Source organism: Pelophylax lessonae (genome assembly GCF_965119305.1).
Source record: "Pelophylax lessonae genome assembly, chromosome: 11".
NCBI lineage: Eukaryota > Metazoa > Chordata > Amphibia > Anura > Ranidae > Pelophylax > Pelophylax lessonae.
In genome coordinates, this window is record NC_138778.1 from 56,630,073 (window position 1) to 56,701,493 (window position 71,421).

At 48.2% G+C, this 71,421-nt stretch overlaps 1 protein-coding gene across 1 annotated transcript; it reads left to right on the plus strand.

The window, feature by feature from the left end:
• Window positions 1-5,611: 5,611 nt before the first annotated feature.
• UBE2C (ubiquitin conjugating enzyme E2 C) lies at window positions 5,612-36,528 on the plus strand. The gene is made up of 6 exons (XM_082272953.1): window positions 5,612-5,776; window positions 27,459-27,486; window positions 27,565-27,651; window positions 33,457-33,661; window positions 35,489-35,548; window positions 36,368-36,528. Exons 1-6 carry the CDS (start codon window positions 5,673-5,675, stop codon window positions 36,424-36,426), a joined length of 543 nt encoding a protein of 180 aa, XP_082129079.1. The 5' UTR covers window positions 5,612-5,672; the 3' UTR covers window positions 36,427-36,528.
• The last annotated feature ends 34,893 nt before the right edge of the window (window positions 36,529-71,421 follow it).

Genomic DNA, 71,421 nt, shown 5'->3' on the forward strand with positions numbered 1-71,421 from the left:
GTTAGAGTGTAGCTCTATTTTTTAAATTATTGCCCACGCTCTGGCAATCGCGGCGATGCCTCACATGTGTGGTTTGAACAGGGATTTCATTCGCGGCTCGACTTCCGTATACGTTTTTTTTGTGCGCGAGCTAACGGTGACGGGGGGCGGCTACATTTTTTTTTTCCCATTTATTTTTTATTTTTTTAACTTTATTACAGTTTAAAAAAAAGAATCTGATCACTTATATGTAAACATCCCTTGTGACACCAATATGTAGTGACAGTGACAGGTACTCTTTATGGAGGGATCGAGGGTCTAAAAGATCCTAGACCCCTCCACTACACTTCCCTGTATGCAAAACGCCGAAAACGGCGTTTTTGCATACAGCCGTTTTTTAAATTTGCCGCCTTTTGCAGCACACTAACCCGGAAGTGACGTCATGGACGCCGCCTCCGGGTTACGTCATCAGAGACCCGATCGAAGCCGGTAGTGAAGCGGGCGTAACCCTTACACTACCTGATTGATACAACATCATACCTGATCGTATACACACACTGGATGTTTTAAAGCACGTTATTCCAAACAATTTAGGAATGTTAGGTGATTTATGCCCTTTATGGATTAAAACCCTACTCTGCGTCAACTACGTAATTTTCCATGGGAGTTTTGCCATGGATCCCCATCCGGCATGCCACAGTCCAGGTGTTAGTCCCCTTGAAACAACTTTTCCATCACTATTGTGGCCAGAAAGAGTCCCTGTGGATTTTAAAATTCGCCTGCCTATTGAAGTCTATGGCGGTTCGCCCGGTTCGCCGGTTCGCGAACATTTGCGGAGGCTCGCGTTCGCCGTTCGCGAACGGCAAATTTTAGGTTCGCGACATCACTAAACAAGGCCGGCGCTCCAGCTAGGCGAACTAGGCAGCGGCCTAGGGCGCACTGCCTCCTAGGGGTGCACTGCCGCTGACTCAGATTGTGTCACTTACTCTTCAGTGACCCATTGCACCATCTGGAATGAATGGATCATCATCATCCGGACCGGACCACATCTGATCTGTATTTGTATTGTAAATGTATTGTCTCCCTCTAATATAGTAAAGCACTACGTAAACCGCTGGCACTATAGAAATCCTGAATAATAATAATAATAATAATAGTTTAAAAAAAAAAACAATAAAAATGACATAAATCTTTCTAGTAGTTAGTAAACGCAATAACTTTTGTGCAAACCCTATCAAAATATGCTTATTGCGATATTTTTCACCAAAAATATGTAGCGGAAAACAAATTGGCCTAAAATGTAAAAAAATATTGATTTTTACATTTTTTGGGGGGGGGTAATTTCATATAAAAAAATGTGAAAAATATTGTTATTTTTTCAAAATTGTCGCTCTTTTTTTGTTTATAGCGCAAAAAGTAAAAATCGCACAGGTGATCAAATACCACCAAAAGAAAGCTCTGTTTGTGGGAAAAAAAGGACGTCAATTTCAGTTGGGTACAGTGTCGCATGACCGCGCAATTGTCCGTTAAAGTCCCCACCCCATTAGATTGTAAGCTCTTCTGAGAAGGACCCTCTTAATCCTTCTTGTATTTTACTGTATTGTAAATGTATTGTCTCCCTCTAATATTGTAAAGCGCTACGTAAACCGCTGGCACTATAGAAATCCTGAATAATAATAATAATAATAGTTTAAAAAAAAAACAATAAAAATGACATAAATCTTTCTAGTAGTTAGTAAATGCAATAACTTTTGTGCAAACCCTATCAAAATATGCTTATTGCGATATTTTTCACCAAAAATATGTAGCGGAAAACAAATTGGCCTAAAATGTAAAAAAAATGAGATTTTTTACATTTGGGGGGGGGGGGGGGGGGGTAATTTCATATAAGAAAAATTTAAAAAATATGGTTATTTTTTCAAAATTGTCGCTCTTTTTTTGTTTATAGCGCAAAAAGTAAAAATCGCACAGGTGATCAAATACCACCAAAAGAAAGCTCGGTTTGTGGGAAAAAAAAGACGTCAATTTCAGTTGGGTACAGTGTCGCACGACTGCGCCATTGTCCGTTTAAGTCCCCACCCCATTAGATTGTAAGCTCTTCTGAGCAGGACCCTCTTAATCCTTCTTGTATTTTACTGTATTGTAAATGTATTGTCTCCCTCTAATATTTTAAAGCGCTACGTAAACCGTTGGCACTATAGAAATCCTGAATAATAATAATAGTTTAAAAAAAAAAAATAAAACCAATAAAAATGACATAAATCTTTCCCGTAGTTAGTAAACGCAATAACTTTTGCACAAACCCTATCAAAATATGCTTATTGCGATAATTTTCACCAAAAATATGTAGCGGAAAACAAATTAGCCTAAAATGTTAAAAAAATGAGATTTTTAAATTTTTTCCAAATTGTCGCTCTTTTTTTGTTTATAGCGCAAAAAGTAAAAATCGCACGACCGCGCAATTGTCCGTTAAAGTCACGCAAAAAAAAGTCCTTTAAAAAAAAAAAAAAATGAAAATTGTTGATGTGCATTAGCAGGGAATCGAACCCTGGACGCTCCTAATGGGAAGCGGACGCCCTACCATTCCACCAGGCATCCTAATGCACTTGTAGAGGTACAAAACTTCCTTTTATCGTTCATTACCATTACTTTGTGTTCACAAGTTAAAACCATTTTTTTTACCTAGAAAACTACTTAGAACCCCCAAACATTATATATATTTTTTTTAGCATAGACTCTGGAGAATAAAATGTCAGTCATTGCAATGTTTTTTGTCACACGGTATTTGCGCAGCGTTCTTTAAAACGCCATTTTTTTGGAAAAATTTGGAAAAATCAAATTTCACTGCATTTAAAAAATACTAAACAGTAAACTTTGCCCATTTTTTTTTGTATATTGTGAAAGATGATGTCATGCCGAGTAAATAGATACCCAACATGTTACGGTTTAAAATTGCGCCCCCCCGTGGGATGGCGACAAACTACGGTCAATAGAGATCTCAATAGGTGACGCTTTCAATTTTTTTAACGGTTACCAGTTTAGAGTAAGAGTGTAGCTCTATTTTTTAAATTATTGCCCACGCTCTGGCAATCGCGGCGATGCCTCACATGTGTGGTTTGAACAGGGATTTCATTCGCGGCTCGACTTCCGTATACGTTTTTTTTGTGCGCGAGCTAACGGTGACGGGGGGGGGCGGCTACATTTTTTTTTTCCCATTTATTTTTTATTTTTTTAACTTTATTTCAGTTTAAAAAAAAGAATCTGATCACTTATATGTAAACATCCCTTGTGACACCAATATGTAGTGACAGTGACAGGTACTCTTTATGGAGGGATCGAGGGTCTAAAAGATCCTAGACCCCTCCACTACACTTCCCTGTATGCAAAACGCCGAAAACGGCGTTTTTGCATACAGCCGTTTTTTAAATTTGCCGCCTTTTGCAGCACACTAACCCGGAAGTGACGTCATGGACGCCGCCTCCGGGTTACGTCATCAGAGACCCGATCGAAGCCGGTAGTGAAGCGGGCGTAACCCTTACACTACCTGATTGATACAACATCATACCTGATCGTATACACACACTGGATGTTTTAAAGCACGTTATTCCAAACAATTTAGGAATGTTAGGTGATTTATGCCCTTTATGGATTAAAACCCTACTCTGCGTCAACTACGTAATTTTCCATGGGAGTTTTGCCATGGATCCCCATCCGGCATGCCACAGTCCAGGTGTTAGTCCCCTTGAAACAACTTTTCCATCACTATTGTGGCCAGAAAGAGTCCCTGTGGATTTTAAAATTCGCCTGCCTATTGAAGTCTATGGCGGTTCGCCCGGTTCGCCGGTTCGCGAACATTTGCGGAGGCTCGCGTTCGCCGTTCGCGAACGGCAAATTTTAGGTTCGCGACATCACTAAACAGGGCCGGCGCTCCAGCTAGGCGAACTAGGCAGCGGCCTAGGGCGCACTGCCTCCTAGGGGTGCACTGCCGCTGACTCAGATTGTGTCACTTACTCATCAGTGACCCATTGCACCATCTGGAATGAATGGATCATCATCATCCGGACCGGACCACATCTGATCTGTATTTGTATTGTAAATGTATTGTCTCCCTCTAATATAGTAAAGCACTACGTAAACCGCTGGCACTATAGAAATCCTGAATAATAATAATAATAATAGTTTAAAAAAAAAAAAACAATAAAAATGACATAAATCTTTCTAGTAGTTAGTAAACGCAATAACTTTTGTGCAAACCCTATCAAAATATGCTTATTGCGATATTTTTCACAAAAAATATGTAGCGGAAAACAAATTGGCCTAAAATGTAAAAAAATTGTGATTTTTACATTTTTTGGGGGGGGGGTAATTTCATATAAAAAAATGTGAAAAATATTGTTATTTTTTCAAAATTGTCGCTCTTTTTTTGTTTATAGCGCTAAAAGTAAAAATCGCACAGGTGATCAAATACCACCAAAAGAAAGCTCTGTTTGTGGGAAAAAAAAGGACGTCAATTTCAGTTGGGTACAGTGTCGCACGACCGCGCAATTGTCCGTTAAAGTCCCCACCCCATTAGATTGTAAGCTCTTCTGAGCAGGACCCTCTTAATCCTTCTTGTATTTTACTGTATTGTAAATGTATTGTCTCCCTCTAATATTGTAAAGCGCTACGTAAACCGCTGGCACTATAGAAATCCTGAATAATAATAATAATAATAATAGTTAAAAAAAAAATAACAATAAAAATGACATAAATCTTTCTAGTAGTTAGTAAATGCAATAATTTTTGTGCAAACCCCATCAAAATATGCTTATTGCGATATTTTTCACCAAAAATATGTAGCGGAAAACAAATTGGCCTAAAATGTAAAACAAATGTGATTTTTTACATTTGGGGGGGGGGGGGGATAATTTCATATAAGAAAAATGTGAAAAATATTGTTATTTTTTCAAAATTGTCGCTCTTTTTTTGTTTATAGCGCAAAAAGTAAAAATCGCACAGGTGATCAAATGCCACCAAAAGAAAGCTCTGTTTGTGGGGAAAAAAGGACATAAATTACGTTTGGGTACGGCATTGCATGACCGCGCAATTGTCCGTTAAATTCGCACAGTGCCGAATCGCAAAAAGTGGCCCAGACGTAAGACAGCAATATCCTCTAGTGGTAAACTGGTTATATTATTGTGGGTTTTGGGTGTTGAGCTGAAGGGTTTATTACTTGTATATACGTTAGCACTTTAATAGAATAGTAAATGTTGATCAGATTCGATTACAAGGTGATTAGTGAAGCCATGTCACATGATATAAACTTTATTCAGCCAAACAAGAGCTATGAGAAGGGAAGAAGTCTCATCACTCCTGCAACTAAACAGTTAACAGGCGTTGCGCAATTATGATTGACAGCAGTTTCCCTATCGGAGGCGGGGGGGATACGCTCACCCGGCCAATCACGTTCTCTATTTTCAAACGCTCAGCGAGAGGCCAAGCCACTAATTGCCGTGGAAACCCCGGCATCAGCGAACTGTGATTGGTGGAATCAAAGTATAGCGCGTCTCTGATTGGTTCTCTAGCCTGGGATTTAAAACGTGCAAACGCAGGGCGGCTGGTTGAGTGGTGCACTCTGCGGAGGTAGGAGCGGACGTTGTTGCCACATACCCGTCTCACTCAGGTTTCCTCGCCGCCTTCTCCTATACAAATACATGGCTTCTCAGAACGTGGACCCGGCCGCAGCCGCATCCTCTGTGGCACAAAGGAAAGGACTGGAGTCCGGGGCCCAGGCTGCTCGGGGCTCTGTGGGCAAGAGGTGAGGTGTAGTGTTCTGTGCGGCTTTGTGTTCATAGACAGAGCTTTGTGTGTGGGGCTATGTCTGACTCTCTGGGGGCCATCTTTTGTATGGGCAACAGCTATGGTGAAGATAGTCCACTCAATGATCTGGCGCCCGCTGAAGCAGTGTTGTTGAAGATAACAACCTTGGGTTCGTTGCTGATCATTTAAAGACTCCTGGGAGGGGGAGGCAGAGGCAGATAAACGAGCATTAAGGTAAAAAGCGCTTAGGGCAAGGCTTGAAGCAGAGATAATAAACCTGTGTCAGTGAACTTTTAAGTCAGTGTGATCTTTTACAAATCTTCACGAGATGAAAGGTAAAAATGTTCTGTAACCATTAAAATGGCATAATAAAACATTGGAGTTCTTAGAAAGGCAGGCTATGCAAATCAAGGACACAGAATGGATGGAATAAGCAAGACCCACTATGGCGGAGCCTGCCTACTTGTCAAAGTATCCACAATGCCTTCCATTGGAAGGGGGGGGGGGGGTCCTCAACTGGAATAAAAGCGGATCCCCCCAAAAAAAAAATAAGTCAGCATCTATACATACTGTAGCTGCTGACTTTTTTTAGTATTAAACTTACCTGTCCTGGAGTCCAGCAATGTTGGCACTGCAGCGGATGTTTCTATTGGCTGTCAGGTGCCGCCATTGCCGGTAAGGGAACCCGGCAGTGAAGCTTGCACGAAGCGTGATTTGGATTGGCGGGGGGAAGGAGGAAGGGGCAAAACTTCTGAGGGATGGCGCTGTATCCCGGAAGTGGGTAAAGGTGTCAAAAACAGGTACCCCCCCTCTCCCCTGAAAGGTGCCTAATGTGGCACCGGAGGGAGGAAGCAAATGAGCAGAAGTTCCACTTTTGGTTGGAACTCCACTTTAATCGCAGGACCACCAAGCTTCCATAAGGGCTGCAACGTTGTAAGGCAGATGGGAAGGCCGGGTGGTTGAGGGAAGCCTTGGAGGACAATGGTGAAATGACAGGACGACGAGCCTGTGCAGAGGCGGCCGGCGATAACTTCAATCGCTGTGCCCAGAAGGCAAGACCGTAGGGGCGAAAGGGTGAGTGGAATGCAAGCCCATTGCTGTGTGGTCCCGTCACCATGACAACACATTGCGCGTGCCTTGTCAAGTCAGCAGATGGTGCCCCTAAAGCGGTGCTCCACCCATAATGGGAAGTTCTGCTTTAAGGAACTCACTTCCACTTCAGTTTTGGGGAGGGGGAAAAGCGGGTACCTAAGTTTTTTTTTAATGGGTACCTGCTCTGATTGTCTAGGTGATCCGAGCGGAAGTTCTCCTTTCTCTCTCCCTCTGCAGTTAACTGGGACACATCACAGGTTTCAGGACACGCAGCGCGACTCGCGCATGCACAGTGCGCACCCGACTGTGAAGCCGAAAGCTCACAGCCGGGTGCCCACAATTGAAATGTCAGCGCCAAGGAGAGAAGAGGGCTCGGGTGACCATTGTTGGGTCGTAGCACAGGTGAGTGTGTGTTGAAAGTCGGCAGCTACACTTTTTTTGATAAAAATAACTACTTTTTAAAATAAAAATAGAATTTCTGAAAGCTCCTCCTTTAAAGGCAAATGATGTTCCACTTCCCCCTAAAGTAGTTTTGGAAAAAAAAAAATTACAAACCTTTTACACTTACCTGCTCTGTGCAATGGTTTTGCACAACAGCCACTTTTTGGGTCCCCCCCGCTGGCGGTCCTGGCTCATTCCCCCTCAATGGCAAGCCTCTTGCTATGGAGGCACTTGAGACTCCCTCCAAAGCCACGCTCTTGTTAATGTACACAGTGTGGTTCGGCCCTGACCCGGCTCTCTCCTCATTGGCTGTAATTGACAGCAGCAATGGCTCCTTCTGCTGTGGTCCAATGAGGGGAGAGCCACTGCTCTCATGCACATCGCTGGACTGAGATCAGGCTCAGGTAAGTGTTAGGGGGTAGCGACACCCAGAAGTTTTTGTTACCCTAATAAAATATATTAAGGTAAAAAGCCTTTAGAACCACTCTCAACCACCACTTCATAACCATGCTATAGCCGAAGGACAGCTACAGCCCGGCTTTAATTTTGGGAGGGCATGCTCCCAGAACAGCGGTCTTTTACCATGTGATCATCTGTGTCCAATCACAGCTGATTACCTGTGAAGAAACTTGCCAGTGATCGGCATTCCTTTCCTCACACAGAGTAGAGGAAAGCTGGTAACCAGCAATTCTAACAGCACTTATGGGCACTGATCATCAGTGCCCTGATTATTAGCGCCCATCAGTGAAGAGGAAATAGCTAGGCATATAGACTTAGTGAAAGACAAAAGGCATTAGCATATACACACCCACGGGGGCTGTCCCATCTGGTCAATACCCCCCCCTGCATCACCACTCCCAACTCAGTTTTAGTTTGCCTAGCATCAGGAATAGCTCAGGCTTCCCTTCTGCTGCGTCTACATCCCTTATCACGCCCGAATACCGGAATTGCCTGCCCTGTGCCTTGGTGTCATCTTCCTTACTTTGGCTGTAATATGTTCACCTCAGGGTGAGTGCATGTCCTTTTAATTTTTTATTAAATGGTTTAAAACGTTATTACGCTATGGGCTTGTTTCCGTTTTTGTATTTTGTGCAAACTTTGCTAAAAGAGGATCCAGCCCATTCCAGCTGATTTGGAATCTATCCCAGATGGTCCGCTTTCTTTGAACAAGTTCGTTTTGGACTACATAGGAGCTGCTTTACAGGATATGGGTGGTAGTAGTCCCATAACTACTTACTGCTTTAATCCTTCCTTCCTCTGGTAAGAGGCTTCTTGTGGTGGAGGTTTCACGGATTGTCTGTGTCTTTAACATACACCTGGGTGGATGACCATATGAGCACCAATATATGAACTTGTCACTGCTTTGGAACTGTATTGATGGTTTCATCCTTTTTGTCATAACCTTTGATGCCACATATGGTTTATGGACTGCAGTTTCCGTATGAGTTCACAGTTTGCATATTTAGCGCGACTCTTGTTGTGTATAATCTGTTTCTACACTCCAGGTGTTTTAGTTCGCTGCTATAAAGGCGCAGGTTTCAATTTTTCATTGTATTCCCTTCTGCTGGGGCTTCGGTCTCAGCCTTCCTATATCTTTTGTTTGATTTTTCTTTTGAAATGTCAGTTTTTTTCTCTCACTTTATTAGCTGTTTATTTTGTCAGCTTTAGTGTTCGTTTATTCTTCGGATGAAGATGGATCATGCGGTGCTGACATTCGGACTGACCGCCCTGGTTCTCCAGGGCACAGAGGGTCAGATGGACCCCCAGCCCGCCATCGAACGTTCAGCTATGGTTTGCCCTGGCATTAAGAATGACCCATCCCTGTTCGATGCAGGGATGCAGCCGTGAGGTGGCTACCTCACAGGACTCGTCTGCGGTGCTGCAGCGTCATGTGCCTGGCTCACGGCACTTCCTGTCAGGAGAGGACAGGTTTATCCGTGCATGGAGGCTCCCCACGCCATCAGGTACAGGTGAGTACTTTCTGTGTGGGGCCTCTGTCTGGGGTGGCAGTCTGTGTTGCTGTGTGTCCCCATGTCTGTGCCTGTGTGACTCCCTGTGCGATCCCTGCTGGGTTCGTTTCTGTTCAGCTCTGTATGCCTTTGCTGGGGGTCCCTGTCCCTGTGTCACCTTAGGTGCATGTTTGGGGGTACAGACATGACTGTTGTGCGGCGACCGCTGCGAGGGTATGTATCCGCGGTCCGCCATGTTTTTTACTGCACATGGATGTGGCCCCTCTGGGGCGAGTATACAGATCGTTTTGGCGCCCTCCGCCGCCATTTTGTGGGCAGTAGAACGATCGTTTCGGCCGCATGTCGGCGGCCATCTTGGTGTAGCCTCCAATGCTTTTCCTATGGGGCAGCCATTTTCCCTGAGGTCTGGCTTATAGCCAGCCCCTTCCAGCAGCATTTCCTTTTCCTCTCATGCAGCAAGGACACAGGTAGCAACGATCTGCGGGCTCTGCAGTGCATCTCTCTCTGTCTTCTTCTGTATACTGCTTCTGGCTCAGTTTTCTTTCTCCTTTGGGGGTCTTCATAGCTGTGACAATAGCGGTGGTCTGCGCACTCCGCATCGCTATTTAAGGGGACATTAACAAATTTTTTTGCACTGTAATTTTTTGTTGTCTTGAGCCATGGATTCTCAGGAAAGCAAGTTTCTCTTACGTCCTCCGACAGTCGCCGCCCCTCCATATTCATCACAATGGGGTTATGACTTCCGCTCCGTAGGAGTAGCTAGGCAACAGAATATGTTAGTACAAAGGCTTTTAACATATCCCCACCCCCAGGGGGTGGTCCCCTCAGTCTATAACCCTCCACTTCCTGTATCCAACTCAGTTTCAATGTCTAGCTTGTCAGGAGTGGCTGGCTGTCTCTATGCTGGGGCGTTATGCCTCAGCCTTCTATCTCTTTTTTCTCAAAGTCGTCTTCCAGGACAGCCCATGAGACCTTAGGCTCCTCCCCCAGGGACAGGAAACGCATTCCAAAATTCAAATAAAAGGCGGTGCCTTAGTCCTCACCTTCCGTATTTAGTGTTTCCTCCGGACAGGGGGTAACATGTTCCTGGAACTGAAGCTCCCGGTCTCCTGGACTGTCCTTGGAAAGACTTGGAAAGATGCATCTCCTCAGCCCATAGCGGTACCCCCTTAGTGCCGCAATAGGGGCTGACCGCTGTCTCCTGTTCTTCTAGCCTCTCGGCAGGACTACGGATGCTGTCTGGTGGAACGTTGGGGAGTCCACTCCGTTGGTCGGCCGGTTCCTTGGAGCAGAGTCCTGTGTACCCGGAACCGCTAACTTCGGAAGAAATTTTGAAGTTGGCGCCAAAAACGGAGGGGGCGGAACTCAGCGTATCCACTCTGGCCTCACGGGAAGCGACAGTGTCACTTCCGGCGCAGTGACGGCATCCGCGGGCGCCGGAAACCCTCGTTCCAGTTTCCGAAGGCGCGAACAGTGAGTACATATGGGCGACCGATGTTAGGTGGAAACAGCAGTGCTGGGATCACCATACAGAGCGATGGACACGACAGTAACCGCACAGGCGGTGGAAGTCGGCTCTGGCATCGGCACCTCTCAGGTAAGCAAGGGGAAATGTACACCCTATTTGCAGATACCTGTTAGGAACTCCGTTCCCCTTCCCCCCTCTCTTTTCTATCGTTAGGGGCAGGGGTTAAGCAGCACCGCTCCCTCTTTTCTAAATCACAAATGGGGGATAAGCGGGAGGTGGGAGGAGGACAAGTTTCCCTGATTATAATTCTCTTGTCTTTTATCTTCCAGGCCAAGGCTCAGGACAATAACCCACCTCAGCCCCCCAAAAAGAAGTGTGCTGTATGCGGAGAGAAATTGAGTTCCTCTTGGAACAAAGCAGTGTGCCGGGCATGTATAGCTAAACTGGTCAGAGACGACCCTGCAGTCTCTACCCAGAAAATGCTGACCTCAGTGAGAGATGAACTAAAAAGTACCATTAGTTCATTCAAAACTCTCGTTGAAAAGATGCAGGCACCAGTCCAGCCTTCCACCCCAGCTCAGGCTCCATTGGCCCAGGCCCCATCTTTGAATATCCCAGTGGGTTTGGAGGAAGTTTCTTCTTCCCACTCCTCCGGTGGGGAGCAAGAAGGATCAGGATCAGGGGAGGAACCCATAGACAAGGATTCCCATAATAGCTCCAACTTTAAATTGAGCTTGGAGGATGTAGATAACCTACTAAAGGCAGTTTATACAACTCTAGAAATTGAGGAGGAAGAAGTGCATCTCTCTAAGCATGACTTGATGTACGCTTGTCATAAAAAGCATGCTAGAGTGTTCCCTGTGCATAGCTCCCTATTGGATATGATTAAACAGGAGTGGAATTCTCCTGATAAAAAGCCTTTTTTTCCAAAGACTTTGAAAAGAAGGTATCCATTTGACAACAGTGGGGATCAGCCTTGGAACAAAATCCCTAAGCTGGATGCCTCCCTTTCCAGAATCTCCAAAGGCACTGACTTGGCATTTGAGGATTCAGGAGCTCTAAAAGACCCTATGGATAAGAGAACTGATATCTCTTTGCGTAGGGTCTGGGAAGCCTCCATTATGAGCTTAAAGCCAGCCCTGGCATCCACCTGCATAGCCAGACACCTGGAGCTCTGGCTATCTCAAATCCAAACACACTTGTCTGCTGGAACATCGAGGGAACAGATTAATAAATCATTTCCGCTCTTGTTTCAGGGAATTGGATTCCTGGCGGATTCTTCAGCTGAAGCTGTAAGAATGGCAGCAAGGACCTCAGCTTTGGCTAATACGGCCAGAAGAAGCCTATGGCTCAAGACATGGTCAGGTGATGTTACTTCTAAATCTCGCCTTTGTGGTCTTCCCTTCACAGGAGACCACCTTTTTGGCCCAGGCCTAACAGAAGCCCTGGAGCGTACAGCGGATAAAAAGAAGGGATTCCCAGAAAAGAAGAAATTCCCCTATGCTCAGAGGAATGCTCGTGGCAGGGGTAAACAGCAGAAGTCTTTTGAAACCCAGCAAAATTTCAAAAAACATTGGACCGGGCATAAAGGAAAAGGGAAGGGCAACATTCTGTTTAACCCTCCTCAACGCCCCGACAAGCCCCAATGACTCCCTTCCCAGGGTGGGAGGAAGTTTAGGGGCCTTCCTCCCACTATGGAAGAGGATTTCTTCCAGCCCTTTTATTCTAGACCTAGTAGGCCAAGGACACAGGCTGGAGTTCTGTCTTCTACATCCAGAAAGAATCTGGGTCTCTCTGAGGGACGTCACAAGAAGGATGTGCTTGATGACCTCCTGTTTCCCAGCGGTCCCCTGGGCAGGGTTCCAACTACGTCCACTCCAAATGTTCTTCCTACAGAATTGGGATGGATAGTCAAGTTCCTTAGAACAGAAAGTAAAGGTTCCCACCAAGTTGAAAAGGACCCTTTGGGGGTGGAAATCCTCTCTTCACCTATCAATAAGGCGAAGCTGGACCATCCAGGTATCACAGACATATCTGCACCACCACCAGATGAACCAGGACAATTGGTTCCTCAACCAAGAGGTGTTTTTCAAAGTCACAACCCCTTGGGGCCTACCGGTAGTGGATCTGTTTGCCTCCTAGGCAAACAGGAAAATAGAAAAATTATTTTCCATAATCCTAGTAGATATAGAGATGATCCTGATAACCCCATACTGGCCCAAGAGGCCATGGTTGGCACGCCTTCAGGCATTGGCTGCACTACCTCCAATGACCTTCCCTTGGAGACTAGATCTCTTAACTCAAGGTCCGGTGGTCCATCCATTTCTCAGGACCCTAAACCTGTCGGCCTGGTATCTGAGGAACAAATTCTAGGTTCTCAGGGGTTCTCAGACAGAGTCATCCAAACATTGACCAGCTGTCGAAAACCGGTCACTAGGAAAATATATGCAAAAAGTTGGAAGAAATTTCATTTTTGGATGGTGGAGAATCAGAGATTTTCCCCAGATATTCCAACTATCTTAGATTTTTTTCAAGAAGGCATAGACAAAGGTCTCTCCCTAGGGACCTTAAAGGTACAGGCTGCCGCCCTTAGTGTCTTCCTTCGGTTCTCCCTTAGAGAAGACCCTAATGTGAATGCCTTTTTCAGAGCAATTGCCAGGACAAAGCCAACCAGGATTAAAACGTGTCCAGCTTGGGATCTATCCCTGGTACTCCAGGCTTTGGTTACCAGTCCGTTTGAACCCTTGGTAGACCTGTCAGTAAAAATGCTCACCCTAAAAACTTTATTTTTAGTAGCTATTACTTCGGCTAGAAGAGTTAGCGAATTACAGGCTCTCTCAATCAGAGAACCTTTTCTTATGATTTTTGACGACAGGATTGTGCTAAAAACAGATCCAGGATTTTTGCCCAAGAGGGTCTCTTCTTTTCATAGGACTCAGGACATAGTCCTTCCTTCCTTTTGCAATTTCCCAAACAACAATAAAGAAAGAGAATTTAGTTGTTTGGATGTCAGAAGAGCCCTTCTGAGATACCTGGAGGTGACTAAAACCTTCAGGAAGAATGATACTTTGTTTTTACAATTTTCCGGCCCCCATAAAGGGGAAAAAGCTTCTAAGGCAACCTTAGCTAGATGGATCAAACAGGCTATCACAGAAGCCTATATGGTGAAAAAAGTGACTCCACCTTTCATTACTGCACACTCTACTAGAGCACTGTCCACGTCTTGGGCTGAAAGGGCCGGTGCCTCTCCAGAACAAATCTGTAAGGCAGCTACCTGGTCTAACTTTTCGACCTTTGTTAGACATTATCGCCTGGACCTCCTATCTTCTCAGGAACAGGCGTTCGGTCGAAAGGTGCTCCAGGCAGTGGTCCCTCCCTAGACTGGTAAGTTTCTTGCTTATCGTCTCATGGGCTGTCCTGGAAGACGACTTTGAGAAAAGATGGGTTATACTTACTGATAACTCCTTTTCTAATAGTCTTCCAGGACAGCCGGATTCCCACCCGATTTATCTGGTATTATGTATAAATGATATGTGTATATATATATCTATGTATATGTTTTACAGGGTGTCCTACGGTTCTCATGAAATACTGAAGGTGAGGACTAAGGCACCGCCTTTTATTTGAATTTTGGAATGTGTTTCCTGTCCCTGGGGGAGGAGCCTAAGGTCTCATGGGCTGTCCTGGAAGACTATTAGAAAAGGAGTTATCAGTAAGTATAACCCATCTTTTTTTTTGATTTTATTTGAGTTTTTTTCTCTTTCTTTATTTTAGCTGTTATTTTTACCAGCGTTAGTTAGTTCTTCTGATGAAGAGGATCTTGCGGGCTGTGTCTCGGGCTGACCCCCCTGGCTGCAGGTTGTGGGTCAGTGGTTTCCCGGCCCGCCATCGAGCGTTCAGTCAGGTATCGCTCCTGAGTTTTCTGAACGACCCATCCCTGTTCCGTGCAGGGATGCTAGGTGAGGTGGCTACCTCACTGGACGCTGTGCGGTTTCTCAACCCACCTTCTGCTGCGTCCTGGATGCGACTCTCCCTGTCTCAGGTACAGCGGCTTGTTCGCCTGTGCGGGTCCCCCACGCCATGTAAGAGGTAAGTGTATCTGTGTGGGGACCTGTCTGTCTGGGGGGTGTCAGTCTGGGACTGTGTTACCTTGCCCTGTGTTCACACTATTGCTGTTTCCCTGTCTCTCACACTGCATGCTGTGGGCTGCAAGGAGGGGGGGCTGTGCTGCACTCTGTGTCAGTCTGTGTGTGAACGGCTGTGTGCTGTGGGGCTTGATGTTATCATGCTTGGGGCACATTACAGCGCCGCTGCGGCGGTCCACCATGCTTTTCATGCAATTGTGGTGTTTTTCATTCCACCTTCATGAGGTGAGGGAGCGGCGGTTTCGGCGCCAAACGGCGCCATTTTGGCTGTGCTCGCTCCGGCCGCATGGTATACATGCATGGCGGCCATTTTCTTGTAGCCTCCATAGGTTTTAACAGAGCGCCCTGTGAACCAGCATTTCCTTTCTACAGGAGCACCGATCTAGGCAGCAGCGATCTCTCCAGGTTTTTTCCCTCTATTCCCTGTATCCTTGCCTGAGTATACCTTTCCCTGTGGGGGTCCCTGGTGTGGGTGTGCTGTGTGGCGGTGGGCTACGTTTGCAGCGCCTTATTTAAAGGGGCGGTCACCCATTTATTTTTACTCTTTTGGGGCATGGATTCTCAGGAAAGCAAATTTCCTGCCACATTGGTGGGAAACCAGGGGACTGCGGTTTCCCCCCCCCGGGGGGGGATTTGGCTGCAATTGTGGCTAGCCTTGCGACTCAGGTGCAAATGCTGGTGGCTGCTCAATCCTCAAAAAGGCCCAGAGTGTCAATTTCCTCTGATTCAGAAGGTGATGATGGGGCTGCTGTGGCGGGGGTCCCCTTGTCGGGGTCCTGCTCCTCCCTGGACCTTATAGGGTCGGAAATGGAGGCTGAGGTTGAGGGGGTTGATGATTCTCCCCTTGGCTCGTCTGAAGAGCTTGCACTCATGGATGAATTGGTTGCTTCTATCAAGCAAACACTGCATTTACAGGATGAACAATGTCCTCCTGCTGCTTTGGCGGCTTATGGGATGCAGAAAAGGCGCAAAGCGTCGCAGGTGTATCCCTGCACTGATGATTTCCAAAACGCTGTAAAAGTACAGTGGCGTAATATACGCAAGCCTTTTGCTGTACCGAGTAGGTTTAAGCTACGCTATCCCTTTACGCCCGCTACTGATGAGCGCTGGTGTGTTCCGCCTCCAGTGGATCATGCGATAGCGGTTTTGAATAAATCTACTGCGATTCCTGCTGAATGTACCCCGGTTTTCCGGGATGCCACGGACAAGAGGCTGGAGTCCCTTGCCCGTCACACCTATTCTATTATGGGTTCTATGTTGAAAGCCTTATTTGCTTCCCTTATGGCGACCCAGGCGGTCACGAGCTGGACGCAGGTGCTTAGATGGGTCCTGGTGGCTGATTCTGCCCCACAGGCGACTTTGGATATGGTGGATCAAATCCACCAGGGTGTCATGTATGTGTGTGATGCGGACCTGGATATGGTTCCATTGGCTGCACGTGTACATAGTGTGGCGGTGCTGTCTCGCCGCCTGGTTTGGTTGAAGTGTTGGTCGGTGGACCAATCTTCGCGTAAGACCTTGGCTAACTTGCCTTATGATGGGTCTCGCCTTTTTGGCGAATCCCTGGATACCTTAATTAAGGGGATCACGGGTGGTAAGAGCACGCTCCTACCCCAATCCCACAAGGCTAAGACGGCTCCTGGTAAGAAGCATGCTTCCTTTCGGCCCCCTCAGGGGTCCTTTCGTGCCTTTCGGTCACACTATAGGGGCAAGCCGTCCAAGGGTCAAGGCTCCCACAAGAAGCCGTGGGCTGGTAAGCAAAAGTCCGGCCAGTCCGGTTCCACGGGCCACAATAATGCGGCCTGAAGGGACGCCCTCACCCGGCTCAGGGGTGGGGGGGCGCTTGCTCGGTTTCCTTCAACCATGGTTGTCCCGGGTTCGGGACAGGTGGGTTCAGGAAATCGTTCGATCTGGTTACAAGATCGAGTTTCTCTCTCGGCCGGAGAGCAGATTTTTTCCCTCAAATCTTCGACTGTCTCCGGAGCGTTTGCGGGATCTGCATCTAGCGGTGCAGGACCTGAGGGCTCAGGGAGTGGTGGTCCCGGTGCCTCATCGGGACAGATTTCGGGGGTTCTATTCCAATCTGTTCACCGTGCCAAGGAAGGAGGGCAAGGTACGTCCAATTCTGGACTTGAAAGCTCTGAACCGCTTTGTGCGGGTGCGCAAGTTCCGCATGGAATCTCTGCGGTCGGTGGTGGCTGCCCTGATTCCGGGGGAGTTCATGGCCTCCATCGACTTGAAGGATGCGTATCTTCACATCCTGATTTTCGAGGGTCACCAGAAGTACCTTCGATTCGCCATAGCGGAGGATCATTACCAATTTGTGGCGTTGCCTTTTGGCCTCGGCTCCACGGGTGTTCACCAAAGTGCTGGCGCCGGTTCTGGCTTTGTTGAGAGCCCAGGGCATCTCTGTCCTGGGATATCTGGACGATATTTTGATTCGGTCTGCGACCAGCCAGGGTCTGGTAGAGGATCTGTCCTTCACGCTACAGACTCTGCAGGAGTTTGGTTGGACGATCAATTTTCCAAAGTCAACACTGTGCCCATCGGTTCGTCTCCCGTACCTGGGAATGATTCTGGACTCTGTCCAGGCGAAGGTTTTCTTGCCGGACGACAAACTCAGGACGCTTCAGGAGGGAGTCGGGTCCCTCAGGGAAGATCCGTCCTCGTCCATTCGGACGTGCATGCGGTGTCTGGGATGGATGGTCTCGGCTTTCGAGGCGATTCCCTTCGCCCAGTTTCACACGCGGGGTCTCCAAGCGGAGATTCTGTCCAGATGGGACGGGCGACCGCAATCTCTGGATCTTCGGATCTCGTTGAGTCATCGGACCAGAAGGGATCTTCTGTGGTGGCTCCAGTCCCCGTCGGTGTCGGGGGGGGGAGTCCTTTTGTCCCTTCTCGTGGACGGTGATCACCACGGACGCCAGCCTGTCGGGCTGGGGGGGTGGTCTGGGCGTTCTGTCTGCCCAGGGTACTTGGTCGGAGGAAGAGTCCTCACTTCCGATCAACGTTCTGGAACTGCGAGCTATACGTCTCTGCCTTCGACGTTGGACGGACAGGCTTCAGGGCTGTCCGGTTCGAGTGCAGACGGACAATGCCACGGCGGTGGCTTACATCAATCACCAGGAGTGCCAGAGCGGCTCGAGAAGTAGCCGACATTTTGTCCTGGGCCGAGATGCACGTCCCGGCGATATCGGCAGTTCACATTCCAGGGGTGTAGAATTGGCAGGCGGATTATCTGAGCCGTCAGACCCTGGACCAGGGGGAATGGTCCCTCCACCCGGATGTCTTCCAGATGTTGTGCGTGAAGTGGGGTCCCCCGGAGGTGGACCTGTTCGCGTCTCGTCTGAACAAGGTGCCACGGTTCGTGGCAAGGACGCGCGATCCTCGGGCAGACGCGTTGGTTGCCCCATGGCATCAGTACCAACTGATGTATGCGTTTCCGCCGATTCAATTACTGTCAAGGTTCCTCCGCAGGTTGCGGTCGGAACCGACCATGGTGATTCTTGTGGCTCCGGACTGGCCTCGCGATAAATGTACTGGAACTAACAGCGATAAAACTGTGTCTTCCGGTGGTCGGACCGTCTCCAGGGCCTGCCTGTTCGCGTACAGACGGACAATGCTACCGCGGTGGCTTACATCAACCACCAGGGGGGCACCAGGAGTGCTCGAGCGGCCCGGGAGGTGACCGATATTCTGTTTTGGGCCGAGACTCATGTCCTGGCGATCTCGGCAGTTCACATTCCGGGTGTGGAGAATTGGCAGGCCGACTATCTGAGCCGCCAGACCCTGGACCAGGGAGAATGGTCCCTGCACCCGGAGGTCTTTCAGATGCTGTGTGCGAGGTGGGGATCCCCAGACGTGGATCTGTTCGCATCCCGGCTAAATCGAAAGGTGGGAAGGTTTGTGGCAAGAACGCGCGATCCGTTTCTCGGACACCTCGGATGCGTTGGTGGCCCCTTGGCATCAGTATCGTCTGATGTACGCCTTTCCTCCGATTCAGTTACTATCCCGGTTCCTTCGCAGATTGGCCTCGGAACCACACATGGTGATTCTGGTGGCTCCGGACTGGCCGCGCTGGTCCTGGTACGCCGACGTTGTTCACATGGCAGTGGCTCCTTCGTGGCGTCTGCCTCTGCGGGAAGATCTCCTGTCTCAGGGTCCGATCTTCCATCCTGCTTTACAGTCGCTGGCTTTAACGGCCTGGCTGTTGAGACCCAGGTCTTGAAGGACAAGGGTCTATCCCCTGAGGTTATCCCTACCCTGATCAAGGCTAGGAAATCCTCCTCTGGTAAGATCTATTACCGTACCTGGAAAGCCTATTTTACCTGGTGAGTCCAGGGGGTTCTCCCCTCGTTCTTACTCGGTGTCAATCTTGGCTTTTCTCCAGTCTGGAGTAGACCAGCGCCTGGCGCTGGCCACGATGAAGGGCCAGGTGTCTGCACTGGCTGTCCTTTTCCAACGCCCTGTGGCGTCTCATTCCTTGGTGCGCACCTTCATTCAAGGTGTGCGACATTTGGCTCCTCCCAGGAATAATATGCCTTGAAGGGACGGGTTCCGCCTTTCCCTGTTAAGGCGCACTCTACTAGGTCTTTGAGTGCTTCCTGGGCCTATTGGCATCGAGCCTCGGTGGCTCAGGTGTGCAAGGCGGCGACTTGGCCGTCGGTGCACCCTTTTTCTAAGTTCTACAAAGTAGACGTTCTGGCATCAGCTGATGCTTCTTTTGGCCGCAAAGTTCTCAGTGCGGCTGTGCCATGATGGACCCTTGAATTTTTTCTCTGGGTCCCTGGCTGTTGGCATTTGCTTTCCTGGGCTGTTGCTCCTGTTGAGCATTTTTTTTTTTTTTTCTGTTGCCCAGTTGGTTCTTACGGTGCATGTAAGATTCCTTTCTCTGATGTGGGTACTGCGTTGCCTTTTTTACGGTTGCGTCTCCCACCCCTCATGTCTATACTGCTTTGGGACATCCCAATTGTGATGACTTAGAGGAGGCGGCGACTGTCGGAGGACTCAGGAATTTTCCAGGTAAGATTTTACAAAAATTCCTTTTTTTTTTTTTTTTTGCAAAATTTTAACAAACGAAGAAACCTTTTTATTTTTAACAAAAAAGAGTAATCTGCTCTGTGCAGGGGTTTTGTACAGGGTGGCCTGGATCCTCCTCTTCTCAGGTCACTCTTCGGCTCTATTGGTCTGCTATGGGGGCACCCAAGCCGAGGCACAACTGTGTCCATTCAGGCAAGGAGCTGTGACACGGCCCGCCCCCTCCCTCCTCATTGGCTCACTGAATTTGACAGCAGTGGGAGCCAATGGCCCCGCGTTACTGTCTCAGCCAATGAGGGAGAGTCTTGGGTGGCCAAGACACACCTGCAACATCGCTGTATAGTGATAGGCTCAGGTAAGTATTAGGGGGGCTGCTACACAGAGAAGGCTTTTGATCTTAATGCATATAATGTATTAAGATTATAAAAACACCGGACTTTACAACTACTTTTAAATGGTCTTTTTTTTTTTTTTCATGTAGCAAAAAATAAATACCACCAAAAGAATTTGTTTAAAAAGGTAAAAATTTCCTATGGGTACAGTGCTGCATGACCACGCAATTGTCATTCAAAGTGTGACCGCAATTACCGCTGAAAATTGGCTGGGCAGGAAGGGGGCGAATTGAAGTGGTTTAACACCTGCCTCCTCTCGCGATCCAGTTCTGTCCCCATCCGCAGCCCTGCTGCTCTCTTCAGCTGGCCATAGATTCGATTTATACAGTTTTTCTTTCTTTCCACCATGGGTTGCAGGAAAGAAAATTGCTGAAATCCCTCCCACAGCGCTATAGTATTCTGCTGGCAGAACACCTCGATCACTGCTAGCGGATAAAGCCGCTGGTAGTGATTGCATGCAAAAAATCATACAGGCTGGATGTTCTCAAGTCAATCGCTGGATTGACTTCTGTACAACCATTCTGCCCGTAGATGGATAGAAGCTCGGCTGGTTCAGCAAGTCTGGCTTAAAGAGGAGCTCCAGTCTCCCTCAGAAAAATTTCGCATCTACAAATACTCTAGCTGCTGACTTTAAGAACACTTGCCTGTCCAAGGATTTAGCATTGTCCTTAAACGAGCTGATCCTTCAATTTTCTTTGGGTCCTGACTCCTCGTGCTGGTGTCTTGAGTAAGGGAAACTGGCAGTGAAGCCTTGCAACTTCTTCAAAGAAGGTTTCCCTCTACGTTTTGCCAAGAGTCCCTCAGTCTGATGGGACCTGTGATGTGTTCCAGAAGGCTGCAGGGAAAGGGGGGTCGAACTTTCGGTCAGATCGCTGCACTGATCAGAGTTAGTGGGAGCAGGTACCTGTTAAACGGGTGCATATAATCGGTTTTCTTTTGTTTTTAAAAAAATGCCTTTAGAATTGCTTTTTACATTTTTTACTTCCTGGTTTCCTCCCAGGCACTGGAATGTTAGGCTGCATTCACATGTCAGCTTATAATCGCGGGCAGAACCGCCGCGGTTCCGCCCGCGATTCGGAGATTTATTGCAAATCGCGGGACGCCTAGCGTTGCCCGTTGATTTGCAATAGCCCCCCAAACGCCGAGCGATGTTGCCGCGATTTACGCCCGCCGAATCGCGGCAACATCGCGCAAACAAAATCGCGGGAAGCAATACGCTCCAAAGAGGCTCTTGTACTTTTTTGGAGCGTATTGCGTCCCGCGATGTTGCCGCGATTCGGCGGGCGTAAATCGCGGCAACATCGCTCGGCGTTTGGGGGGCTATTGCAAATCAACAGGCAACGCTAGGCGTCCCGCGATTTGCAATAAATCTCCGAATCGCGGGCGGAACCGCGGCGGTTCTGCCCGCGATTATAAGCTGACATGTGAATGCAGCCTTACTGTTGTCTTGGCCTCGTTTGTGCTGCTAAGGCCATCTTGCCAGAGCCTTAAGGCCGTACACACTTGACGGAAATCGGACGAAATATCCTCCGATTTTTCTCTTGCTCAGCGTTCATTACTGTTTTTAGTTGACAGTGCATAAATGTTCACTAAATTTCTCGTTTTTTTTTTTTTTTTTTTTTGGGACATTTGTTCCTAGACTTCCGGGTAGTCAGCAACTTCAGATCATGCGCGGTCTTTCAAATCCGATTTTTCACGGACGTACTGCATACACATTTAACGAAAATTGGTAGTCTGGGGACGGACAATAAAAATTTTGGTGTTTGTCCCTCCGTTTTTTTTTTTTTTCGTTGAAAATGTCGGCATTGGCTGCTGAAAGTGGTGTACACACTAGCTGAAAATCGTACAATTTTACCTCGGATGGGAATTTTCGGCAGATTTTCTACTGTACCCCACTTTAGGGAACTCCTGCCTTGATCTGGAGTGACCTGTTGAGGAATAACAGGCTGTGACCGATCTTGGCATGTGTGATCTGGGGCGGCTTGTTTCTTAAGAATAACAGGCCACATCATATATTTCTTATGGTTCATGTGATCTGGGGTGTCTTGTTCAGTAACAGGCAGCCACAGATCTTGCTTGGCATATATACCAGATCTGGTGCAGCATGGCATTGGTGGGTCAGCAAGCAAACAAGGAGGAAGTTGGTCACCGATGACCTTTTTGAAAATGGCAGCTCTGTGGCTGGGCACATTAGTTGATACATGTATCTATTGTGGCAAGGTACTAGTAGGAAGGACACATGTACTAGGTTCACTGGTTTGAATCCCAACCATGACACTACCTGCCTGGAGTTTGCACGTTCTCCCTGTCTGTGTGGGTTTCCTCCGGGTACTCCAAAGACATGCTGGTAGGGTAATTTGATAGTATCTAAATTCTCGCCAGCGTATGTATAAGTTAGTGACCTTAGATTGCAAGTTCCTTGAGGACAGGGACAGATGTGAATGTACTATATACAGTATGTAAAGCACTGTGTAAATTGACAGCGCTGTAGAAGTACCTGTAATGTATCTATACCTGTCCCTCTCATTATCCTGAATAATTTAAGGGTGGGGTTCTGTTTAAAGTAGTTGTTTAAATTTACAGCAGTAAGACCACACTGGACCTCAGGCACTGTAAGTACCTGATTTTTAAAAGTTGGCAGCTACTGCATTTGTAGCTGCTGACTTGATAAGAGTTCTAAATTAATAAAAATCAAAAAAATCCTGCGCTAAAAACTTAAATAAATGTGAAATATGTGATGGTGAAAGCAGCTAAACACTTGGTCTATAGAAATCAAAAACAATACATACAACAAATTGTGTAACGCTAACATTAAGTGCCGGTTCACACTTCCGCGTTTGCGGAGATCGCATGTAATTCGGAGCGCACTGCTCCGAATTACATGCGATCTGATGTGCGGACGCGAGTTCAGCCATACACTTTGTATGGCTGAATTTGCACTGTATCCGCACCAAACACGCACATGAGGCTTTTTTGCCGCAGTAGAATCGGATCGCATAGTGGTTCACACTTGTGCGATCCGATTCTGTGCGTACTTGCAGATCGCACTGCAATATACGATCGCAACTGGGGGTGTCAACTTTTAATTGACACCCCCTGCGTATCGCATATGGCAGTGAACTGCCATATGTGAGGATGCAATGCCGGAAACGCTGCATATTCGCAGCGTTCCCGCATCGCAGAAGTGTGAACTGGCACTAAAGGTGTTGACTATAAAATTAATATAATATACACAAACAAATATTATTAAATATGTAACAAAATGTGCATCAACGTGAAAGTCCATTGAAGGAATATCTAGGATTCAAAATAAGTTCCAGAGTGGGCGATGAGAAAATTCAACCTTGGGATATCAGCCTCCTACTTTTTCATCGCCCACTCTGGGGCTTTTATTTTGAATCCTAGATATTCCTTCAATGGACTTTTTCACGTTGATGCACGTTTTGTTACACATGTATTAATATTTGTTTGTGTATATTTTATAGTCAACACCTTTTAGTGCCGGTTCACACCGACTTGGGGGCGACCTGTGAAGTTGCGTGAACCGCAACTTCGGCGCGACTTGCACGGACTTCATAAAATGTCTATGCAAGTTGCTCCAGGTCGCCCCGAAGTAGTACAGGACCCTTTTTATAAGTCGGAGCGGCTTGTGTCGCTCCTATTAGAACCAATCCTGTACTACACAATGGACCGCGACTTGTCAGGCTGACCAGTCGACTGACAAGTCGTACTGATGACTGTGGGTGGTGAGTTCTTGTGGGTGCCCTAATTGATCTCCCTCTCTGCTATAGCAGCGATTCCGCTGTGCTGGGACTTGTAGTGCCGCTGGCACGGCGGCAGGGTGGTCACTAGCAGTGTTTTATGTTCTAAATTGCCCGTGTGAGTCCCTGGAGAAAATTGTCTCACCTGCCTCCTCTCTCCTCAGATTCTGGCTGATGTGAGTCGCCCTGCTTGGTCTGTCCATGCACCCTGAGTGATCTAATAGTGTGGATGATTCCTCTTCCACTACAGCTGCACATGAAAGCGCTGGTGGAGGCACTGGTGTTATCAGTGCAGGAAACTTTAAAAATGGAAGATGCAGTTGTGTCTGAGCCGCAGGTCACCTCCTGTACTCGAAAATCCTCAAGTGGCAAGTTTTCCTGCCTATTTTGTTAAATTTGTAGCAAATTAGTGGGGTTTCCCTAGAAGCAATGTGGTGGTTTCTAAGTGTTTCGCTAGGAGGTACCTCTTTGAAGAGTCCCTGATAATCTAATAAAAAAAAGTGGACTGTTCCACCTGTGGGGGATTACGTGATTTCCAGGCTGAACAAATCCACCCTACTTCCGGTGGAGGTGTCTCTCTGACTTTTAAAAACCCTTTTGATAGGGAGGCAGAGACCTTGGTCTGGCACATGTTTACTATGGCCGATTCAGCCGTGTTTACCATTGCCTTGGCGTCCCAGACCTTGACAGTGTGCTAAGTGCTTGTGCCAGGATCTGGAGGGGGAACACAACCCCCCCCCGGCCTTTGAGGAGCTGGCGGACTAGTTGATATAGGGGTTAGTTTCTGGGATGCCTCCCTGGATGCGACTCCTTTTTTCTAGGCTATCTGTGACATCGGTGGTTCATTGGCGCATGATATGGCTGAAATACTGGTCTGCGCACCAAGCTTCCAAGAAGGCCTTAGAAGAGGTCCAGGCTACCGATCACTGTACTGAAACTTCGGGCGATCACACTTCGGGCTATTGGACGGTTCGTCTTGAGGGGTGTCCAGGACAGATTCAATCAGACAATGCCACAGCCGTGGCATATATCAATCCTCAAGGGGGCACGGTGTCCTAGCAGCTCAGGAAGTAGCCGGCATTCTAAGGTGGGCGGAACGTTTTCGTTCCACCTCTCCCGGCTGTGCATATTCCAGGGGAGTCTGATATCTTTCCCCCCTCTCCAACTTCTGCTGAGACTTGCGAAGGATCGAGGCAGAAGGAATTCCGGTCATCCTTGTGGCCCCAGACTGGCCTGGTCTGTCTTTGGCAACAAGCCGTACCAGGTTGGCGTACAATGTCCCTTGGCAACTCCCTCTCAGGGAAGATCTGTTGACCCAAGGGCCTATCTTCCATCCTGCTTTAGAGTCACTGGCTTTAACAGCTTGGCTGTTTGAAAGCCAGGTGCTGAAGGATAGGGGGTTGTCTCGACTCGGTGATTCCCACACTGTTAAAAGCTAGAAAATCAACCTCTAGGAAGATTTACCATTGTGTCTGGAAGTCCTACATTGGGTGGTTTTGTGGCGTGAGTCTCTTGGGGTTTCTCCCTGTTCCTTTTTGGTGGCTTGAATTTTGGCATTCCTTCAAAGAGGTGTGGAATGCCCATCAAGGGCAAGGTTTCGGCCTTGGCAATTTTTCTTTCAACATCCTTTGGCTACACATTCCTTGGTTTGCACCTTTCTTTGTTCAGGTGGTTCGCCACTTGGCTCCACCTGTGCGTTCTCCTTTGCCTCAGTGGGACCTAAATTTTGGTACTGTCGGTTCTTCAGAAGTCGCCTTTTGAAAATATTCGCAAGATCCTCTGCTTACATTGTCCCAGAAGGTAGCCTTCTTGGTGTCGATTACTTCTGCCCGTAGGGTGTCTGAGCTGGCAGCTTTTGTCTTGTTGTTCACCTTATTTGATTCAGAGATGGTGGGGCTTCGCCCTTGTCAGTGGTTCCTAAGGTTTTGTCTCTGGTTTCCATCTGAATGAAAACATTGTGTTGCCTTCCCTGCTGCCACCATTTCCAGATGGATTAGACAGATGGTAGTGCAAGCCTATTCAATAAAGGGTCAGGTTCCTCCTTTCCCTGTTTAGGGCGTATTCTACGCATGCGCTTAGTGCCTCCTGGGCCTTCCGCCATCAGGCGTCAGTGATGCAGGTTTGCAAGGCCGTCTGTGGTCGTCTGTGCACACTTTCACTAAATTTTACAAAGTACCGGTAGATGTGTTGGCATCTGGGGATGCTGCTTTAGGCTGCAAAAGTTTTGCAGGCTGCTGTTTGAGAGGACTTGGTCCTCTTTGAGGGTGTATTGTTTCAGATGGGCTCCAGTTGTTCCTGGTTGACTAGGTATAGCCTTTGGGAATTTTTTTCTGCTTTTTCCCACCCCTCTTGTTTTGACACAGCTTTGGGAAGTCCCAATGGTCAAGACTTTGGAGCTGTCAGTCAATGAACAAAAGCGAAAATTGGATTTTTGTCTTGCTGTAAAATCCTTTTCTCTGATGTTCATTGACGGACACAACACCCACCCCTCTATTGAGTTGGGTTATTTTTTTTTTTTTCTTCTGACACTGCTTACAACCAAACTGAATGCCAATAGCAGGAAGTAGGAGTGCCCCATAGGCATGCTAAAGCTTTTTCCTGCCTAGTTTCCTACTCCTGTTGGGGGCAGCATAACCCAATGGTCAGGATTCTGGAGTGGTGTCCGTCAATGAACATCAGATTTTACGGTAAGACAAAAATCCAATTTTTGGAGCTTGTCCTTTTGGAAATTCTTCGTTCAGGTCGGAATCGGCGGTAGAAAGTTGTGTAAACACTGTACAATAATTGTAGTTCTTTGGTTTAAAATTCTCGCCTGTGTTGTGTGTGTGTGTGTGTTTTTTTTTTTTCTCATTAAAGTGAACAAATCCAATGTGAGGTTACCACTTTTGTTACATTAGGGATCAATTTAAACTGCAATGAAGGAAGGGTAATCGCATGAGGAATCAACGAGGGTGATTTGGTGACAAATTACAACTATGTTGATTGCAGTTCAGGTTGCCTTATCTAGCACAATGTGGCAGCAGTTTGCGCTTTTTGCTGCTAAAACAGATTGCAACTATAAGACTTGGCATTGTAGAGGAGTCAGATTTTTATTTAGACATAATTAAGCAATGTCCTGAAAACAGAATTTGGAGTCTCTGGGATTGCAATACTCAGACACGTGGGAAGAATTCAAGTAAGCTCACTAGCTGTATAACTATAAAGTGGCGATCAGTTGTGGTTTATCGGTGCTACCAAAATTGGTATAAATTGGGTCATGTCCAGATATTCGTTTACATTCAGAAACCTTTGGATGTTTAACATATGTATGGGTTACCATGGTTGGATCTCGTTTCATTGTCAAGTGACACTTTTTTTTTTTTTTTTTTCTCCAGGTTACAGCAGGAACTAATGGCATTAATGGTAAGTAGAACGTTTGATTTGTTAATCTGACTCTGCTTGGGTCAGATCTAGTTTTATCTATTTTTATTTTTTTTCCAGATGTCTGGCGATAAAGGCATCTCTGCTTTCCCAGAGTCGGACAACCTGTTCAAATGGATTGGCACAATTGATGGCGCTGTGGGAACAGTGAGTATCACTACTTAAGCTTATCTCTGTTTTGAGTAACCATTTGCAGATCTTCTGCCCGCAATGCACTTCAGACAGGCAACCTGTACAGGCAAGGTGGTGTACTGGTAAGTCACAGCCTGTTTCCCCACCGACACCTGCTGTGACTGTACACAGGGAGAGTTTCAGGTACCAGCCAATGAGTCACACATAGCTGGGATAAGAAACAAAGATTTTTAGTAAAAATCAACACACAGCACATTGATAGGTACACATTTAACCCCTTGATTACCCTAAATGTCGATCCATTCCCAGCCAGTGTCGTTAGTATAGTATCACTGATCACTGTTTAGTGTTAGTGTGGCAGGCATCCTGACACTGAGTGGGATCTATCACATTCCCAGTAGAAAGTCGCTGATCACTGCCAGAATACATTTTGGCCTAAATTTATGAAGAAATATATTTTTAAAAAAAAAAACCTTCCTGGAGCTGAGGTGGTTAAAAATATACATAAAAAATTGACATTTTTTAAAGAATATGTGCTCTTAACTGTGTAAGAAAAATATGGGCCTTTCCTAAAGATACTAGCTTTCTGGCCTGTTTGTGTGAACAGCTAGGGTAAAATCCTTAGTGTGAATGTCATGAGCTTTAGTTTGATACTCTAAACCCACCATTAGTAAAAGGATATGTGGAGCAAGCTGAATGAACTACCTTTTTGTAAGGTTCCTTGATATGTGTGGGAGCACAATACTGTTGGGGCTCTTGCTCGCCCCACCTAGTTTGGCAACCTTGTAGACTTGTCTATTGTGCTCAGTGAAGTGGTAGTACACTGGGGGGGAGATGCTTTTGCATTGCATATTAGGAAAGGCTTGCCTTGAAACCAAGTTCTCCTGCGGCACGCTATCACCGCTGCAGAGCTTCCATCTTTACCTGGTCTTCCTTCTGGGTTTGTGGGCTGCAGTCGCTTGAATGGCCAAGCCACTATTATGGGGGGTCTCGCCCATGGCACACAGCTCTAAAGGAACGGCACGGGTTTGCCATTCCTTCAGAGCTCATGCCCTGGTGACATTGGCTGCTGCTCACTAGAATATCTCCTAAACATGTACTGTTTAGGAGATATTCATTCAGGAAAGCTTTTATTCTAAGCCTGTTGGTAAAAATTTTACTACCACTTTTAAAGTGCAACTCTGGCATGAAAACTTTAATTTAAATATACCAAATACCCACAAGGGATGTACATCTACCCTCTATGAATAAAATCAGGATGGAGTGAAATGTTAGGGCTGCGGGACGAGTGGATCAGCTTGGGTGAAGAGTACTTTAATAAACAGGCAGGGTTTTTAATGGAGACTTTTTCTTGCTCCGAAGTGGTCTTTATGGGGCGGGTGACCACTGGAAGCCTGCTGCTGTGAGAAGTGAAGGTTTATTTCTATAGCGGGAATGGGCACTTTGCTGCATACTTGCATATAGTGTGGCTTGTTCCCAGGGATAAATGCGTAGAACACAGGCTCATAAATATATGAACCACTCGGTACACTGTTCAGCCACAGCAGCTGTTAGCTTCTCATAGCGTTAACAGGTTTCTGGTACCTGAACCTAATTCCTGAAGCATTCTACCCAGGGGCTAAAAGTGCTGGTCCTAAGTTGGCTAGAAAAGAGGCTCTTTATGCCATTGACTCGCATCCTTCTAGATGCATGTTGTAATATGTAAAATGTTTTAATTTCTTTCACTCCCTGACGGACATAGCTCCTGGTATTCATAACCCTTGGGTTATACTGCCCCCTACAGGAGTAGGACACTAGCTAGAAAAAGTCTGGCTACACCCATGGACAATCCCAGGGGGTATACTCCCTCTCTGCTATAGCACTCTACAACTTTTGTTGGCAGTGTGCAAGGGCATGCCTGATTGCATACAAATTGAAAGTGTTAGGTCTGACCTCCATATTATATGGTTTTGGTAAATCTAAAGGAAATTGTATTGTGTGTATCCAGCTTAAGGACCTAGTTCCTTGCTGGGATCTCTGGTCCTAGTGATCTTGACATTTTAGACCTAGATCCAGAGGGTCCCCCCCTGTCTGGCCAGCGAGTGCGTGCAGACTGCAGCTCCGCGCTAGGTTGGCCGCGACATAGCCCCACTGGACTGGGGCTGGCCTGTGAGTTAAACGTCTCACGAGGACCCATACGTCCTGGCCTCGGCTGAGTCGAAGTGTTAACCTTAGCTGACTGCACCCACCTTATGATGGAGTGGTGGTCTGTCTGCCCACCCTGTTTCTGGTATGTTAAGTAGCTGTCGTTCCCCCCAACCCCCCCCCCCCCCCGGAGGGTTTTGAAGTGGACGTGGGACCCCTGGGTTTTTTGCGGGGTTAAGTGGTTTGTCCATTCGTAGGTTCTTGGTCGGCATCCCCTTTGCGGGATCGCAGTTGGGGGCCTACCCTGACTGTTTTCCGGGTGAGCTTAGTATATAGCGCCCCCCCCCCCAACTGGGTCTGCATCCACGCACCCGGAGTGCTCAGATAGTGAGGATGATTCCTCTGCTCCTATAGCTGTGCATGAAAAGGCGATGGTGGATGCACTGTTTGTGTCAGTGCGTGGCATTTTAAAAATGGAGGTTGGGGCTGATGCTGCGTCGGGAGGCGCTGGTCTCTTTTTGGCATCCACAGGCCCTTCAAAGCGGCAAGGGTGTTCCCTTTCCGCTTAATTTAACAGCATTGTCACAACAGTGGGGTTGTCCAAAACGCAGTGGTTCCTAAGTGCTTTTTGCTTGCAGAGTCCTTATGAGGAATAACTGCATTAAAGATGGGCGGTCCCACCTGTAGTGGACTCGTCGTTTTCCGGGTTAAATAAAGCTACCTTCATTCCGGTTGAGGAGTCCCCGGCCTTTAAATATCCCGCTGATAGGAGGGTGGAGGCTCTGGCCCGCCATATGGTCGCTGTGGCTGGTTTGGCACTTAGGCCAGTATTTTACTATTGCCCTGGTGTGTCAAGCTCTGACCTGAGTGGGCTAAACTTTTATCCGGGGACTTGGAGGGGAAACTTCTTCCATCTGTCTTGTAGATCAGTTGGTCCAGGGGCTACAGTTTCTGTGTTTCTTTGGATGCGGCTCCTTTTGATTTTTACGCTGTGGGGGGGACGTCTTTGCCGGGTTCCCCGACCTGTGGCTTTCCCGGATACAAGACAAATGGGTTCACGAGGTCATAAGGTCCGGTTACAAGATTGAGTTTCGATCCGTCCCTCCGGTAAGGTTCCTCCCTTCCAATGTGCGACTGTCCCCAGATCGCTTACAGGCTGTCTTTGTGGCGGTACAGGACCAGTTACGAGTCCCTGTTCCGTTGCGTTTTCAGGTCTTTTACTCAAACCTGTTTACGGTCCCCAGGAAGGAAGGCAAGGTGCGTCCCAATCCTGGACCTAAAGGCACTGAATTGCTTCGTGCGAGTTAAAAATTTAAGATGGAATCCATTTGCACGGCGGTGGCTTCCTACATCAGGGGGATTTCCTGGCCTCCATAATCAAAGATGCCTTCCTTCATATCCCAATATGTGCAGGGCATCAACTGTTTCTGGGTTTTGCCATGGGAGAGGATCATTTTCAGTTTGTGGCGTTACCTTTTGGTCTCGCCTCTGCTCCTCAGGTCTTCACAAAGGTGTTCGCTCCAGGCCTGGCATTGTTACGCCAGCGTGGGAGATCTGTCCTGGGTTACATGAACGATCTGCTTCTCAGTGCAGAGCCTCCCACGGTGCTGGTGACAAACTTGGGTCACCATAAGGACTCTGGAGGAGTTTGGGTGGATTCTGAACCTTCAGAAGTCGTCCCTGGTCCCTTCCATGAGACTGGATTATCTGGGTCTGACTTCGGACTTGTCCTCAGCCAGGGTTTTTCTTCCTCCGGACAAACTTCAAAAACTCCAGACTGCTTCAGTTATTGCTGTCCAGCAAATGTTGTCCCTTCGGACTTGTATGAGAGTTCTGGGACTGAGACCAGGGGGTCCCTGATATGGTGGCTTCGGTCCCCGATGCTCAAGCAAGGAATATCTTTCCTTCCCCTAATTTTGGACAGGTGTCACCACGGATTCCAGCACTGCCCTAACCCTCTTGGGCATGGGGGTTCACCAGAACTTCACAGGTTGCCTCTGGAATCCTTTCACTCCATGACTACATCAGAGCTGGTGGATGTTGGGAGACCTTGAGCTCCCTAACCTTCTGTTTGAGGATGCCCCACAGATGCTCAATAGGGTTTAGGTCTGGAGAAATGCTTGGCCAGTCCAATCACCTTTACCCTCAGCTTCTTTAGCAGGGCGGTGGTTGTCTTGGAGGTGTGTTTGGGTCGGTATTTTGCAAGACTGTCCTGCGGCCCAGCCCCCGAAGGGAGGGGGATTATGCTCTGCTTCAGTATATCACAGTACAGTACACGTTGGCATTCATGGTTCCCTTAATGAACTGTAGCTCCCCAGTCCCGGCAGCACTCATGCAGCCCCAGGCCATGACACTCCCACCACCGTGCTTGACTGTAGGCAAGACACACTTGTCCTTGTACGCCTTGCCTGGTTGCCACCACACACGCTTTACACCATCTGAACCAAATAGGTTTTTATCTTGGTCTCATCAGAACACAAGACATGGTTCCAGTAATCCCATGTCCTTAGTCTGCTTGTCTTCCAGAGACTGTTTGCGGGCTTTCTTGTGCATCTTTTAGAAGAGGCTTCCTTCTTGGATGACAGCCCGGCAGACCAATTTAATGCGGCTTATGGTCTGAGCACTGACAGGCTGACTTTTCAGATCCTCAGTTCTTTCCCATGAGATTCCAGTGACCAGTATGAGGGAGAGAGCAATGACACCAAATTTAACACCCCCTGCTCCCCATTCACACCTAAGGCCTTGTAACACTAACGCGTCCCATGACCCCGGGGAGGGAGAAAGGCTAATTGGGTTAATTGGGCCCAATTTGGACAGTTTTTGCTTAGGGGTGTACTTGCTGCCAGCGGTTTAGACATTAATGGCTGTGTTTTGAGGGGACAGCAAACTTACACTGTTATACAGATAAAAAAGACAAGGCGCCTCGAAGTGCAGTAGGCTCTGAGTATTTATTAGGTTTAAAGGTATAAAAGCACTCACATTTGGTAAATGTGACATGGGCATAGCAAAGATCTGTCTGACCTTGTCCTTGGTCTGACGAAGGAGCTGAGATCTGAAATATGTAACCGCCCACCACCTGCTCTATTGGACACCGGCCGCTGCGTCCACACCCTGCAATTCAGGAAATCTCATGCCGACTAAGCTGAGACCCAGACGAAAGGACGCATCTACAGGAAGCAGATCACTGGATGTCCTCAACCACTCAGCACAGCGGATAGGAAGACTCAAGACAGATCTTTGCTATGCCCATGTCACATTTACCAAATGTGAGTGCTTTTATACCTTTAAACCTAATAAATACTCAGAGCCTACTGCACTTAGAGGCGCCTTGTCTTTTTATCTTTATCACTTTCAGAGCAGATTCTCCTCTCCAGTGCTGTCAGAGCAGATTCTCCTCTCCAGTGCTGCCGAAGTGCAGTGTCTCACCTAAAGCCTGCTGTATTCCACGGAAGCGCCGATACAACAAACTCTTGTTCTGACTTACTGTTATACAATCTGTACACTACTACACACTGTAGCAAGTGTTATTTCACATGAAAAGATAATAAAATGTGAGGGGTGTACTCACTTTTGTGTATGTTATGATTCTGCACAGAACGACTACCCTGTAGCAGTAGGTCTGCAATGGGGCGGTTGGTAAGTGGTTACAATCTGATGTTTTTTTAATAGCATTACATTTCTTTTTTCTTTCTGTAGGTGTATGAGAATTTAAGGTACAAGCTGTCTCTAGAATTCCCAAGCGGCTACCCCTATAATGCACCAGCTGTGAAGTTTATTACCCCATGCTTCCACCCTAATGTAGACAGTCATGGAAACATCTGCTTGGACATTCTAAAAGATAAATGGTCAGCTCTGTATGATGTACGGACCATATTACTCTCCTTACAGAGCCTTCTTGGAGGTGAGACAATCTTTTATGTCCACTCTTCTATATGTGATGTAGACACTGGTTCCCCTGAATGCAAATCAGGGGAACCAGGGTGGTGGGGGGGGGGGGGTGTTCTACAAATCTGTATAAATGGGACAACATATTACTGTTGGGTATCAAACCTCTTAAAGTGTGTCTTTTTTTTTTTTTTTTTTTTTAAACGTGCTTTGAGCACCATCCAGGTGCCTAGTGGTACCTGCACATGCCTTAAGGGGACCTCTGTAATTCTGGAGAAAACCAGGGTCAGGGGCACAATTTTTTTTTTTTAATTTTAAGCACTACTTAATAGTCTTGAAAGCTGCTTTGCCTGAAAAGCCACCGCTTATGTGGGGTGGGGGTAGGACATCTTCTCCATTTTCAAGCTGGCCATACATGTTAGTCTGATGCAATCTCCTGCCAGGGATATTGAACAAGCCATTCAGTAGCCAGTTGTACAGGCCCTTGTACTACAGGACTGCTGTTAGACTGACCTCTCATGTTACGATGTAAATGTACAAGTTACTTTTAGCTCTGTTTTTCATATTGATTCCAAGTTGAAATTGGGCTCTGCCCCTGTGAGTTATAAGCGTTAAGTCAGAAGGTATTTTTTATCTTAATGCATTCTATGCATTAAGATAAAAAAAACGTGTGCAGCACCCCTTAACATTTACCTGAGGTCCAGTGATGTTCACAAGTGCCTTCAGCCATCTGAGATTCTCCCTTCTGATTGGCTGAGACACAGCAGCAGCACCATTATCTCCTGCTGCTGTCAAAGTCAGCTAGCCAATTGGGGGAGAGGGGGCGAGGCCAGGGTCAAGGCTCTGTCTAAATGGACTAAAAAAAACAATCCCTTTTTGCCAAATATGCATGGGAGTTTACAGAAAGGGAGGATTGAAAGAAAAAAAAAAAAGACCCCCCCCCTAAAGCTGGATATTCTAATCTGCAGTTCTGCTTTAAAGTGGTTGCAGAGGCACAAGGTTTTTACCTTCATGCATGAAAGTAAACCTGTGTGCAGCAACCCACTAATACTTACCCGAGTCCTCCCTCGATCCAGCAATGTCCACGAGAGCCTTGGCGCTCTAAGGAATGTTACTCCTGATTGGCTTTTGGCAGCGGTGGGAGCCATTGGCTCCCACTGCTGCCAATCAGATGAAGGGGCAGGGCTGAGCCACAGTTCATGTATGAATGGACACAGAGCAGCAGCTCAGGAGTGTGCCTGCTTGGGTGCTCCCAGAGCAAGCCGCTTGCTGTGGGGCCAGGAGTGACAGTGGGGGAACCGAGGAGGAGGATTCAGGCTGCTCTGTGCAAAACCACTGCACAGAGCATGCAGTATACCTGGTTTGTCTGTTTTTTAACCAAAAAAAAAAACTTAATACCACAAGGCTATATGGGACCCTACACTATCCAGAAACTGCAAAAAAAAACATTTCTGGGACCCACATCTGCATACAACCACCTGTAGACCTCCATTAAAAGATGCAGCTACCTGCCTGGTGTTACGGAAAGCATCCATACGTATGGACTATGTATCCAAACACTGATGGTGTATGATCGGATCATATCTCCATGTGGGTGCATCACGCAACCTCCGGAGCATAACTGCATATGGCTGCAGCTAATTGTCTCTGGGGGGCTGTATGCAGCAGCTCCATGTCCTGGAAGCTGTTGCGTAGGCTCTGGATACTGTACAGCCTCTTTACAGCTGTGTGCATGAACCTAATGTAGCTTAAAACTAGATACATGCAGTTTCTAAGATGCTTTCCAGGCTAAGGAACTGCATGGGTGGTTTGCTTATGTTAATGTGTTAATGTCCTGTTTCAGAACCAAATAATGACAGTCCCTTGAATGCACATGCTGCAGAGCTCTGGCAGAATCAGACAGGTAAGTGATTTTAATGGCTGAATTCTAATGGGCTCCTTTCATGTTCTAGTGGGACATTTTGTGTATGTCAAGCACCTTCTTCCAAGCGATGTGCTGTTTGGAAAAGTACTCCTAGGGAACAATGGAAAAGTATGCAGAGGTTTCCTGTTCAATAAATATTATGGACTTGTGTCTCTTATTACGTTGTGATCTATTCATGGTCTTGTATATGGGATCAAGCTGCACAATAGTTTTTAAGATGAGTTGGGTGTATACTAGTTTCAGTTTTACCTGCAACCTTTTATAGAAAGATTTAAAGGTAAACAGTTTCCATTTTAATATGAAGGCCAATGAAAGATGGGTTTTTAAAGTTTGATACATTCCTCAGATTGCTTTTGCAACAAGGCCATGCATGCTGAAGCAAACTCCGTAAAAGACCAGGAGAGAGATTTCTAGGAGTAAAATAAGCATGTGGGCCTTCACCAGATATTGGAGCATTCTATGTTAAACAGTAAATCTGAGAAGGGGGGGGGGGGGGGTTTACCCTCAGGGTAAGCAGATCTAAGATGTATGAGATTTCCAGGCGCCATTAGCCGAGGAGAGAATTTTTTCTGCATCTCCCTAGTGACAGCTGTTTACTTTTAATTATGCAGAGCAGACTTTATCTTGCTGTACAGATATGTAAATTTAGGTCTAAATATAACCCTGTCTGAAATCCTAGAACAGCAATACAAGCTGCTTTTCCAGTTATTCAGTGTCTGCCCCTAGGTGGCAGTCAAAGCATATTTCCAGATGTCATCCATAGCGTATGATTTGTAATCTGCATATTGTGTCTTGCAGCATACAAGAAGCATTTACTTGAGCAATACAAGAAGCATGCCCAAGAAAAGGACATTTGACGGACTGGCTGTATGTTATGTTCTGTATATGGATGCTGTAATATACGCTTAAGTTAATACGAGTTTGATTGTTGTGTAAAAATAAAGTGATTTTATAATTTTTTGAATGTATTGTTAATGTGTTAATGTCCCATATTCATTGATCCAGTCTGCCTTGCTGAAGTTGAAATAGGATTTTTAGTTGCTGATTTTGCCAGATTTATTGAAGCTGTACAAGCATCTTGCATTTGGTAGCCGACTATCACTACGTGAGATCATGGACTGCAGGGAGACTGGTCCTGGAGCCTCCTGGATGTGTTGTGTATCCCAGTGGCCATGGGGAAGGGTGGGCAGGGTCATCCCTGCCTAGGTGAGGATATGGGAGTGTGATGCCACCAAAAGGTGGTGTGTTTTTTTTTTTTTTAAATTTATTGAAAGGGGGGTGAAAAATGCTGACTGTTTGTGCTTTTACTTTCCCTCTCCCTCCAGCAGAATGGCATACATATTCCTAATTGGTGATTTGAAGTATTGGGTCAATTAGGTGTGATAATAGGGCAACTAGTGTTGGGCAAACATTTTTTCTCTTTCTTGGGCTGCGACCTGGTGAGACGTTTAACTCGCAGGGCCAGTCCCTGTCCAGTGGGGACTAGGTCGTGGCCGACCCAGCGCAGAGCTAAGGCCTGCACGCGCTCGTTGGCCAGCTGGGGTCACCAGTGGATCTATACATCCAGCCCGTCACCCATATCCAGCATAGTTGCTTGTAGATCTCACAGGAAAAATCCAGAGAAAAGCTAACTAAAATAAATAAAAATGTAACTAGAAAAAAAAAACTTTGCCAGGACCAGAGATCCCAGTAGGGAAACTAGGTCCTTACTCCTGACTAGACAGATTAAAACTGACATTCTATGCAGGAAGAGGGTGTACCCTCTGGGACTGCCCATAGGCATAGCCAGAACTTGTCTAGTGTCCTACTCCTGTGGGGGGCAGTATAATCCTCCTGATATGCATCAGGAACTGCGTCCGTCGAACGATAGAGAAGAATTTTAAGATAAGTCAAAAATCCAGTTTTACTCCGTTTTACAGGTCTCTAGATAAATTTGTCACAGCAGCAAGTGTATGTAATCAGTTCTTGTGCTCCACATAAAATCTGAGTGGGATGTCTTTGCTAAGGTCAGTGCAATGGTGTCCACTGTCTCACATGGAGAGCAGGAGTGCCAAAATAGCCTTTTATTGAATGGTAGCGGGTAGGCTCACACAGAAAGGGGCCAAAACAAAGGTGCCCAGGGTCAGGCACAACATGGGTAGGACAGAGTTCCAGATAACAATTGGGTCCCCAATAGAACGGGCAAAGTCCTGGCTAGTGAGAGATTGGGCCACACACGGGTCGGGGCAAACAATGAGGTGACAAATTCCAGGCAGAGTTCTGGTAGGCCCAGGGTAAATCCCCCCTCCCCAGCAGCCAGGAACAGGGGTAAATCCACTCGCGGATTGGCAGCAGGATTGAAGAGGCCTGCAGGAACCAATAGGAGAGTCTGTGTTCTCTGGCTGCAGCCCAGCCCAGGGACACTCAAGGAGTGTGTTCTTTGTCCCCAGGGAGCATGAAGGCGGAGAAGACTTTCTGGCACCTGGCCAGGGAGGGGAGAAAATCAGCATGGGGGGGGGGGGGGCAGGCAATGGAGTAAGCAGCCACAGGGAGGGAAGAATCCCATGCTGGGGAAGATGGCAAAGTACTGGGGGTGCAGAGAAGAAGGGGGGTAGAAGTAGGGCCTGTGACAACCCCTCCCCCTTTTATTTTACAAGTGCCGACAAGGGGACCATGTCAGGTCTCCTTGGAGGCACTTGTGGCAATAAGCTCACCTACTGAGGGTCCTGCTGCTGGGTATGGTGGGACAAGGGGATCAACACTGTAGACTCCACAAGGAGGATTGGCCACAGTGGGGGCCAGCCAGTTACTGGGATGTGGGTGGTAGTGGTCCTTACGCTGGGACCAACTCTAGGTATTTGACTGGGCGACTGTGGCTGGCGGACGTGGTGCAATGGTTCGGAGGGCAGCTGGCATGAAGATGCCTGGGTTGGTTACACCCATAGCATCGGTAGTCCAGAAACGTCCCCAGAAGGACGAGGCCTGTAGGGAGTAACTGGTGGTGGGGTGACAGGGCGCCGGAGTAGTGGCATGGGTGTGTCGGGAAGTGGTTGGGCTGGGTTCTGGGCCTTGGGTGGTTTGGCTACCAGCCTCTGCGTTGGCAGGCCCGTGAGATTTTGTATGCATACATCTTGAAGGAAGGCTCAGAATGACGAAGTGGTCCTGGAATTGGATCCGGTGGGTTTCTGAAGTTACCGTATAGTGTTCTAATACAGTCTGTTTGATCCTACTGTAATCTCGATTCCACTGTGTCCATTGTCCAGTAGGCAGCCAGCGCACACTCTTCCAGCAGGCCCACTAGCTCTCCACGGGGCACCTCCAGGAGCTGACATAAAGTGTTCGAAGTCCTGGAAGAACCCTTCCACATCCCCTGTAGCTTCACAAAATGTCTTGAAGTCCTTATGAGTCACCCTTGGTAGATCAGGCCCTCATATCACCTGAGACATCTCATGGTTTCTCACTTGTGAGCCCTTCGGATAGCCTCCCGCTTGTTATCAAAGGTGGCCCCAGGATAGCAATCTCCTCTTCGTACCATGTAATCCAAGGGCTCCTAGGACTTGAGACGGCGGATGCACGCTGTTCGTTTTCCGGCAGCGGCGCATTCAAGCTGTCAGTTCCCTGAAGGCTGGTCTTCAATAGTGGTGACCAGTTCTTCTTTGGACAGGCCCCTGTAGGTAAAGCTTAACTCCCGAGCCTTTTCTTGCAAACTTGCCACAGTCCAATTCCTGTGCTCCCCACCCTGCATTGGGTCCAGTGTGACGGGGCTGCTCCCCATCCTCTTCAGCGTTCTGATACCACCAGTTTGTAATGGAAGTGTAGGTGGGACAGAACGTACATGGAGAGCAAGAGTGCCAAAAAAGCCTTTTATTGAACGGTAGAGGGTAGGCTCACAAAGAAAGTGAGCCAAAACAAAGGTGCCCAGGGTCAGACCTAATGTGGGTAGGACAGAGTAACAGGGGTAGTCTGTAACGGGGATCCTGATAGAACGGACAGTCCTAGCCAGTGAGGGATTGGGCCACACACGGGTCGGGGCAAACAATCAGGTGACAAAGTCCAGGCAGCATTCTGGTAGGTCCAGGGTTAATTCACTCACCAGCAGGCAGGTACAGGGGTAAATCCACTCCTGAGGATTGGCAGCAGGATTGAAGAGGCCTGCAGGAACCAATAGAGTCTGTGTCTTCTGGCTGCAGCCCAGGGACACAGTCTTACAAGCAGCAGAGAAGAAGGACCCAGGAGGGACTCTCGCTTTGCTATATATCTTAGGAGCTGCGCTCCAGCAGGTGACCTGGCAACTCCCAGCCTGGCGTTGGGTTGCCTCGGCAACCAGCCCTGCCCTCCTCTACTCATGCCCACACAAGGAGTGTGTTCTTTGTCCCCAGGGAGAATGAAGGCGGAGAAGCAGACTTTCTGGCACCTGGCCGGGGAGGGGAGAGACAGCACAGTAGGGGGGCAGGCAATGGAATGAGCCACCAAGGTGGGGGGGGGGGGAATCCCATGCTGGGGAAGATGGCAAAGTACTGGGGGTGCAGGGAAGAAGAAAAGAAGAGAGAGAAGTAGGGCCCGTGGCACCACTGTTTCCACTGTTTGTTTACTCTGTTTGCACTGTTTTCACTGGGAGGGGTTAACATATAGGGGGAATCAATGGGTTAACTGTTTACCTAACAATGTGTAATGTGTGCAGTTTTCTCTTTACTATTTGGCTGTTTCTTCTCCCTGCTTTTCAGGGAGAAGAAACCGCCAGATTGCTGTTAGTTGTACACAGAGTTCTGTGTTTCTGTAGGGACAGAACTGTGTGATTGGACACAGCATTCTTCTGTTCCCACATTGTTTATTCACACTTGTGGGTCCTGGACCAGGCTCCATAGGTTGTTGGCAGAGGTTAGAGGTTGAGGAGTTGACTGTGGTGGTTTGATCCCAAAGCTGGCTGGCAAAACAGTTCTACTTATATTTTTGAGTTGTTACCCTATTGGTATGGGAGGGATTTGCTGGATCCAGATTAGTTGCTTTTACATTCCTGGTGTCTCTTATTGTATTTGCTGTAAGAGCTTTTTTTTAATGCCCTTTGTTGGTACTCCATATTACATCTGGTGTTGTAACTCTATTGATTTAGAATACATAATGGGGGAAAAACTGTCCCTAGTGCATGCAAAGGCTCTGTATGCTAATCGGCTTAATGTAGATCTCCTAAAGCATCTCTCGGGAGGTTTTCAACATTTTCCTTGAAGGCAGCATATGTCCTTTTCCCTTGTGTTTGTGTGTGGGGATTTTTTTTCTCCTAATGGATTTCATTCAGTCCCAAAGACTTACTCCTGTCCAATTCCCTAACCAGCAGCACTTTTTGTTCGCAAGGTCTGTGCCAAAACAGCTTGACTCCTTTTTTTTTTTTTTTCATAACACCTTTAGTGAAGTATAACATACACTGGTATTTTAATCAAATCTTAAACATGCTAGTTAAAGGAGTACAATGATCAGCAAATTTTTCAAGAGTTGCCCAGGGTGTGTATGGTTAGGCAATTGTAGAAACTGCTTAGGATTCCAATAATGGCACAATGCATGTTTTGATGCCATTATTCTTAAAGGCACCCCCAACGAGGTGCTATTCGGTCATGATTGTCACACAAAAAAACACTGTGCAGAGTTTTGTCACCCAAGAAGGAGCAGGAGCTTATTTTCGAACATGTATAAGGCAACTCATTGGCGTAAATGACGCTGTGAAAAAAAAAAAAAACGTACTCAAGAACACTAGTTTCCACTAATGTGAGATCTGAAAAGGGCCCTAAATTCATGTTGAAGCCTTGTCGTTTTTTTTTTTTTTTTTCTCTAAAAATGACAAACCTGTCATACTTACCTGCTTTGCACAGAGCAGCCTGGATCCTCCTTCTCTTTTCAGTTCCCAATGCAATTGCTTCTGGCTCCTCCTTCCTGCTGGGTGCCCCCAAAGCAAGCAGCTTGCCATGGTTCTGTTTCCATTCACACACAGAGCAGTGGCTTGTCCCTGCCACGTCCCATCTGTCTCTTGGTTGCTTCACTGGCTGTGATTGACAGAAACTGCCAAAAGCCGATCGGCAGTGCGAGTCCCCAGAGAGGCAAGGCTCTCGTGAGCATCGATGGATCGAGAGGGAACTCGGATAACTATAAAGGGGGAGGGGGCTGCTGCTCTCAAAATGCATGAAGGTAAAAACATCATTACCTTTACAACCACTTTAAAGAACAACTCCATACTACTGTATGTTGTCTCCAGCTTGTTCATTAGACAATTTTATTTGTCACCTCTGTCCAAATAGCAGGCAGGTGCTCTAATTCCCACATTGCACAATGCAGTGTTGGGTCTCTGAGCAAATCATTGCCAGGCATGCTGCTGATTAGGTTTGCTGAGTGTATGCCTAGTACTTGGCACGTAGCCTCCTTAAGGGAAGAAGGATGTTGAAAGGGCTGGAAGTGGCACATCAAGTACCTATTGCCACAATTTACCAGAATTGTGTTAAGGGTGTGCATTTTAGTGGACTGATCATTCAGTCAAATGACTATGTTGGCAAATCAAAATAAGAAACTGAATGCTGGAAAGCTGCCCAAAAATGTTTGCACAGTCTCTGTATGGAGGTGGCTATCTTGGTAAAGGCAAGACTTTGCTGCTGATTGTTCTCCTACTTGCAGGTTCTGACATAAGAAAGCAGTCATGAGATGCTCAAATCTCACTAGACTAGCAGTCAGAGACCGCAGTCCCTTAGCTCTCATGCTGCAGACCTAGCTATGAGACATTTCTCTTTTGTTCATTGATGGACACGGCTCCTGATCTTCTTGACCAATGGGTTATACTGCCCCCTACAGAAAAAAAAAAAAAGACTGACTATGCCTATGGGCAGTCCCAGGAGGTATACTCCCCCTCTCTGCTATAGGTACTCAGTTTTTTTGTCTAGTTAGGAGTAAGGACCTAGTTCCTTGCTGGGATCTCTGGTCCTGGCAATTTTTTCTCTTTTTAGTTAGAATTTTTTTCCTATGAGATCTACAATCAACTGCCAGACTGGGTGACGGGCTGGATAATCTAGATCCAGTGGTTACCCCAGTCTGGCCAGCGATCGTGCGCAGGCACGCAGATCACAGCTCCACACTAGGTCGGTGGTGACATAGGCCCACTCGACGGGGGCTGGCCTGCGAGTTAAACATCTCGGGATGTCACATATGACTGGTTTTGGCCCGTGTCGCAGCGTTTCTCCTGGCCGACAACCCCCCAATTTCAATGGCGAAGGGTTGTATCTGGAGCGGTGCCCTCCTGGTATGGTGAGTAACTGTCTCCACCTGAGGGATTTGGGGTGGACTCGGGCTCCTCCCTGGGAGGGTTGGACCCCCCAGTTTCCCTCCTTCCTTTTAGGCACCTCCCCTTGTGTCTGGTGGTCCTGTGGGTAATCACCCCCCCCCCTCCACCTATACTTAGGTTTGTATGGTGGTCTGGCCTACCTCCTGGCGCTAGGACAGGGTGCTGTACTGGTGGTGGGGGGTTGTACCTGGTGGGGGCTCCTGCCGCGGCTCCCCCTTCCTGGTCTGTGCCTTGCCTGAGCCCCAGGGATCCCTGCTGGGAGCCTTGTGGGCTGCCATTTTGTTGTAGCCTATATTCTTTATAGGCTGGCAGCCATTATGTGTTAGTCCAGCATTGATATCAATCATTGCTGTGGAGCCTTCTGGGTGGCGATTTCAGCTGTGAGAGCCCTGCTTATATCCTGGTGCTGACTCCTGGGCCTATTTCCTTCCTGGATGCCACATGTGGAGTGCTCTGATGCCGGTGTCTGCCTGGTGGTGTCTTCTCCCTCTCTCTGCTGCAGGATCGGGGAGTGCTCTGTGGCTGGTGACCGGGTGGTGTTACCAGCGGTGGGGTGTCCCTTTTTTTTAGTGGTTTTTTTTTTTTTTTTTTCACTTTTGTGGGGTACCCTTATTTCTTATGGAGTCTTTGGAGCACATTTCCCCACCTGACAACCTCTGAGCCTGCGGGGCCCTCTGGGTCCCAACCATCCATGGATGCACTAACTGTGGTCCTGGAGTCCTTTGTGTCCCGGGTGAAGGTGGCTTTCGGGCGACAGGGTAGTAAAAAGCACCCCCAGCCTTCCCCTGTCTCCTCAAATCCTGAATCTGAATTGGCCGCCGCGGACCAGGCCTACCCTGAGGGATCTATAGCCACGCGCCCAGCTTTCTCAGATAGTGAGGATGATTCCTCCACACCTGTAGTGTGCACGAAAAAGCGCTGGTGGACGCACTGTGTCTGTGCGTGAGACTTTGCAAATGGAGGACGCAGCTGAAGCTGCAGCATAGGCACCGGTTCCCTTTGGCACTCACAAGCCGTCTAGAGCGGCGAATGTGTTTCCATTTCCTTTTTGATTTCAACAGATTTGTCGCAAAAGAGTGGGAACGTCCAAAACGTCACTTTGTGGCCCCTAAGTGATTCCCAATGAGTTCCTCCTTTCCTTAAAAAGTGGACTGTTCCACCGATGGTGGATCCCCCCCCCCCCGGTTTTCCAGGTTGAATAAGGCAACCATGATTCTGGTAGAAGAATCGCCGGCTTTTAAGGATCCAGCTGAGAGGAAAGTATGTTCATTGTGGCTTGCTCGGCTCTCAGGCCGATCTTCACCATTGCCCTGGTGTCCCAAAACTGACTGAGTGAGCTAAGCTTTAATGCTGTGAACTGGAGGGTGAGCAGCTCCCCCCTGCCTTTTGCTCAGACAGCGGACCAGTTGGTCCAGGGGCTGCAGTTTATCTGTGATGCCTCTTTGAATGCGGCTCCTCTGATTTATGTTTTGGCAGTGGTCCTTAGGCATGTTTTGTGGCTCAAATATTGGTCTGCGGACCAGACCTAATAAGCCTTAACTGATCTTCCTTTTCAGGGAGATCGCCTGTTTGGAGCTGCCCTGGATGACATTAAAAGTCTCACGGGGGGAAGAGCACTTTTCTTCCACAGGCTAGTAAGGGAAAGGAGCCTCCTTGCAAATGTTGCCCATCATTTTGGGCTCACAAGAAGTTTTTTCGTCCCTCAGGGTCGGCTGACAAGGGTTCAAAGCTTTTCAAGGCCCCTTTGGGAGGATCCAAGCGACCTTGCTCTGGCAAGCCCAGCGTAGGATTCTCCAGAACTACAGACAAGGCTCCTTCTGCATGAAGGTGCACCCTCACCCGTGCCTGGGGTGGGGGTAACGTCTTCGCTGGTTTCCTGGCCCATGCAAGACAAATGGGTCCACGAAGTGATACGGTCCAGCTACAAGATCAAGTTTCGTTCTTACCCTCGGGAAAGGTTCTTTCCTTCCAATGTGTGTCTGTCCCTGGACCGATTGCAAGCTCTTTGTGGCGGTGCAAGACCTGTTGCTTCAAGGGGAGATTGGCCTTGTTCCAACCTCGGAACATTTTCAGGGGTTTTATTCAAACCTGTTCACGATCCCGAAGAAAGAAGGCAAGGTGCGTCCAATTCTGGATCTCAAGGCCCTGAACTGCTTTGTGCCGGTACAGAAGTTCAGAATGGAGTCTATTCGCGCAGTGGTGGTATCCCTGCATTAAGGGGATTTCCTTGCCTCTATTGACCTAAAAGGATGCTTACTTGCACACTCTAATATGTGTCTGTCACCAACGCTTCCTCCCCTTTGCTGTGGGAGAGGAGCATTATCATTTGTGGCGTTACCCTTTGGTCTCACCTATGCTCCTCGGGTCTTCACAAAGGTGTTGGCATTGTTACAGCGAGGGATCGCAGTGCTGGGTTACCTGGACGACCTTCTCTTGCAAGCAGAGTCCCCTACTGCTCTGATGGACAATGTGGAAATCACTATTTGGACTCCGAGTGTTTCGCTGGCTTCTGAATTATCAGAAGTCTGCTCTGGCTCCTTCCACAAAGCTGGATTATCTGGGTCTGACTCTGGACTTGGCTCTAGCCAGAGTGTTCCTTCCACTGGACACTCCAGAAATTGCATGCTGCGATTCATCTCCTGCTGTCCAGCAGGTGATCATCCCTCCGGACTTGCATGCAGGGGCTGGGCCCAATGGTTTCTACCTTTTTTGAGGTGGTCCCATTTGCTCAGTTCCATAGGAGGTCCCTGTAAAGGGAGATCTTGGCTAAATGAGACAAGTGTCTGAAGTCTCCGGACCATCAAATCCGGCTGAGCTGGAAAACGAAAGTGTCCCTGGTCTGGTGGCTTCACTAACTACCTCTTTGTCAGGGAAAATCCTTTCTCCCCCTGTATTGGACAGTGGTTACCACAGATGCCAGTCTTTTCATTCGGTTATGTGTTCTGGGTCAGCACTCCACTCAGGGAGTTTGGACTCGAAGAGTCCAGACTCCCGATCGATATCCTGAAACTCCGAGCTATCAGACTGTGCCTGAATCACTGGACGGATCACCTTCAGGGGTGTCCAGTGCGGATCCAATCGGACAACACCACGGCCGTGGCTTATGTTAACCACCAGGGTGGAACAAGAAGTGTGTTTGGTGTGTGTGTGTTTTTTTTTTTTTTTTTTTTTTTTTTTTTTTTTTTTTTTGGAGGTGGCTGGCATTTTCTGGCGGGCAGAACGTTTCGTTCTGACCCCCTCCGCCGTACACATTCCAGGGGTGGAAAATTGGCAGGCGGATTATCTCATTCGGCAGGGGGAGTAGTCCCTTCATCCAGAGGTGTTTTATCAGCAGTGTCTCTGGTTGCGCACCATCTTCGTTGGTGCTCAACAAAGATAAGGTGGTTCTTCGCCCCTGTCCGTCGTTCCTTACAAAAGTTGTCTGACTTTCATCCGAATGAGGACAATTTTGTTGCCTTCCCTGTGTCCCAGGCCAAAACACCCTAAGGAATTTGCGTTGCATTCCCTGGATGTTCAAGCTATGCGGGGATACCTGGCAGGTACGGAGTCTTTTAGAAAGTATGACTCGCTATTTGTGCTCACGGATGGGCCTCAAAGGACTGTTCGCTTCGTCTGACCATTTGAGATGGATCAGACTGACGGTGACTCAGGCCTATTCAATTAAGGGTCAGGTTCCTCCTTTCCCTGTGAAGGCGCACTCTACGCAGGCGCTCAGTACTTTTTTGGCCTTCTGTCATCAGGCATCTGTGAAAGTGAGCACCGATGACCAAGTAGCTGCCTTGCACACCTGCATCACTAAGTTTTATAAAGTAGATGTGTTGGCATCTGCGGATGCCTCTTTTGGCCGCAAGGTTTTTCAGGCTGGTGTTTAGATGGCCTGGGGGTGTAATGTTTTAAGGTGGGCTCCAGTTGTTTTTGGTTGAGCCCCTGTTACCTGGTTGGCTACGGTTTAGTCTTGGGAAATTTTTCTTGCTGTTCCCACCCCTCATGTTTGACACTGCTTTGGGACGTCCCAATGGTCAAGAAGATCAGCAGCTGTGTCCATCAATGAACGAAAGAGAAAATAGGGATTTTTGGCAACAAAAATGAGTACACCCCTAAGTGAAAATGTCCAAATTGGACCAAAGTGTCAATATTTTGTGTGGCCACCATTATTTTCCAGCATTGCCCTAACCCTCTTGGGCATAGAGTTCACTAGATCTTCACAGGTTGCCACTGGAGTCCTCTTCCACTCCTCCATGACGACATCACGGAGGTGGTGGATGTTAGACCTTGCGCTCCTCCACCTTCCATTTGAGGATGCCCCACAGATGCTCAATAGGGTTTGGGTCTTGAGACATGCTTGGCCAGTCCATCACCTTTACCCTCAGCTTCTTTAGCAAGGGAGTGGTTGTCTTGGAGGTGTGTTTGGGGTCGTTATCATGTTGGCATACTGCCCTGCGGCCCAGTCTCCGAAGGGAGGGGATCGTGCTCTGGTTCAGTATGTCACAGTACAGGTAGGCATTCATGGTTTCCTTAATGAACAGTAGCTCCCCAGTGCTGGCAGCACTGATGCAGCCCCATACCATGACACTCCCACCAACATTCTTGACTGTAGACAAGACACACTTGTTTTTGTACTTCTCACCTGGTTGCTGCCACACAGGCTTGATACCATCTGAACCAAATACATTTATCTTGGTCTCATCAGACCACAGGCATGGTTCCAGTAATCCATGTCCTTTAGTCTGCTTGTCTTCAGCAAACTGCGGGCTTTTTTGTGCATTATCTTTAGAAGAGGCTTCCCTCTGGGATGACAGCCATGCAGACCAATTTGAGGCAATGTGCGATGTATGGTCTGAGCATTGACAGGCTGACACCCCCCCCCCCCCCCACACACCCTTTCAACCTCTGCAGCAATGCTGGCAGCACACATACATCTTTTTCCCAAAGACAACCTCTGGATATGATGCTGAGCACGTGCACTCAACTCCTTTTGGTCGACCAGAGCAAGGCCTGTTCTGAGTGGAACCTATCCTGTTAAACTGCTGTATGGTCTTGGCCACCAAGCTGCAGCTCAGTTTCAGGGTCTTGGCAATCTTCATCTAGCCTAGGCCATCTTTATGTAGAGCAACAGTTCTTTTTCTCTTACGTCCTCCGAGAGTCGCCGCCTCCTCTAAGTCATCACTGTTGGGTATTGTCTTCCTATCCATAGGAATAGCTAGGCATATAGACTTGGTCTAAAGACAAAAGGCATTAGCATTTACACACCCATGGGGGCTGTCCCATCCGGTCAATACCCCCCCTGCATCACCACTCCCAACTCAGTTTTAATTTGCCTAGCGTCAGGAATAGTCAGGCTACCTTGTGCTGGGGCTCTCAGTCTCAGCCTTCCTAATCTTTTATTTGATTTTCTTTGAAAATGTCAGTTTTTTTCTCTCACTTTACTAGCTGTTTATTTCTCTATCGCTCATTGACAGACGTAGTCTTCTTGATTCTCAAGAGCTGGGTTATGTTGTCTCCGCAGGAGTAGGACTAGGCAGAAAGAAAAAAACGTTCTGGCTCCACCTTAGGGGCAGTCCCTGAGGGTATATCCTCCCTCTCTCTGCTACAGGGAATCAGTTTTTTTTCTGTCTAGTCAGGAGTAAGGACCTAAGTTCCTTGCTGGGATCTTTTTGGTCCTGGCAAGATTTTTTCTTTAGAAAAAATATTTTTTAGGTAGTTTTTCTCCAGTGTTTTTTTTCCTGTGAGATCTTCAAGCAAAAACGCTGGACTGGGCGACACTAGTGGTCACCCCAGCCGGCCTACGAGCGCGCGCAGACCATTGCATTGCGCTTGGTCGGCCGCGACACATTCAAGTAAGTATGCGGGGCCGGGCGACGGGCTGGATGTTGAGATCCAGTGGTCACCCCGGTTTCTGCCTACGAGCGCGTGCAGACCAGAGCTCCGCGCTGGGTCGGCCGCGACGGAGTCCCAGTGGAGGGACTGACCTTGCGAGTTAAAAGTCTCGCTTGGACGCCAGGAACCAGAGAGTCGAGGCGTCCGGAGTGGTCCACAACCCCCCACCCCGGTGGAGAGGGTATTGTGAAGAGAGGGTGCCTGTCTGTTCGGTATGGTGAGTAAACGTTCCCTTTTTTCTTTCCTCGTTATGAGGCAGTATGAATTATGGGCCCCTCCATACATGGTCAGTATATATCTGACACTAAAAGTCCCCCTTGTAAATACAGTATGTGTTTGTGGGAAGTGGACTTGGTTTGAGAGCTAACACTCTACCCAGCAGACTGTAGCATTACAGCAGACATAGGAGGTATAATCCTACCTTATTTGTAGTGTATCTCCTGTAGATCAATAAATCGCCACTTAGCAGAGATGCAGGTGGATGTGCTGGGAAAAAAAACGATTTTGGCGGTCCGCCGCCATTTTGCCGTAGACCAGGTGCATGTATGTCCTCGGGTCACGCCGGCCGCCATGTTTTTGGAGTCTAATGTCTCTTGTATGGGGGCGGCCATGTTTCATGAGCCCAGCTACCTCGTGGAGAGCTGGGAACGCCGGAAGGCGTACACAGGGGGCGGAGCCACGTCCTTCTACCCGGGAAAAAGCAACAGCTCCTTCCAGTCTGTAAAAGACAGACGCTGACTGCAGTTGGTTGGAAACTTCACTGCATCGGTTGGTGAGCCTTGGGGGTCCCTCTCTCTCTCTGTGGGGATCGAGAAGCAGGTACTCTGAGGGGCGTTATTGCGCTAGGGGGAGACACATAAAAAAAAAAGAAAAATTTTTTTTGTTTTTTTCTGGCAAAGGTGTCCTGAATTAACATGGACCCTGCCACTCATGTATCTCCTCCGGATCCCCTCGAGGGGTCTGCAGGATCCTCCAGCACCCCACTGACGATTGAATCATTGTCAGCTATTATGGAAACTTTTGTGTCCCGGGTGGAAGTGGCTTGTCAGGGACAGGGCGCAAGAAAGCGACCCCCGCCTAACCCCTTATTATCTGAAACCTCGGATTCAGACTCTGAGCCTATTTCTGCAGTTGCAGGTACCTCATCTGGGATTGGTGTCTCGTGTACTGTCTCTTCAGACAGTGAGGAGGATGTTTCGGCATCAGCCATAGCCAAAGAGGAAGCGTTGGTAAACGCACTCATTGTATCTGTTCAAGAAACCTTAAGATTACAGGGTATTCCGTCGGAAATAGCTGAAACTGAAATCCCTTTCGGGACTAAAAAACGCATCAAAGTGGCGAAGGTTTTTCCATTGCCCAAATGTTTTGGCAATCCAATCAAAGAAGAATGGAGTCTGCCAAAACGCACTTCTATTTCTAAACGCATTAACAGGCGTTATCCGTTTGAGGAAACCCTCATTAAGAAATGGACAGAACCACCTGTGGTGGATTCACCAATTGCTAGATTGAATAAAGCCACGGTTATTCCTCTAGAAGACGCTCCGTCTTTTAAAGATCCAGTGGATCGCAAGATAGAAGCTATGTCTCGCACCATGTTTACCTTGATTGGATCAGCTTTCAGACCAATAATTGCTATTGGTCTGGTTTCGCAGGCTGTAAGTGAATGGACCAAGTGGTTACGCCGGGACTTAGAAGAGGTCCCTCAGGCGGTATCAGATTTGTTGGAACAAATGATACAGGGGTTACAGTTTGTGTGTGATGCGGCGTTAGACGCCACTCCATTATTGGCGCGAGCATCAGTCTCAGCGGTGGTTCTCAGGCGTACACTGTGGCTAAAAGGTTGGTTAGCCGACCAAGGTTCCAAAAAAGCATTGGCTAATATCCCCTTTTTAGGAGAGCGTCTATTTGAGATCTATCATTAAGGATCTCACGGGTGGAAAGAGCACCTTTTTACCGCAAAATGTTAAAGGTAAAGGAACTCGTCAAAAACGAGGGCCTTCTTTTTCTGCTCACAAGAGGTTTTTTCGTCCCGCGGGTGAAAAAATTAAGTCCTCCAAAGCTCCTTCAGGAGGCTTCAGGGGACGTTGGTCGGGCAAGCAAAAGCCCGCCCCCTCCAGACCTGAAGATAAATCGTCCAAAGCCTGAAGGTGCGCCCCCACCCATAACTGGGGTGGGGGGACGTCTTCGCCGGTTCCCGGATCCATGGCTTTCCAGAATCCCGGACAAGTGGGTTTGCGAAGTCATAAGGTCAGGGTACAAGATCGTGTTTCGATCTCTCCCACCGGCGCGATTCTTCCCTTCCAATATTCGACTATCCCCGGATCGTTTAGAAGATCTGCGGAGAGCAGTCACGGATTTACTACAACAAGGAGTGGTAGTCCACGTTCCTTGGACAGAACGTTTTCAGGGGTTTTATTCAAACCTATTTAAAATACCCAGGAAAGAGGGCAAAGTGCGTCCAATTCTGGACTTAAGGGCACTCAATTTTTTTGTCAACATAAGAAAATTCAGAATGGAGTCCATTCGCACAGTAGCAGCCTTCCTGCATCCAGGGGATGTCCTAGCGTCCATAGACATCAAGGATGCATATCTTCACATTCCCATTTTCGCAGGACATCAGCGGTTTCTACGCTTTTCCATAGAAGAGAACCACTATCAGTTTGTGGTGTTACCTTTCGGTCTCGCCACGGCTCCTCGGGTCTTCACGAAGGTGTTGGCCCCAATGTTGGCACTACTGCGCCAAAGAGGCATATCGATTCTTGGTTACCTAGACGATCTTCTGCTTCATGCAGAGTCTCCTCAGACCTTGCTACAAAACATAGAAATTACTATGATTTCTTTACAGGAATTCGGGTGGTTGGTGAACCAGCAAAAGTAATTTCTCTAGCGCTCATTGACAGACGTAGTCCTCGGTGATACAGCACCTTCGAGTTATGTTGCCTCCACAGGAGCAGGACTAGACAGGAAATTAAAAAGCTCTGGCCACACCCTAGGGGCAGTCCCAGAGGGTATATCCTCTCTCTCTCTGCCTCAGCAAATCAGTTATTTTCTGTCTAGTTAGGAGTAAGGACCTAGATACCTTGCTGGGATCTTAGGTCCTAGCAAGATTTTTTTCTTAAAAGATTTTTTAGACAGCTTTTTTTCTCCAGTGTTCCTGTGAAATCTTCAAGCAAGAAAGCTGAACTGGGCGACGGGCTGGATGTTGAGATCCGGTGGTCACCCCAGTTCAGCCTACGAGCGTGTGCAGGCCATAGCTCCGCGCTGGGTCGGCGCGACAAAGTCCCATTAAAGGACTGACCTCGCGAGTTAAACGTCTCGCTGAAACGCCAAAGACCATGAGTCACGGCGTCCATATCGGTCGACAGCCCTCCCGCCCCGGTGGAGAGGGGTACTGTCAGGAGTTGGTGCCCGCCTGGTTCCGGTATGGTGAGTAGTATGTTCCCCCTTTTCCCCTGACGGGTCTTGTGGTGAACGCGGGCCCCTCTCTGTATGGTAAGATAGAGTCCCTCTCTATCCTATAAATGACACAGATCCTCCTACTTTGAGTGTGATTTTATGTGCAAAAAGCCAGGAGGCTTGGTTTGGGAGCTAACAATCTAATTGTATACATGTTAAGAAGATTGTAATCAGTGGCATTCTGGGAATCTTACGATAAGAATAAGCTACCTACCAGTCAGAAGCCACGGACATGTAGACTGCCTTCCTAATCAGATCTCCAGCTATTAGCAGGCCTCCCGAATGGCCATGCGGTCCGCCAGGGCCGGTACCGCCAACCACGCCAAATCCCCATGCAGAGAGAGTGTTGTGTGCCCTGCAGCACACCGCTATTCAGTACAGGCCGCCGCTATTTTTTTTTTTTTGCTGGATCGCACGAGCCGCCATTTTGGCGTAGCCTCGTGTCTCCAGCATGGGGGCGGCCATGTTTGAGGTGATCCAAACACCTCGTGGAGCTAGGGGAGGCGCCGGAAGGCGTGCAGAGGGGCGGAGCCGCCTCCTTTCTTCCTGGGCAGCCAGCCAAGACTTCCTGTTTGTCAAGACAGTGCTGTAACCTGTTGCAGTTAGACTCTGAGCATCAAGTGGTGAGCCTGGGGGTCTATCTCTCTCTCTCTCGATCGATAGGGATCCCTAGCAGGTAACACTAAGGGGTTTTTTGTGGCGCTGGGGGTCTGAAAAAAAAAAGAAAAAAAAAAAAAAAGTTTTTTATTTTTGAATTATATTATCCAGGAAGTGACTGGAATGATCATGGACCCTGCCACACATATTCCCCCACCTGTTTCCCTCGAGGGGGCCACGGGACCCGCCGGTGCACAGAGTGTAGAGTCATTTACAGCAATCTTGGAGTCTATGGTGGCTCGGGTGGAGGCGGCCTGTCAGGGACGGGGGTCAAGGAAGCGACCCCCGCCTACCCCTATACTATCTGACACCTCTGACTCAGATTCAGAGATGGTCACTGCAGTTGCAGGTTCCTCTGCAAGGGCTGTTGTCTCAGGTAAAGCCCCCTCAGACAGTGAGGAGGACGTTTCTTCTCCCGCTATAATTCAGGAAGAAGCATTGGTGGACGCACTAGTTGTGGCAGTGCAGGAAACCTTAAAACTTGAGGCTTTACCGGCAGAGGCAACTGAAACAGATTCCTTTTGGTACTAATAAGCCCATCAAAACGGTGAAGGTTTTTCCTGTACCCAAGTGTTTCGGTAATCAGATTAAAGGAGAATGGGAGCATTCTAAACGTACCTTTACTATTTCCAAGCGTATTGCTAGACGCTATCCGTTTGAGGAATCCATCATTAAGAAATGGACGGTACCACCAGTGGTGGATCCACCTATTTCCAGGCTGAATAAGGCCACGGTTATCCCAGTAGAGGACACTTCGTCCTTTAAGGATCCGGTGGATCGAAAGATGGAAGCAGAGTCCCGCACCATCTTCTCTCTGATAGGGTCAGCATTTAGACCAGTAATTGTTATTGGTCTAGTTTCCCAGACACTTACAGAATGGGCGAGAATGGTACGCCAAGACCTTAGGGGAAAAGATATTCCCCAGGAGACATCTGATTTGATGGAACAGATTATACAAGGGCTACAGTTTATCTGTGACGCAGCCTTGGACACTACTCCCTTATTAGGGCATGCATCTATGTCATCGGTCATCCTCAGACGTGTGCTGTGGTTAAAATGCTGGTCAGCTGACCTAGGTTCCAAAAAGACCTTGACAAATCTCCCTTTTCAGGGGAATCGTCTATTTGGGGCCAACCTAGATGAAATCATTAAGGATGCCACTGGGGGCAAGAGCACTTTTTTGCCACAGGCTGCTAAAGCTAAGGGACCTCGCAACAAGCGAGGACCTTTCTTTACCGCCCATAAAGGGTGCCCGGCTGGTACAAGCGGGGAAGACAAGACTCCTCCAGGAGGGTTCAGGAAGGGCTGGTCGGACAAGCAGAGGACCAACCCAGCTAAACCCGAAGCAAAGGAGTACACAGCCTGAAGGTGCGCCCCCACCCGGTTTCAGGGTGGGGGATGTTTTCACCGGTATTCAGGACATTAGATCGAGCATCAACCACTACTACCGGTGCGATTCTTCCCTTCCAACATTTAAGTACTACAGGAAGCGGTAGTTACCGTTCCCTGAATAGATCTTTTCCTTTACCTTTTCCTAAGATTAGTCCCTATACCTCACAGGAATCGGATCTGGTTGACCAGATAGGCCAAGTAGCCTCTAGTCGGGTGACTTCGGTCCCTGAGGTTCAACCAGAAAAGATCACCCTTCCTGATAACAATCAGGTATCTGATAAATGTGTGGGAACAGAAAACGACCAGACTTTCTCGGATGGTCGGGGCCAGATACCTCTAGGGACGCCTGGTTCAGATTCTATCAGCGCCAGTGGTCCTAGAAATTCTAGGCTGGCCTCCGCAAGCCGGCCTGGCCGACTTGGACATGCTAGTCGCAGACGTTCCGTGGGAACTTCGTCTCAGGGAGTGTCTGTGGTCTCAAGGACCAATTTACCATCATGCTTTACAGTCGCTGGTTTTAATGGCCTGGCCATTGAGACCCAAGTACTGAAGGACAGAGGTTTGTCAGCTTCAGTCATTCCTACCCTTATTAAAGCAAGGAAAGCGACTTCCAGCAAGGTCTATTATCACACATGGAAGACTTATATTGCGTGCTGCGAATCTTTAGGATTTCCTCCACGTACCTATTCGGTGACTCGAATATTGGCCTTTTTGCAACAAGGGGTTGAGCAGAAGCTAGCCTTGAGCACCATCAAGGGTCAAGTTTCAGCATTAGCAATCTTCTTTCAGAAGCCTTTAGCTACCAAGTCCTTGGTGCGGAATTTCATCCAGGGGGTGCGGCACCTGGCTCCACCAGTCCGCGCGCCCTTACCGCCCTGGGATCTTAATTTGGTTTTGTCGGTTCTACAGAAACCTCCCTTTGAAAACATCAGGGAGATTCCCTTGCTTACTTTATCCCAGAAGGTGGCCTTCTTGGTGGCTATTACTTCTGCTCGCAGGGTGTCCGAACTGGCTGCATTATCATGCCAGTCCCCATACCTAGTGATTCATAGGGATAAGGTAGTACTTCATCCTAAGCCATCTTTTCTTCCTAAGGTGGTTTCAGATTTTCACCATCAGGCGTCAGTGGTCCAGGTATGTAAGGCGGCCACCTGGTCGTCGGTACATACCTTTACAAAGTTCTATAAAATTGATGTGACGGCATCGGCGGATGCCTCATTTGGCCGCAAGGTTTTGCAGGCCGCAATTTGAGGAGACCGGTGGTCTACCTCGAGGGTTTTTTCTGTTTGAAAAAAAAAGAAAAAAATTTTTTTCTCTTTTTTGTTGAGTCTCATCATTAAGGATGAGCATTGTAAACTTCTAGTTGGCACCGGTTGGGCCTTCTAGATTGGGATTTGATTTTCATTTTCCCACCCCTCATTTGTGATACTGCTCTGGGACGTCCCGAAGGTGCTGTATCACCGAGGACTACGTCTGTCAATGAGCGCTAGAGAAAATGGATTTTTGTAAGATCTTACCGTAAAATCCTTTTCTCTTAGCTCATTGACAGACGTAGTCCCCGTCCCTCTGTTTTTTTGAGTTGGGTTGGGTTAAAATCTCTAAAGACTGCTTTTTCACATAACTGATTTGCTGAGGCAGAGAGAGAGAGGATATACCCTCTGGGACTGCCCCTAGGGTGTGGCCAGAGCTTTTTAATTTCCTGTCTAGTCCTGCTCCTGTGGAGGCAACATAACCCGAAGGTGCTGTATCACCGAGGACTACGTCTGTCAATGAGCTAAGAGAAAAGGATTTTACGGTAAGATCTTACAAAAATCCATTTTTTTGGTTCCCACCCAGAGGCTCGAATATCTGGGTCTAATTCTAGACACAGTCAGGACAAGAGTTTTTCTTCCGGTAGGGAAACTCCGGAAGATTCAATTAGCAGTCCAGTTGTTACTATCCAACAGCTGGTCTTCTCTTCGAACTTGCATGAGGGTTCTGGGGTTGATGGTGGCTTCCTTCGAAGCAGTCCCATTTGCCCAGTCCCATACCCGAATTCTTCAGCAAGAGATTCTTCTCAGATGGAATCGGAATCCCTGGACAATCAGATCCGATTGAGCAAACAGACCAGAGAGTCTCTGGTCTGGTGGCTTCGGTCTCCGATGCTCAGCCAGGGAAAAGTCATTTCTGCCAATATATTGGACGATAGTGACCACGGATGCCAGTCTATCCGGATGGGGAGGAATTCTCGGTCAGTTATCTGTCCAGGGACTTTGGTCCCTGGAAGAATCCAGGTGGCCGATAAATGTATTGGAACTAAGAGCGATCAGACTTTGTCTGATTCACTGGACCGAGCAGCTCCAGGGCAGCCCGGTTCGGATCCAGTCGGACAATGCCACGGCCGTGGCTTATGTCAATCACCAGGGGGGCACCAAGAGTGTCCGAGCGGCCAAAGAAGTGGCTTGCATTCTTCGCTGGGCGGAACGATTTGTTCCAGCTATCTCTGCGGTGTTCATTCCGGGGGTGGAGAATTGGCAGGCAGATTATCTCAGCCGTCAGACTCTGGATCAGGGGGAATGGTCCCTCCATCCAGAAGTTTTCCACCAGTTGTGCCTACGGTGGGGCACCCCGGATGTGGATCTGTTGGCATCACGATTCAACAGGAAAGTACAGAGATTCGTGGCTCGCTCCCGCGACCCTCTAGCAGAGACCGGAGACGCACTGATCGCCCCGTGGGGGCAATACCAGCTAATGTATGCCTTCCCTCCTCTCGCGTTACTGCCAAGACTTCTTCGCAGGATAGAGGAGGAAGGAATTCCAGTAATTCTGGTAGCTCCGGACTGGCCTCGTCGAGCTTGGTACGCCGACGTGGTCAGACTGGTGGCGGACGTCCCGTGGAGACTTCCTCTCAGGGAGGACCTACTGTCTCAGGGACCGATCTTCCATCCTGCTTTACGATCGCTGGCTTTAACGGCCTGGCTATTGAGACCCAGGTGCTGAAGGACAAGGGATTGTCAGCTTCAGTTATTCCTACTCTAGTTGAAGCAAGGAAAGCGACTTCCAGAAAGATTTATCATCGCACATGGAAGTCCTACATTGCATGGTGTGAACCTTTGGGGTTCCGTCCATGGTCTTATTCGGTTAGTCGAATATTAGCTTTTCTGCAACAAGGGGTTGAGCAGAAACTGGCCTTGAGCTCTATCAAGGGTCAGGTCTCAGCATTAGCTATCTTCTTTCAGAAGCCTTTGGCTACTCATTCCTTGGTGCGGAATTTCATCCAGGGGGTGCGACATCTGGCTCCGCCAGTGCGCGCGCCATTACCACCCTGGGATCTTAATTTAGTATTGTCGGTTCTTCAGAAACCTCCCTTTGAAGATATTAGGGAGATTCCTCTACCTACGTTGTCCCAGAAGGTGGTCTTCTTGGTGGCTATTACTTCTGCACGCAGGGTGTCAGAACTGGCCGCATTATCTTGTCGTTCCCCATATCTGGTGGTTCATAGAGATAAGGTGGTTCTTCGTCCGAATCCATCCTTCCTACCAAAAGTGGTTTCAGAATTTCATGTTAATGAAGAAATTGTATTACCTTCCCTGTGTCCTAAGCCCAGTCATCCTCGGGAGTTTGCTTTACACTCCTTGGATGTGGTCCGGGCGATCAGGGTATACTTAAAAACGACAGACTCGTTTCGCAAGACGGATTCACTTTTTGTGATCCCGGATGGACCCAAAAAGGGGTTGCCTGCATCTGCCGCGACCATTTCCAAATGGATCAGACAGACGGTGGTACAGGCTTATTCTATTAAGGGTCGGGAGCCCCCGTTCCCTGTTAAGGCGCACTCCACTCGGGCGCTTAGTGCGTCATGGGCCTTTCGCCATCAGGCGTCAGTGGTCCAGGTGTGCAAGGCGGCTACCTGGTCGTCGGTGCATACCTTTACAAAACATTATAAAGTTGATGTAATGGCATCATCTGATGCCGTGTTTGGCCGCAAGGTTTTGCAGGCCGCCATTTGAGGAGACCAGTGGTCTGCCTCGAGGGTTTTTTCCGTTGGAAATTTTTCTTTTGAGTCTCATTCTTTGTTTATAATGAGCCTTTAAAACTTCTAGTTTGGCACCGGTTGGGCCTTCTAGATTGGATTTTGTTTTTTGTCAATCCCACCCCTCATTTGTGGCACTGCTTCTGGATGTCCCAGCTCTTGAGAATCAAGAAGACTACGTCTGTCAATGAGCGATAGAGAAAAATGGATTTTTGTAAGATCTTACCGTAAAATCCTTTTCTCTTAAGCTCATTGACAGACTTAGTACCCGCCCCTCTATCATTGAGTTGGGTTGGGTTAAATTCTCTGTTACTGCTTTAGAACAGAACTGATTCCCTGTAGCAGAGAGAGGGAGGATATACCCTCAGGGACTGCCCCTAAGGTGGAGCCAGAACGTTTTGTCTTTCTGCCTAGTCCTACTCCTGCGGAGACAACATAACCCAGCTCTTGAGAATCAAGAAGACTACGTCTGTCAATGAGCTTAAGAGAAAAGGATTTTACGGTAAGATCTTACAAAAATCCATTTTTTGTCAGCTTTAGTGTTAGTCTTCTCTTCGGATGAAGATGGATTATGCGGTACTGGGATTCGGACTGACCGCCCTGGTTCTCCAGGGCACAGAGGGTCAGAGGGACCCCCAGCCCGCCATCGAACGTTCAGCCATGGTTCGCCCTGGCACTACGAACCACCCATCCCTGTTCGCTGCAGGGATGCAGCCGTGAGGTGGCTACCTCACAGGACTCGTCTGCGGTGCTGCAGCGTCATGTCCCTGGCTCACAGCATTCCCTGTCAGATGAGGACAGAGGTTTTCCGTGCATGGAGGCTCCCTACACCATCTGGTACAGGTAAGTACTTTTCTGTGTGGGGCCTCTGTTTGGGGTGACAGTCTGTGTTGCTGTATGTTTCCCCGTGTCTGTGCCTGTGACTCCCTGTGCGATCCCTGCGGGGTTCGCTTGTGCACTTCTGAATGATGCCTTGGGGGTCCCTGTCCCTGTGTCACCTTAGGTGCATGTTGGGGGTGCAGACGATTGTTACATAGTTAGTGAGGTTGAAAAAAGACATCAGTCCATCCAGTTCAACCTATGATGTGTGTGTGTTTGCTTTTAACCATACATTGTATACCCCTGTATGTTGTGGTCTTTAAGGTGTCCATCTAATAGTTTTTTGAAACGATCAATGCTCCCTGCTGATACGACTGCTTGTGGAAGAGAATTCCACATCCTTACCGCTCTTACAGTGAAGAACCCCTTACGCACTTTAAGGTTAAACCGCCTTTCCTCTAGTTTTAGTGAGTGGCCACGTGTCTTATTGTATCTCCTTTCACTGAATAGTTTGTTCCTTATGCTCGGGTCACCAGTACAGTATTTGTACATTGATATCATATCCCCCCTCAATCGTCTCTTCTCCAGAGAGAATAGGTTCAGTGCTTGTAGTCTTTCCTCATAGCTGATGTCCTCCATTCCCCTAATTATTTTTGTTGCCCTTCTCTGGACTTTCTCCAGTTCCAGCACATCCTTCCTGAGGACCGGTGCCCAGAACTGGACAGCATACTCCAGATGTGGCCGGACCAGAGTCTTGTAGAGCGGGAGAATAATCTCTTTATTTCTTGAGTGAATCCCCTTTTTTATACTTCCCAGTATTCTGTTGGCTTTGCTTGCGGCGGCTTGGCATTGCATGTCACTGCCAAGCTTGTTGTCTACCAGTATCCCCAAGTCCTTTTCCATCCTAGACTCACCCAGAGGTTCCCCCCCTAGTGAGTAGCTTGCTTTCTGGTTTCTGGCTCCCAAGTGCATTACTTTAAATTTTTCAACATTAAACCTCATCTGCCATGTAGTTGCCCATCCCGTTATTTTGTTCAGGTCCGCTTGCAAGGTTTCCACATCCTGCATAGAAGATATTGGCATGCCTAATTTAGTATTATCTGCAAATACTGAGATTGTACTCGATATCCCCTCCTCTAGATCATTTATGAATAAATTAAACAGGATTGGTCCCAGGACAGAACCCTGGGGGACCCCACTTTCCACACCCGCCCAATCCGAGTACTCCCCATTAATCACCACCCTCTGGACTCTCCCCTGGAGCCAGTTCTCTATCCAGGTACTCACCTTTATGGTCCATACCTACCTTCCTTAGTTTGTACAGTAAGCGTTTGTGGGGAACGGTGTCAAAGGCCTTTGCAAAGTCCAGATAAACCACATCCACCGGCTTACCTTTATCTAGATGACAGCTCACTTCATTGTAGAAGGTTAATAGATTGGTTTGGCACGAACGATTTTTCATGAATCCATGCTGATTACTACTTATAATACCATTTTCATTACTAAAGTCTTGTATGTGGTCCCTTAACATCCCCTCCAAAATTTTGCAGACTACTGATGCTAGGCTGACCGGCCTATAGTTACCCGGGATATATCTCGGCCCCTTTTTAAATATTGGTACCACGTTGGCTTTTTTCCAATCAGCTGGCACCATAACCGTCTGTAAACTATCCTTAAAGAGCAAGAATAATGGTCTGGCAATCACCTGGCTGAGCTCATTGAGAACCCTCGGGTGCAAGCCATCCGGTCCCGGGGATTTATTTATGTTAAGTTTCTCTAGTTTAGCTCTAAGTCTATCTTCTGTTAGCCATGGCGGCACTTCCTGAGGTGTATTATTTAGTTCGGCCTTACAAGCTAGGTTCATGTAGCACCCCGATTCTTTTGTGAAGACTGAAGAGAAGAAATTATTTAACACTTCCGCCTTTTCTCTGTCCTCAGTGGCCATTTTTCCTTTATCATCTTTTATGGGGCCAATGTGTTCTGGCCTCGCTTTCTTACTGTTTATATACTTAAAGAACTTCTTGGGGTTCTTTTTACTCTCCTCCGCTATATGTCTCTCGTGTTCTATTTTAGCCGCCCTGATTTCATCTTTACATTTCTTATTACACTCTTTGTAATGCTTAAATGCTGCCACTGACCCCTCAGTCTTGTATTTTTTGAAGGCCTTTTTTTTAGCACTAATATACATTTTTATGTTGGAGTTTAGCCACCCAGGGTTAAGTTTTGCTCTTTTAAATTTATTTCCCTTTGGAATGCACTGGCCAATCCCCTTGTTAAGTATGCTCTTGAAGCACTCCCATTTTTCCTCCGTGTTCTTTGTTCCCAGGTTCCTATCCCATTTGATATTTCCTAGCAGCGAGCGCAGTTTTGGGAAATTGGCTCTTTTGAAATTCAGTGTCCTTATATTACCCTTGTGTTTCCTATTACTGTAATTAATACTGAAACCAATTGACCTATGGTCACTGTTCCCTAAGTTGTCCCGTATTTCTATATCCGTGAGCAGGTCTGTATTGTTGGTAATCAGTAGGTCAAGTACCGCATTGTTTCTTGTCGGTGCATTCACCATCTGACCCATAAAATTGTCCTGCACAACATTTAGGAACAGCCTAGCCTTGGCTGAGTGCGTGGTTCCTTCTGCCCAGTCTATATCTGGATAATTAAAGTCCCCCATTATAATGACATTTCCCATCCTTGCTGCCAGTCCTATCTGTATTATGAGGTCCGCCTCACCCTCCTCCCTTTGGTTGGGGGGCCTATAGCATACGCCCAATTTTACCTTCCCCACTGTGCCTTCCCTTTGAAGCTCTACCCATAGGGATTCTGCCTCGTCCTTAGCTCCATTATTAATATCATCCCTCATATTTACCTGTACACTGTTCTTAATATACAGACATACCCCTCCCCCTTTTTTACCTTCTCTATCCCTGCGATAAAGGGAATACCCCTGAATGGTCGCCATCCAGTCATGAGAGCTGTCAAAATAACCCGGGGTCTGGCTTATAGTCCAGCCCTCTCCAGCAGCACTTCCTTTTTCCATCAGCAGCAAGGACACTGGCAGCAACGCTCTGCGGGCTCTGCAGGTTATCCCTCTCAATTTCCCTCTGTATATTGCTTCTGGCTCAGTTTCTTTTCTCCTTTGGGGGTCTTTCATAGCTGTGACAGTAGCGGTGGGCTGCGCACGCCGCAGCGCTTTTTAAAGGGGACAGTACACTTTGTTGCACTGTAGTTTGCTTGGATAACTTGAGCCATGGATTCTCAGGAAAGCAAGTTTCCTCCAGCTTTAGTGGGGGGTCCCAGTTCTCCTGTGGCCCCGCTGCAACCTGATCTGGCTGCTGTAGTTGCGACTTTGGTGGCAAATATGGAAATGCTGATATCTGAACGGGCTGCGAGAAAGAGGCCCAGGTTGTCTCTCTCTTCTGATTCAGATGGGGATATGGCTGCTGCTGCTGCGAGCGTGCCCTTTTCAGGGTCCCGCTCATCCTTAGACCCCCCGGGGTCTGAGGGGGAGGCTGACATGGAGGGTGTTGACCCATCCTCCCCAGGGTCACCTGAAGAACAGGCGACCATGGATGAGTTAATTGTTTCTGTAAAAGAAACCTTACATTTAGAGGATGAGCCCTGTCCTCCGGGCGTTGTGTCCTCGTTTGGGACGCACAGGACCCGCAAGTCTGCGCAGGTTTTTCCCTGCCCTGCTGAATTTCATTACACTGTTAATGAACTGTGGCGCACGTTGAAACGTCCATTTCTGGTTCCTAGTCGGTTCAAATTGCTTTATCCTTTTGCGCCGGCTACGGAATCGCGATGGTGTGTGCCTCCACAGGTGGACCACACTGTGGCCGTGTTGAACAAGGCTACTTTGGTTCCTACTGAGGATACCCCGGTTTTCCGGGATCCCACGGACCGGCGGTTGGATTCTCTAGCCCGCCATTCTTATACGGTGGCGGGTTCGTTGCTCAAACCCGTTTTCGCGTCCGTTCTGGTGGCGCAGGCGGTGGCTGATTGGACTAAAATGCTTAGAAGCAATCTCGTGTCTGATGCTGTGACGCCCGCCCGACTGGAAATGGTGGACCAGATCCACCAGGGAGTCATGTATTTGTGTGATGCGGCCTTGAATGAGGCCCCCTTTGTGGCTTGCCTCTCTAGTGTCGCGGTACTTAACCGGCGACTGATATGGCTGAAGAGCTGGTCGGCTGACCAGTCCTCACGGAAAACAGTTGCTGATTTTCCCTATGCTGGCTCTCGCCTTTTTGGCGAGGCATTGGATACCCTGGTGAAGGGCGTCACGGGGGGCAAGAGCACTATGCTGCCCCAGAACCCGAAGCACGAGTCTTTCCGAGGCAAGCGGGGTTCTGCGCCTGGATCCAATAAGGGGTCCTTTCGTGCCTTTCGGAACCAATCCAAGGGCAAGCCCTTCAAGACCCAGGGCAACCAGAAGAAACCCTGGGCGGGTAAGCAGAAGGCCGGCAATGCCGGCTCGGCGGGACTATCCGCCTCTGCCTGAAGGGGTGCCCTCACCCATTTCAGGGGTGGGGGGACGTTTGCGCGGTTTCCTCCGACCTTGGCTGCTCCGGATATCGGACCGGTGGGTCCAGGAAATCGCTCGATCAGGTTACAAGATCGAATACCTTTCCCGGCCGGCGGACAGATTCTTTCCCTCCAATCTCACTGGCCAAAATGGCCAAAAAGTTAGAGGGGCCTCACCGGGACAGGTTTCGGGGGTTTTATTCGAATCTGTTCACTGTGCCCAGGAAGGAGGGCAAAGTGCGTCCTATTCTGGACCTAAAAGCGCTGAACCGCTTCGTGCGTGTTCGGAAGTTTCGAATGGAGTCTCTCCGTTCAGTTGTGGCCTCCTTGAGTCCAGGAGAATTCCTGGCGTCGATCGATCTGAAGGATGCGTACCTGCACATCCCCATTTTCGAGGATCATCAGCGGTACCTTTGGTTTGCTATCGCAGAGGACCACTACCAGTTTGTGGCGTTACCTTTTCGGTCTCGCTTGGGCACCCAGGGTGTTTACCAAGGCGTTGGCACTGGTCCTGGGCCTGCTGCGGGCCCAGGGCATTGCGGTCCTGGGGTACCTGGACGATCTGCTTCTGAGATCGAGTGTCAGCCAGGACCTTGTGCGCGATCTGTCCATCACGGTACAGGCGCTCCAGGAGTTCAGATGGACCATCAACGTTCTAAAATCAGCGTTGTCCCCATCGCTTCGCCTTCCCTTTCTGGGGATGGTTCTGGATTCTGCTCAGGCAAAAGTGTTCTTGCCGGAGGACAAGCTCCGGACTTTACGGGACGAACTCAGGTCCCTCAGGGACAACCCGTCCTCGTCACTCAGGGCCTGCATGCGGGGCCTGGGGTTGATGGTGTCGGCCTTCGAGGCGATACCTTTTGCCCAGTTTCACACGCGGGCTCTCCAGTCGGAGATCCTGGCCAGGTGGGACGGACTTCCTCAGTCTTTGGATCTGGATGTCTCCCTGAGTCGCCAGACCAGATTGTCTCTTCTATGGTGGATCCGGTCCCCGTCGGTGGCGGAAGGCAAGTCCTTCCGTCCGTTGGTGTGGACAGTGGTTACCACGGACGCCAGCCTGTCGGGCTGGGGTGGAGACCTGGGCAACCTGTCTGCCCAGGGCACTTGGTCAGAGGAAGAGTCTTCCCTCCCGATAAATGTGCCGGAGGACTCAGAGAAAGGAATTTTACAGGTAAGATTTTACAAAAATTCAGTTTTTTCACATCCTCTGAGAGTTCTTTGCCATGAGGTGCCATGTTGAAGTTCCAGTGACCAGTATGAGAGAGTGATAGCGATACTCATACCCAGTCTTCGCTGGTTTCCGGACCCGTGGACCCCCCAGGTGCAAGACAAGTGGGTCCACAAAGTCATTCAGTCCAGCTACCGAGTTTTGGTCTTGTCCCCCGGCAGGGTTTTTTCCTTCCATCTTGCACCTGACCCCAGACCGCTTACAGGGCCTGGTTGGAGTGGTAAAAAACCTGTTCCTTTAAGGAGTGATTGTCCCGGTTCTGACCTTGGAACGTTTTCAGAGCTTTTACTCAAATCTGTTCAGTTCCCAGGCAGGAAGGCAAAGTGCGTCCAATACTGAACCCCAAGGCGCTAAACTGTTTGTGCGGTTACAGAAGTTCAGAATGGAGTCCATTCGAACGGTGGTGGCATCCCTGCGTCAGATGGATTGCATCGCCTCTATCGATATCAAGAATGCCTATCTTCACATTCCAATTTGTGCCAGTCGCCAGCGTTTTCTCCGCTTTGCTGTGGGAGAGGAACATTATCAGTTTGTACCATTGCCCTTTGGTCTTGCATCTTTTCCTCGGGTCTTCACAAAAGTATTAGTCCCGGTGCTAGCTTTGCTACGCCAATGGGGGATCGTGGTACTGGGCTACTTGGACGATATCCTTCTGTGAGCGGGGTCTCCCTCTGCTCTGGTGGAGAACCTGGAGATCACAGTACGAACTCTGTGGGAGTTTGGCTGGATTCTGAATTTTAAGAAATCTGCTCTGGTTCCATCCACAAAGTTGGACTATCTGGGACTGACTAAGGCCGAGTCCAGAAGTGCTCCTTCTTCTGGACAAACTCCAGAAATTGCAGCCTGCAATTCAACTCCTGCTGTCCAACAAATAGTCATCTCTCCGGACTTGAATGCGGGTGCTGGGCCTAATGGTGTCTACCTTTTTTGAGGCAGTTCCGTTTGCACAGTTCCATACGAGGTCCCTGCAAAGTGAGGTTCTGACCAAATGGGACAAGACTCCGCAGTCTCTGGACAATCAGATCCGGCTGAGTCCGAGAACGAGGGAGTCCCTGATATGGTGGCTTCATTCTCTGGTGTTTCAGCTGGGAAAAATCCTTCCTCCCCCCTGTATTGGACAGTGGTCACCACAGATGCCAGTCAGTCCGGCTTGGGAGGCGTCCTTGGCAAGCCTTCTTCTCCGGGAAACTGGATGCTGGAAGAGTCCAGACTACTGATCAATGTCTTGGAACTCTGAGCGATCAGACTGTGTCTGGATCATTGGACTGATTGTCTTCAGGGTTGTCCAGTGCACATTCAATCAGATAATGCCACGGCCGTGGCCTATGTCAATCACCAAGGGGGCAGAAGAAGTATCCTGGCGGCTCTGGAGACAGCCGGCATTCTAAGGTGGGCAGAATGGTTAGTTCCAGCATTCTCCTCCGTACACATTCCCAGGGTGGAAAATTGGCAGGTGAATTACCTCGGTTGGCAGGCGTTGGACCACGGGGAGTGGCCCCTTTACTCGGAGGTGTTTCATCAGCTGTGTCTCCGGTGGGGCTCCCCCGAGGTAGATCTGTTGGTGTCTCAACTCAACAGAAAGGTACAGTGGTTTGTGGCTCCATCAAGAGATCCTCTGGCGGACGCCAGACGTGCTGGTTGCCCCGTGAGGTCAGTATTGTTTGATCTATGCCTTCCCTCCTCTCAAGCTACTGCCCAGACTTCTACGCAGGGTTTAAACCAGAAGGGATTCTGGTCATCTTAGTGGCTCCAGTGCGTGTAGCTACTCTATCTTTATACATCTGCCGGGCTGAGGATCCGTATAATTGCGGCTGGGCCCCCACAAAAAGGCTGCGGCCTGTTGGGCCATGAGGTCAGCTTGGAACCTCCCTTGGACTGGGGGGTGCTTTATTTTAAATGACAGTCTTGCTGCCATTATTGTGTGAGGCACCTGCCCTGTTTTAGTGAGGGTACACCGCCTTCGCGTCCGCATCACAGTGGGCGGCCCCCTTTTAAGGGAACTATGTCCTATTGTGTCTTCTATGGAGGGCGACCCCCCCCCCCTTGTTTTTTTCGGGGTCCAATAGATGGTCCATTTGTGGACCCTTGGCCGGCATCCCCTTTGCAGGATCACAATCGGCGGCCTCCCCTGACTGTTATGTTTTCGGGGTGAGCTCAGTATATAGCGACACAACTGGGTCTGCGTCCACGCACCCTTAGTGCTCAGATAGTGAGGATGATTCCTCTGCTCCTCTAGCCGCGCTTAAATAGGCGCTGGTGGATGCACTGTTTTGTTTGTGTCAGTGCTGAAACTTTAAAAATGGAGGTTGCGTCTGATGCAGCATAGGAGGCATCGGTTCCTTTTGGCACCCACAGGCCCTCCAAAGCGGCGAGGGTGTTCATCTTTCCGCTAGCCTTGACAAAATTGTCACAAACAGTGGGGTTGTACAAAATGCAGAGCTTGCAGGTCAAGTGGGTCCACAAAGTTATTCGGTCAGGCTACGGAATCAAGTTTGGTCTTGTCCTCTGGAAAGGTTTTTTTTTTTTCCCTTCCCGCCTGCACTTGTCCCAAGATCACTTAGGGGTCTCTTTGGGGCAGTGGAGGACTTGTTATTTCAAGGGGTGATTGTTCTGCTTTGGACTTCAGAACATTAAGGGTTTATTTTTTATTCAAACCTTTTTACAGTCCCCAGGGAGGAAGACAAGGTATGTCCAATTCTGGATCTCAAGGCGCTAAGCTGCTTTGTGTGAGTACAGAAATTCCACATGGAGTCCATTCACATGGTTTTGGCATCCCTACATCAGGGGGATTTCTTCTCGCTTCTTTCGACATCAAGGACGCCTACCTGCACATTCTAATAGTTGCTGATCGCCAGCGCTTCCTCTGTTTTGCTGTGGACGAGGAGCATTATCAGTTTGTGGCACTGACCTTTTGGTCTCACCTCCGCACCTCGGGTCTTCACAGGAGTGTTGGCATTTCTTTGGAGTCAGTGGGTGATCACGGTAGTGGGGTACCTGGACGATCATCTTCTGCGAGCAGAGTCTCTGACTGCTCTGATGGACAGGAGTCTGCTTTGGTTCTGTCCACAAAAAATGGCCCATCTGAGCCCGAATCTGCCTCAGCCAAAGTGTTTATTGTTTGGGAAAAACTCCAGACATTGCAGGAAGCAATTCAGCTTCTGTTGTTCAGCAGACGATCATCCCTCCGGGCTTGCATGCGCGTGCTGGGCCTGATGGTGTCCACTCTTGAGGCGGTCTGTTTGCACAGTTCTACACAAGATCTCTATTAAAGAGATTCTGGTGAAATGGGTCAAGGATCCATGGTCTCCTCCTGTACTGGGCGGTTGTCTCCACGGATGCCAGCCTGTCCGGTTGGGGAGGTGTCCTCAGCACAGACATACTCAGGGGGTCTGAACTCTGGTAGAGCCCAGACTGCCAAGTAGTGTACTGGGACTCGGAGTGATCAGACTTTGTCTGGCTCATTGGACAATCGTCTTCAGGAGTGTCCGGTACGAATTAATTCGGACAATGCCACGGCCGTGGGCTGTCAATCACCAAGGGGGCACAAGAAGTGTCCTGGAGGCTCGGTAAGTAGCCGCCATTCTAAGGTGGGCTGACTAAATCATTCCAGCCCTCTCAAACTTCTGCCATGACTCCTGTGCAGGATTCAGGCAGAAGGGATTCTGGTCATTCTAGTGGCTCTAGATGGGTCTCGCCAGTCTTGGTATGCCGATCTGGTACAGCTGGTTGCCGATGCTCCGTGGGGACTTCCTCTCAGGGAGGATCTGCTATCCCCAAGGACCAGTCTTCTATCCTGCCTTACAGTCACTGGCTTTAATGGCTTGGCTGTTGAACGCCAGGTGCTGAAGGGTTGTTTGAATCTGTGATTTCTATGCTGTTAAAAGCTTGGAAATCTGCCTCTAGGAAGATCTACCATCGTACGTGGAAGACGTACAATGCATGGTGTGAGTCTCTTGGGGTTCATCCTCGCTCCTTCTCAGTGGATGGGATCTTAACCTTCCTTCGATGGGGGGGTTGAGCAAAAGTTGGCCTGGAGTACCATCAAGGGCCAGGTATCGGGGGTTTTTTTTTTTTTTTTTTTCCAACGACCTTTGGCTACACACTACCTGGTGTGTACCTTTTTCTTAAGGGTGTCTGACATTCAGTTCCTTCAGTGCGGGCTCCGTTGCCGCCCTCAAATCTTAATGTGGGGCTATCAGCTCTACAGAAGCTTCTCTGAAAATATTCGGGAGGTTTCCTACGTTGCCTCAGAAGGTGACTTTCTTTGGTGGCTATCATCTCTGCATGCAGGGTGCTGGCACTGACAAGCATTATCCTGTCATTCACCTTATGGTGCTTCACAAGGATAAGGTGGTGCTTTGCCTCTGTCCATCATTTCTTCCTAAGGTGGTCTCTGACTGTCTTTGAATGAAGACATTGTGTTGCCTTTCCTGTGTCCCAGGCCTAAACATCTGAAGGAAATTGCCTTGCATGTCTTGGATCTGGTCTGGGCAATTTGGGTGTACCTGGCACCTACAGAGTCTGTTAGGAAGTCAGACTCTCGATTTGCACTCATGGACGGATCTCACAAAGGAAGAACTGCGACCATTTCCAGATAGATCAGACAGACGGTGGTTCAGGCCTAATGCATCAGGGGTCAGGTTCCTCGTTTCCTTGTTTAGGTACACTCTACTAGGGTGCTTAGTGTCTCCTGGGCTTCCCGTCTTCTGTTTCAATTGAAATTTTTTACAACATGACTAACAAATGAGCAATATAGAACAGACAATATGGCACATGAATTGTAACAATCATATAAATGACTACCTTCAGTAGCACCGAAGGAACATACAAGAGTGGGGTGGACTACAACCGAGGTAAATATCAGTAAACAATGAAAATAAATCCCCTTATTATCCTCAACCCATGAACACTAAGGCTCTTCCTTTCATGTAGTCTTTAAAAATGAAGTGGAACCTCAAAGGCTTTGGGTTGGGAAAGACCTGGGCTTCCCGTCTTTATGCGTCAGTGATGCGGGTTTTGCACGGCGGCCACCTGGTCTTCGGTGCACACTATTACAAAGTTTTTTTGTAAAGTGGTTGTGTTGGCATCTGCGGATGTTTACTTTGGCCGCAAGAATTTGCTGGCTGCTGTTTAGAGGACCTGGTCCTCTTTATGGATGTATTGTTTTTCAGGTAAGCTCCAGTTGTTTATGGTTGAGCTCTGTTACCTGGTTGGCTATGGCTAGCCTTGGGAATTTTTTTCTGAAGTTTTTCCACCCCTCATGTTTAACACTGCTTTGGGACGTCGCAATGGTTAAGAAGAATCAGGAGCTGTGTCTGTCAATGAACGAAAGAGAAAATGGGATTTTTGACTTACCGTAAAATCCATTTCTCTGATGTTCATTGACGGACACAGCACCCACCCCTCTGTGGAGCTGGCTTTCTTCTGACACTGCGTGTAACAAAACTGAGAGCCTATAGGTGAGAGTGGGTGTATACCCCCTGGGACTGCCCATAGGCATAGTCAAGCCTTTTCTTGCCTAGTGTCCTACTACTGTAGGAGGCAGTAAAACCCGATGGTTAAGAAGAATCAGGAGCTGTGTCCATCAATGAACATAAGTCAAAAATCAAATTTTTTCTGGTGGGCTCCAGTTGCTTGGTTGAGCTCCTGTTGCCTGGTTGGCTAACGTTTAGCCTTGGGAATTTTTTTTGTTGTTCCAATCCCTCATGTTTAACACTCCTTTGGTACGTCCCAATGGTTATGAATAGCCCTGCTTTTGGGATGTCCCAATGACGGAGCTGTGTCCGTCAATGAAAGAAAGAGAAAATTATATTGTTTTATATTTGTACTTGTAACAAAACTGAGTGGCTGTAGCAGAGAGAGAGGGAGTATACCCCCTGGAACTGCCCATGGGTGTAGCCAGAATTCTTTTCTGCCTAGTGTCCTACTCCTGTAGGGGGCAGTATAAGCCCATGGTTATAAATATCAGGAGCAGTGTCTGTCAATGGACATCAGAGAAATGTATATTACGGTAAGTCAAAAATCCAATTTTTTTGCAGAATACATAAAACGAATCTTATAATGAGTGAGTATGAACAGCATGTAATACACAATTTGATTTTTTTTTTTTTTATTTGATGATGTGGGTTTAGTGACACTTTTATAGGTGGGCTGTGTTTAGGTAGCACATTCGTTTTGGATGTCCTAAATAGCGGACATGCATTTTTCTTTTTTGTGTTTAACAGTACACTTAGCAACACGTGCTGAGCTGCTGCTGTGGCAGAGGACATGCACAGCTTTTGAACTAAGGAGAGCTCTTTCTCCTGTGATGCTGGTTGCGAGTGCTCAATGTTGGCCATGTCATAGCAACTAGCCAGTACAGGGGAATGCTGGGAGTTTTTCTGGCAGGCTTTGGGATGCTTCAAATGGCCTACAACAATTAAGCAATATTTTAATCTCTAACCTATAAAGTATATATCTGGACACAAATTTGTCAAACAGGATATCTCTGCGCTTGTTGGAGGAGTCAGTTCATTAACTGCTAAACTACAAACTGCTGCTACTTCACCAAATAACGATAAATATTGGAAAACATAAATAAAAAGAATAGTAGC

Bases quoted from the DNA above. Each gene is read 5' to 3' on its own strand.
- UBE2C (XM_082272953.1), top strand. From the start codon at position 5,673: ATGGCTTCTCAGAACGTGGACCCGGCCGCAGCCGCATCCTCTGTGGCA. The intron at 27,652-33,456 runs GTGAGTATCACT...TTCTTTCTGTAG, and splicing joins TTGATGGCGCTGTGGGAACA to GTGTATGAGAATTTAAGGTA. The intron at 33,662-35,488 runs GTGAGACAATCT...GTCCTGTTTCAG, and splicing joins CTTACAGAGCCTTCTTGGAG to AACCAAATAATGACAGTCCC.